Source organism: Anastrepha ludens, chromosome 4 (genome assembly GCF_028408465.1).
Source record: "Anastrepha ludens isolate Willacy chromosome 4, idAnaLude1.1, whole genome shotgun sequence".
In the NCBI taxonomy this organism is placed as follows: domain Eukaryota; kingdom Metazoa; phylum Arthropoda; class Insecta; order Diptera; family Tephritidae; genus Anastrepha; species Anastrepha ludens.
The window spans coordinates 56,990,950-57,050,713 of NC_071500.1; the positions used below are offsets into that span (position 1 = coordinate 56,990,950).

Consider the following 59,764-nt stretch of genomic DNA (forward strand, 5'->3'; position numbering starts at 1 on the left):
CAAAGACTTCAAAGAGGGTCGAGAACATGTTGATGACTTGGAGCGCTCCGGACGACCATCGACGTCAACAGATGACCAACACGTCAACAAAGTGAAGGAGTTAGTGCTCAAAAATCGTCGGTTGACTGTTAAAGACCTTACTGATATGATCGGAATATCAGAAGGATCTGTGAAAACCATTTTGAAAGACCATTTGGGCCTACGAAAAGTCAAATCTCGTTTGGTACCGAAAACTCTCAATTTCTTGGAAAAAAGTCGTCGCTTTGATGTGTGTGAAACAATGCTTTCAGACTATCAGGACAAGATCAAATGCATCATTGCGGGAGATGAGACTTGGATTTATGCTTACGACCCTGGAACAACCGACCAATCAAGCGAATATCGTGCTAAAGGCGAGGCCAGACCGAAAAGAGCACGTCAAAGTAGTTCAAAAATAAAGGTCATGATGACAGTTTTTTTCGATCTTCGTAGTGTGGTGCACTATGAATTCCTTCCACCTGGCCAAACTGTTAATAAGGAATATTATTTGAGCGTTATGTGTCGTTTACCAGAAGCAATTCGTCTAAAAAGACCAGAATTATGGGCCAACAACTCTTGGTTTTTGCATCACGATAATGCACCGTCTCACACTGCACTCGTTCTTCGTGACTATTTCGCCAAAAATTCCACGCATATCGTTCCGCAACCACCGTATTCGCCTGATTTGGCTCCGTGTGACTTCTGGCTATTCCCAAAACTCAAGAGACCACTCCGGGGAACGCGTTTCGAGTCGATTGAGGAGATAAAAGCTGAATCGAAGAAGGTGCTGATGGCTATATCGGAAATGGACTATTTGGAATGTTTCGGGGATTGGAAAAATCGTTGGCATGCGTGTAGTTCATCGAGAGGGGATTATTTTGAAGGGGATGAAATTGATTTACAAAAATAAATAAAGATTTTTCATTTTACAACCAAATTCACCTTACTTTTTGCCCACAGTAGTATTAACTTTAAAATAAATTCAAAATTTATCATAGAAAACTATATATATCAGACTTTTCTCACTTACAGGTTCACATTCTTACCACAGTAATGGAGAGGTAGCGAGTGTTAGCGGCGCAGCTAAAAGACCAGCGGCAGCTACAACTGGGGCAGCCGCGATTATATTGTAATTTCTCGCGATCACTTGATTACTTGTGGCAGTCCCAACAGGGCCTGAAGCAATTACAACGGTAGCGGACGCAGCAGCCAGGATGCCGGGCGAAAAACAAAACAACCTGTTGGATGAAAATAAGGGAGTCGTAAGTAATTAGAGACTAGTAATTCGAATTGTTAAAAAAAAAGCTTACGTATTTGAAAATTTTACTTTTCTACTTATGTGTGTCGAAAAAGCGTTAAAAACTATATTATATGTTTCCATTTTTGAAAACACTTGCAAGTTTTATACCAAGACGTGCAAAAATAAGTATTTTTTTAATTTGATTTTTATTTTCAAGTTCACCAAAAATGCCGTTCAAATATAATCGGCATTTAAATACCTCGACGCTGAGGAATTTTGACAAACCTAATTGCGATCCAAAGCCGCTGGAGTGTTGGTGCTAAGATGTTGAACTAAATTTGTATGTAGACATGTGCGCTACTGTAAATTACCCAAAATATTGTTATGCGCAAGAGCAACGCAAACAAGCGCATATTTCGAGTACTTGTGTATATTTATAGCAATTGTTGGTTTAATTACATGTTTTGTAGTTTGTGTGTATGTTTCCATAATGTATTGAAGGCGTAAATGTATTTAAAATACACTTCTGTATGTATTTAACGGAGCTCGATAACTTTTGAAATTGGTAATGAATCTCACCACAGTGCACAGTGGGCAGAATTCAACAAGAGCTCAGAGATAGCCATACAGAAATATAGCCAATAGAAAATACTTACATACTATATGTAGTTAATTTGCTGCGGATATAGCATTCGCAAAGACATCAAGCAACAAAAAAATAAACATACATATATAATATGTTGACAGCCAAGCGCCGATAAAAGTAATAAACTCATGAAAAATTTCATCTAAAAATGTTCTAAAAAGCAGGGAAGCCATAGAGAGACTAGCCGCAAACAGACGGTTGCATATCTATTGGGTACCCGGGCATAAGGGCATTGTAGGAAACGAAATTGTAGATGAGATTGCCAAGGGCGCTGCTTACACACCATTTGCACAAGAAAATGGCATACTGAAACCTTTAAATACGATATACAATGACTAATCAGTGAATAATCTAGCCACTTGCAAAACCGTAAAAATCATGTGCACCCAGAATGCAGATAAATACGTACGATTCGTACTAACTCTGTCCAGAAAAGAAAGCAGAATTATCGTAGATATACTGACAGGTCACAGATTTTCCAATGAACTGTAAGAGAGCGAAACCCTAGAGCACCTTCTATGTCCTTGCCCTGCTTTACCTAGAACTGGATTAAAATGCTTAGGAGCTCTACAATATGAGAAGTTAGAATGGCTCTCAGAGTTACAGTTTCAGAGTTAACTTAGATTCGCAAAAGACGCACACGTATTGCAAGATGTCTACTACAAAGAAACAAAGGTCTAGCTGCATCTGCTAACACTAAGGACCAATAGGTCTATGTGATGCCTTTCAGCCAGCCAGGTCAACTTAACCTTACCTATGTAGTTAATATAAGATCCCAAACAAACTTCCTTACTATTGTATGCGAAAGCAACAACAAAGTTATCGAGCAAGATTCGCCGCTAGCGAGGTTTCTTATACCTATAAAACTGGTATCAAGGTGTTAGCCCAATGCAGGCTGGATTCGATAATTGTCAAAAATGAATAGAACAATACTGAAATATATGAAGAGTTGTGCAGATTTGCTTGAAGCGCTTGAGCCCCGGCGAAGTTTTAAATAGCTGAATGTTTTATTAGCAGCGCTTCTGACATTAGGATTTGAACAGCCCTGCCTTTCATTTCATTTGTCTTGGTTTAGCTTCATTTGTGAATTTTAGCAGATTAGAGAGATTGTTTATTTACATTTGCTTTTCAAAAATGTTTGAAGAAAATTTAATAAGTGCTATTGAAAAGCATATCTTGTACATTGTTACAATTAAAAGAAAAATTCGTATAATTTTTCACAACTTCTAGGTAACATCATGATTCCAAAATGCATTATGTTGTATTGAATATGGTCAACATCTCTGTTTCCTTTTCTTTTTACTTATCATCTAATTGTTATGACAGCATTCAAAGTGCCCATTTGGCAAAGCAAGTTTTCAAAGCCAAGCAAAACAAGTACATCAAGCAAAGAGGGCATGCATTGGGACAGCACCTTAACTCACTATTTTACAAACAAATGTAATTTTAGGAATATGCCTTATTTTAATATCTACGCAAAATATTTGTATACCCACACATACTTGTGCACAAGACTGTCATAATTTTTTCCACATAACAGTTGTATGTAAACGCATAAAGGAATCGAGGTAGATATAGATCGACAGCAACAGGCTTAGAATAATGAGAGGAAGCCAAGTCAAGCCAACTCGCCGGTTCGTGTGCACCATAATTACCCTACTATCTCGGTATTGAAAACATGCGGCATCGGTCGTCACCTGCGCCACCTACGAGCACAATGTTAATTTTCAACAAATAAACGAGATATCTGCAAAATTACTTAAGTTTGGTACAAATGATGAATTCAAATAAATACGACACAAGTAAAACTCTGAAAAATGGTCGGCGCCAAGCCCACTTTTAGGTAAATTCGTGTATCTCAATAACAACTAAATAAAACTCACCCAAATATAGTTCACGCATTGCTTCCGATATCAATTAAGCCCGAAATTTGTTAATGTTATTGAGACCTAATCACTTTTATATAATATTTAATAATAATAACACTTTTTAAAACGAAATTTTCGTTCGTCCATCTGATGTCACAAGCTATAATATGTATTTGGTGGGACTGGAAGGGCATGGCTTACTGGACGGTGCGGAACGGCATCAACAAATTGTTCGAGATGTGAGAAGAGGTTGTAATTAAATTGTAATTGATTAACTTTCTGATTAGAATTATTGTTTTCTGTTTAAATAAAAATTTTCGGTAAATACGCTAAGATTTTATTCCCCAACCCAATATACATATATAAAATGTGCGCGTGTATATAATTTTCGGTCTGGACCGAATATAGTCATGCTTACTTTTTTTGTTCTATTTTCTGAATTGCATAATCTTCACAAACATTAGACTCTCTTTTTGCCAGTGCCGCTGTCACAGCCGATTTCCTGGCTACCGCTTTATTGACATAAGCTGCAACCGCCGCTGTTGTTGCCGCTTCTGTTCCAGTTGTTATCGCTACCGGCAATCAAACGATCTCGAGGATGCAGAATGGTATCGCCGCAGACCCTTTTGTTGCTCGTTATACAGCTGTCGCCACATTGGCTATGCCATTCGCTGCTGCACTTTTTGCTGCTGCTTCTTCTTTTGGGGAAAATTCTCACTATAGAAAAATATATGATATAGTTCAAAATAAAATATTTAATTTATGCAACTAACAAACAAAATAGAAAAGGTTAGATCTACAAGTAGAGCGGAAGATCAAGAATTTCAAGGTTGAGCAGGCTGACTAAGGCAAACTTAGGCTCGAGGACTATTATGAAAAAATAACCAAGTAATATTTGATAAAGTTTCATTAATTAGCTATGCCACATTAGTAGATTTCTATTAAGTTAGCTCGAGATTTCAGGCGGAAGTCACTGCCATAAAAGAGGGACTTACAGAAATAAAAACGAGAGTATTATCCACAAATGAAGTCTTCATTTACTCGGAAAGCCAAGCGGCAATAAAAGCGCTGGAATCAAAAACGCACTCGTCAAAGACAGTTCTCGAATGTTTTAAACTACTAAATGACGTATCTAAGTGCTACAAGGTGCACCTTATCTGGGTGCCAGGCCACAACAATATTGCAGGAAACTGTAAGGCGGATGAACTAGCACGAACCGGTACAACGCTCGATCTCGAACCGGATAAGGCGCTGATACCCATGCCCATAACCACTTGTAAATTACTTATAGACAGGGAAACCATCAAAAAGGTAAATACAAGCTGGCAAAACCTCACAACATGCGAACTAAGCAGACAGACTTGGCCGAACTGGAACAGCGGTCAATCGAAGATCTTGCTAAGATTTAACAGAGAAGCTATAAGAAAAATGATAGATGTATTAACTGGTCATTGTTTAATAGGCAGCCACGCTAGAAGGTTAGGTCTCCCGTACTTCGATTTCTGTAGAAGCTGTCTTAATACAGAAGAAGAGGAAACAGTCAGACACCTTTTATGTGAGTGTGAAAGCCTAGCTATGAGAAGGCTGCGCACTCTTGATACAGCATTTCTAACCGATGTAGCAGGCATAGCCCATCTAAAACTAACGAAGCTCTGCTCGTTTATTAAAGCTACCGGATGGTTTGAAAAGGAACACGTAGAGTAAGGATAAGCTCCAGTGGTATCACAATGGACCTGCGAAAGGTCTAAGTGTGTCTTTATGACAACCACCCCACCTACCTACCTAGCTTGAGGCTGCTAACCTAAATGTGCATATAAAGGCAAATAAAGTTAAACAGTTTACAACAGTGATGCCCAGAAGTCTCTTCTGGGTGAGCAGGTGATACATTGAAAAAGATTTTATACTTTTATGCATATGTATGTGCAAATTTTCAAAATCAAGTAAATTTTTCATTGATCCAGTAGGAGCTTAGCATGTTTCAATTGCCGGTAAACAAAAGTAAGATAATAGAGCAGATATGACGGCAGCTATGGCAACAATTACGACTGCTAAGTTGTATTGATTTTGTTATTCAATAGATGTACTCAATGATGATGTTACTCAATAGATTATGTAACATATTTGGTAAATATATGCTTTATATTATTTCCCTATGCTCGCCTATTCGCGCCTGTGTTAAAAAATTTCTTATGAGTGAACGTAAGGGGTTATACCTATACCTTGTGTTACAGACCGTGGAAGCGCGCGACCTTATCCATAAATGAAGTGCACGCAAAACTTTATCTCGATTTCGTGTTTTTTGAAAATTACCGTCGCGGTGATCATTATTTATCAAAAACTATTTGACCGATTTGCATAAACTTTTTTTTAATTATTCGAAGTTTCGACCTCGTGAATCTGAACGGTTCACTTTTTATAAATATTTGCATAGTTCGCTGGAATGAATTTTTTTTTAATTTTTCTAAAATCCTCTTTTTGGTGCAAAGCGGTTTTCATATTTTTTTTTTTTTTTTTTTTTTTTTTTTAAAAAACACCTATTGGTGTATTTATTATATAGCAATCTAGCACAAATACTAATAAGCTATTTGAATTTGACTTAATTTGATACGGTTAAAATTACAAAGTACTTATCCTATGATATATGCACTTTTTGTTTCTGTAAATGTTTTGGTCACTACTTTTGTTTGTGACTGGTTTATTTATTATGTATTGTTTATAGATAGTTCACTATTTTTTACACAAGTTCAAATGGTTTCACTCGTTTTAATCTTCTGGTTAAGTCATCGTTTTCGAGGAGCTGGAGGGCCTCAATGTTGACTTGTTGTTGAAGTCGTTGTTCATGACTTTGCGCAAACTTTTTGATAACGTTGTCGACAATTTCAACATCCAAATCCTTATGTAAGTTGTCATTTCTGATGTACCACGGAGCATTAACAATAGCACGGAGCACTTTATTTTGAAATCGTTGAATGATCATTCTGTTGCTTTGACTGGTACATCCCCAGAGCTGAATACCATAAGTCCAGATTGGCTTAAGGACTTGCTGATACAAGAGCAGCTTGTTGTATGTTGACAAGGCAGAATGTCTACCCAATAGCCAGTACATCTTTCTGTACTTTATTTTCAACTCTTCTTGTTTTTTCTTGACATGCGGTTTCCACCTGAGTTTTGCGTCAAGGGTCATGCCAAGATATTTCGCTGAATTCTCGTACGGAATGATTTGTTGATTGATGTATACTGGTTTATGGTCGATTCTTTTATTAGTGAAGTCGACGTGCACAGATTTGGTTTCGTTGAGTTTTATACGCCATTTGACTGTCCAGCGCTGTATCTCAGTAATGGATGTTTGTAATTTTTCTGTTGATTCAATGTTGTTTTCACCAGTGGCCATTATTGCAGTGTCATCAGCAAACGTAGCAACGGTATTATTTGTAAATGTAGGGATATCACTAGTGTATAGGAGATATAGGATTGGTCCTAGTACACTTCCTTGTGGTACTCCCGCTTGAATTTTTTTCAGGTCAGAATAGGTGTCTTCTTGTTTTATTCTGAAGTAACGTTCTGTTATGTATGATTTTAAAATTTTTGAGTATTGAGCAGGAAGAAGTATTTGTAATTTATGATTTAATCCTTCATGCCAAACCTTGTCAAAAGCTTGTGCAACATCCAGAAATATTGTCGAACAAACTTTTTTCTCTTCTATCGCCTTTTCAATTATGTCGGTGATTCGGTGTACCTGATCAATTGTAGAGTGCTGATTTCGGAAACCAAACTGATGATCAGGAATGAGGTGTTTCTCTTCGATAATTGGTTTTAACCTTTTCAAGAGAAGTTTCTCGAACAACTTTGACATAATCGGCAGCAATGATATTGGTCGATATGAGGTTGTTTCATGTGGCGGCTTCCCTGGCTTTGGTATCATTATAACTTCGGCAACTTTCCAAAGTTGTGGAACATATTGTAACCGAAGTGATGCATTAATTATGTTGGTTATTTTCATTAACGCTTTTTTTGGAAGTTCTTTTAGTATTTGGCCAGTGATAAGATCAAAGCCAGGTGCTTTCTTAGGGTTGATATTACTCTTGATCTCTTTTTTGACTTCAGCCGGAGTGACGAATGGTATTATCCCGTCCATTTGTTCTGCAATGTATGGTAAGGGATTAATGTCATTAGCTGCATTTGGTTGAAATATGTTTTCAAGATGATTTGCAAATATTGTTGCTTTTTGCTCATTATTTCTGGCCCAGCTTCCATCCACATTTTTAATTGGAGGTGTTTGTATGATTGGTCTCTTTAGATTTTTTGTAGTCTTCCAAAGCGAATATTCAGTACTGGAGTCGTTAGTAAGCTCACGAAGAAAGTCACTTATAGAGTCATTTTTTAACTGTCTAATTTCATTTGTTAATTGTGATGTTAAATTATTCAGTATTGTTTTATCCCGCGGGTTTCTGGTTTGATGCCATTTTTTTCTCGCTTTTCTTTTTTCTGAAATAAGCTCTACTATTTCTTTAGGATAGCAATTGCCTTTCAGTTTTCTTTTGACTTCAGGTGTATTTTCCCATGCTGAATACTGTATATCGTTGACTAGTTTTTCCACCTCAAGGTCCAGCTGTTCTTCGGTTTGTAGTGGAACCGCTAGTTCAATTCTATTTTCCAATGTTATTCTAAAGCTTTCCCAGTCCGTTTTTTTGTTGACTAAAGTTGGATTTGTTGGCTTAGAAATTATAGTTTCGCTTAGTGTTAATACTATTGCCGAATGGTCTGAGTTTAACTCTAAGATTTCATCTATTTGCATATAATTACTTCCTAGGTTTTTGGTGACGAAAAAGTCTATTAGATCTGGAACTTTGTCAGGATCAGTGGGCCAGTAGGTGGGCTTCCCTGTAGAAATTACGTCACACTTGTATGTTTGTATTGCATTTAGCAATTCTTTTCCTTTAGTTGTTGTGAGTCTCGATCCCCAATGTGTGTGTTTAGCGTTATAATCACCACCTATGATGAATCGATTTCCAACAGCTCTGAATAGTTCAAAGTAACGTTCTTGTTTGATATTGTGTTTTGGGGGGCTATATAAGCTAGCTATGGTAATATTTTGATTTTTAGTTTTAATACTTAACATAGTTGCTTGTATATCTTCTGCTTGAAATTTGTTTTCTTCGTGATGATATATATTTTCTTTTATAATTATTGCACTTCCACCCTTTGCAGTATTTTCTGGGTGAATTGTGCGATATGTTTTATAACCTCGAAATTTAATGTACGATTGATTAGTTAGATGTGTTTCCGATATTAGGCACACATCTACTTTATTTATGTCTAGGATTGCTTGTAACTCAGCTTGACGTTTAAGCAGTCCATTTGCATTCCATGACATAATTTTAATTGTATTGGCCATTATCTCCTTTTAGGTTTGGAAGTAGTTTTTTTGTTACTACTTTCCAATTTGATCACTCTCTCATTCATGTTTGAAAATGATTTTTCAAGTATAGTCATTTTGTTCAGAATGAGTTGTAGACTTTGGCTGATATTATTGTTTTGATTGTCAGTCACATTTTTTTCTGCTGTATTCAACTTAGTGACAGCAGCATATGACAATTTATTTTGTGTGCCCTTAATTTTATTTTCAGTTTGCATAACTGGGGCTTGCTTAAGGATAATTTTATTGGCTTTATTATTACTATTAGTTTTAGGTTTTTGGATCTTGCTGTTTCTCACTTTTTGCAACTCTTTTGCTACAATACATCCTCTGTAGTTGGCCGGATGATCTCCTCCGCAGTGAACACATTTTGGCGCTTGTTCTTTTGTTTTGTTGCATTCTTGTGTATGATGTCGACCAGCACATTTAACGCATCTAGCTGGTTTGCTGCAATATTTATTGGTATGCCCATATGTTTGGCAATTTTTGCATTGCGGGACAAGTTTAGTTCCCTTAATCGGCACAATTTCTACTTGACAGCCTAGTATATTTGTGATTTTGTATATTCTCTCAATATCTTCATTATTTTCAAAAAACAACATGAACATATTAAGAGGAGTTTTTTTCTTCCATGCTAGCTTATTTACTGCTGCCTTTATTTTATATCCTTTGCATATCAGATCTTTCATTATATTTTCTGGGTTGCAAGTGTGATGCAAATTTTTTGCCATAACTCTAATCACTCTAGTTTGTTTATTTTCATAAGAGTGGAATGAGTTTCCATTTCTGTTTAATGTTCCAACTACTATTCTGTATGCTTCAGAATCTATGCAATTGATTTTTACAGTTGTATCATTAATAATTTTTGTTTGAAATGCATCTGCATTTATTGTGGATATTAATTGATTGTAGAGAACTTCATATGATGTGATATCCTCCAGTATAATAGGTGGTGGCATCGGTTCTTTTTTATTTTCTTTGGTATTAGTTTGGCTGTTTTTGTTTTTATTTTTATTTTTGGGAGTGGCTGGAGAGGGTGTTGTATTCATTTTCCTTTTTCATATAGAAAAAATTTTTTTGGGTAAATAAACCGTTCAGATTGACTAAAAACTATTCTTCTACAATAATCATTTAATTTTTTAGATTTCAATTGAGCTGCTCATGCGTTACCGTGATCACCGCAAACCTCTTCTAAAAAACGGCGTTTCGGGGGAGGGGCGATATCAACAATAAATAATAACATTTTTTAAAATAAAAACACCAAAATATATTTTTCGAGAGTGTCCCTTCAGTACGATATATGAAAAATTCTAATTCAAATCGGTAGAATTGGAATGAAAGTTGATGTAATTTTTCTGATTTTTGTATAAGTTATAGATCCAAATTTCATAAGTAGTTCAGTTAAGTTTTTGTTAGACGATGATTTATATTATAGTCAAATTAAAAATAACTATAAATAAAATAGTCAAATTAAAAATAACTATAAAATCTTATTTTTAATCCACTGACAAATAAAGAATACTGTGGTGAACATAAAAATTGAGCTGTTAAGAAATCTCATTTTTTTGATATTCTCTAATTTTTCAAAATATTTTTTTTTCAAATTAGTGAAACTAAAGGGTTTTCCAATATGAGTTGTTATTTTGATATTCAAAGAAAAATAATATTTTTTAATATAAATGATCGGATGTTTATTTCATTATAAAGAGGAAGGTATGCCGTTAATAGTGGAAAATAACATCAGGTAAATGACCACCACGACCACGCTTACAGGACAATATCCTTTTCATGAAATTTTCTATAACCGAATTGCAATGTGGCTGCCCTATGTCCTCGATAGCCTCACGAATTCCATCTTTGAGGTCTTGAATCGACCCTGGGCTGTTGTACACCTTCTCTTTCACGTGGCCCCAAAGAAAAAAGTCACAAGATGTTAAATCACAAGATCTCGATGACCAAAAGTGATCACCTCTTCGGAAGATAACACGGTCCGGAAACTTTTCCGTAAAATATCAATAGTTTCGTTGCTTGTATGGCACGCAGCGCCGTCTTGTTGAAAATAAACGTTGGCCAGATCAATACCATCCAATTCCGGCCATAAAAAACCTTTAATCATCTCTCGATAACGATAGATAACACCTGTTATTGGAAAAACCCTTTATTAAGTAAAGTAAAAATTGCAAACGTTTCTCGTCGACGAAATTAACATATTAAGAATTATCCGATAAAAATCAAATATGCGAATATGCAAATCAATGACTTTTGTCGATTTTGACTGCAGTAGAATAATTCTACGGAGTATTTTTTATTATGCGCAAAAAAATCACATAGCTGGCCGAAGCTTAATTCTGATTTTTTGAATGGTCTGAAAATGAGATTTGGATGCTGTGATTTATATAAATGTTTTGTTGCTTATGCTTATAAATGGCAACTCTACTGCATAAATGTTTTCATATTATTGTAGTAGAGACTAATTAACTTTTATTTAAATAGTATTTTTACTTGAAATAATTTTCAATAGGTGGCAGCTCTGATTTAGATATTGAAGTGTGAAATATGTTTCAATTCTCTTTCAATTTACATCAATGCTGTATATCTGGTTTAAACATCCTTACGAAATATAAGGTATAATGGCAACTTAAAAAATATAAGGTATAATGGCAACCTTGTCTGCGAGAGATTAGGAATGTCGGAAACACCTCATATCAACAGAAGTAAAACTAAACCTGTTTCGATTCCAGAGGTTCAGAACAATCGATTGATATTTGAACTGAATAGAATTGCATTTTTTTTTTATTTGGGTAACCGATTTGTTTTGTATTGGGAAATGACTCGTACAAGTATTTCGGACTAAGGAAATATTAGGTAAAGTTTACCGGCTTGGTCTAGATAATTGTAAATGAAATAAATGAAAAGAATAAATTTAAAAAATATAACTCTTTTCTTAAAACATTTACTATAAAAATCATAAAAGTTCGATTTCCATTGGGTCCATTAACGGCACACTTTTTTGTGCCGTCTGTTTCACCGCCTCTTCACTTTGAACGTAGTAGATCGTAATGCATAGAATTTTCTCTTTTTAACCATTATTTTGGAACGCCACAATACGCAACTGGTTTCACCAAACACCAAGGTTGCATTTCAAATTATGAATAAGGAGAGACTGTCAATTCAGTATAGTAAATAGTTTTGAAGGACTTTCGGAGCCGAAAAACAATCTGTTATTCTCTAAAAATTTGAAAAATTCAAGTAAAAGTCTCTTAAATAAATTTGTACTAAAGTTTTCTCATTTATTAAAATGTACGAACATCTTTTACCACACAGCAGCAGCTAAGGGAGCGGCGGCGTAACGAGCAACAACTGGAGCAGCTAAAGAAGCAGCAGCATAGTGAGCAGCAGCTAACGGTGCAACTAAGGGAGCGGCTAAGGGAGCAGCCAGAGGAGCAGCGGCAGCATAACGGGCAACAACTGGAGCGGCTAAGGGAGCAGCTAAAGGAGCAGCGGCAGCATAACGGGCAACAACTGGGGCGGCAGCAACAACTGGAGCAGCGGCGATACCATTGTAATTTCTCGCGATCACTTGACTGCTGGTGGCGGTAACAACTGGAGCTGGTGCAGCGACAACAGCGGCGGGAGCAGCATAGGCCAATGGAGCGGCAGCCAGAAAACCGGGCTTGGCAGCAGCGCAGGCGAAAAGAGCGAAGAGAACAACGGCCTGTTCAATTAAAGAATAAGAATAATTATAATTTTATAAAAGAAAAAAATTTCAGAATTTTTACAACTCACGTATTTGAACATTTTCGGTTAGTTTTTGTTTGGTTGCTGTTTATTGAATGAAAGTTGATAACTGTTTGATATATTTGGTTTAGTGCAGTGCGCCTTTTATAGTAAATTTTATAACATATAACCCATAGATTACATTTCATCCAATAATGCATCGACATTGGCCTTCAAAGTACATTTATTTCATTGACAAACTATTTATCGAAATATCCACTTCCATCTCATTACAATTCTGTGCATTTTATTATTTTACGTCGTTATTCAGTATGCCACCAATTAAAATATAAATTAACTCAAAATGCCCACAACTACTATGAAGCTCGAAGAAGAAGTGTGTAAAAACTAAGGCCATGGTTTGCATTCCTAATTGAGAGTTTTCGAAAAAGCCGAAAATATCAAATCGACTACCAAAGAGTTATTTTAACTTACCGTTGTATTGCAGTGCACATACCTACATATGTATTTGTGTGGGACAATTAGTCATATCAATACTTATTTAAAAATTTTCGTACCAACTTTTGTTTCAGCACTTGACTATAAATATCAAACCGATTTTGGTTATTGGTATCAAACAATCTTTAGCTTTTGTTTAAACAACAGCCACAGACAAGAAAATCAAACACTTCAACATGTTCAAATACGTAAGTTTCTTAAAACTTCAATAATATTTTGTACAGCTCCTCATTCATAACTCTCACCCTCCTCTTCCAGGCCGTTGTTCTTTTCGCTCTCATCGCTTGCGCTGCTGCCAAGCCCGGTTTGCTAGCTGCCGCTCCATTGGCCTATGCTGCTCCCGCTGCTGTTGTTGCCGCTCCTGCTCCTGTGGTGACTGCCACCAGCAGTCAAGTGATCGCCCGCAACCACAATGGCATTGCCGCCGCTCCAGTTGTTGCCAGCTATGCTGCCGCTCCAGTAGCTGCCCCAGTTGTTGCCAGCTATGCTCATTACGCTACTGCTCCTTTGGCTGCTCCAGCAATTGCTCATTATGCTGCTGCCCCTCTTGCGTCATCGTTACTTTGGTAATGAGATATGTATTTAAGAAAATCGAAAGTTGCAAATGATCCGGTCAAAATAAAATATCTGTTTCGAAAAAATTTAAAATGACTTTGTTGTAAATGAATATCTAGTGAAATTTAGCAAAGTTTAACCTGGGTCTTCCAGTTATAATATGAAAATTTGCAGCTTCTAAGAAAAGTTGATATCATTTTTCTGGATGCCTCGACTTTTCATAGATTATATACGGGTACGATGTATGGGTACGGATATGGGTTAATCTACAATATATCACACCGTCTGGGCAGTTTTTATGAAAACTTTCTATAGCTACTGTCATGATTTCAGTCCACTTCAAACGACACGCTTTTATTTTACTCTTGAATTTGGAATATTAAGTCAGAGTTTTCATCATGTTTGGGCAATCATTTTTGTTTTTATGTAGAACCATTCATGGCATTTATTTTTTTAAGATAATCCCTCCGAAAAGTGGTCGCAACTGCGCCGTTATCCGGCCAGCCGTAAACACCAACTTTGAATGACTCCCTGGATTTCGTTAATAACTTTGGTGATGTTGGCTTCCAATACCTCAATCGCAAATTAATTTATCCACATACCTCTAGAAATAAAAGTCCAAAGGTGTGATATCACACGATCTTGGTGGCTAATCCACAGGTCCGAAACGAGATAAAAATTTCTCACCAAACCGATGACACAGTAAATCCATTGTTTCATAGGCCGTATGGCAAGTGGCACCATCTTGTTAGAACTAAATGTTGTGAAGATCACAGGCTTCAATTTCAGACATCAAAAAGTCGTTTATCATGACGCGATAGCGTTCACTATTCACTGTTACATTGGTGCCAGTCTTGTCTTGGAAGAAATGTAGGCCGATGATTTCGCCTATTTCCAGCACATAGGCCGCACCAAACGATTGTTTTCAATGGATGTAATGGCTGTCTTGAATGGCTTCGGGTTACTCTTCAGCCCAAATACGGCAATTTTACTTATTGACGTAGCCATTAAGATAAAAGTAGGCCTCATCGCGGATCGCCATAAGTTGGCCCGAACGCGCGATGAACACTTTTCACAGAACGCCGACTTTCGTAAACAATTTTACCATTTGTACACGTTGTCAAAACGTAAGTCCTTCCATGATGAAATGCCAATAAATACTGAAAAATTATGTATTTAGTGTCAAACTACGTGTGATTTGTCAAAAAGCCCTTTTGGAAAAGTACCTCCAGTCTGACCACTATGTACATATTATATATATGCAAGTACATGTTTTACGTAGCGTACATTCCCAATCAAAGCGTATTTTAAGGTCAGTGGTTCGTATGCAACTGCTCGTCGTGGATTTTGTTCACATTACAATATTCGACGTTTATACCTATGGCGCCGCTAGAGAAGATTTTATTCGTTCATGTGTGCGAAGATTCCGGGCAACAGTCCTCTGTCGGGATCCAGTCGGTCAACGAGAATAAATCAAAATATTGAGCTCATCGCTACAAGTTTGTACCATAATCCGCACCAGTTCGTACGCCAGAAAACGGCTACCCTACGTCTTTCAAAAATTGTTAAAAGTATCAATGGCAACCCAACATCACTTGTTCTGGACATTTAGAGAACAACATTTAGAGGAATTAATTAAAAAAAGTGCACACTTGTAATCTTTCTAATAATTATTGAATGGAACTTTTATCATTAGTAAATCCTTTTTAAGTCAGCTATTCATTTCTAATTATGCCCGTAGTTTAATTACTCTAGAAATCAACTTTACTTAAGCGATGTAAGAACTTATGGATATTTACTCAAGTTGTCAAATCCGGTTACGAATGCATCTTCGCGAATGAATAATTTATCTCTGTTTAATTGGGATTGATAAATATTCCATTCGATCCTACCACTAAACCTGATCTCCAGCTATCCCTCAGCTAAACAATACTTTTGAAAGCCTAAGTTCAACAACTCTCTAAGTTCCTTAAGTCTGGAACAAACATTTGTCCATGCTTCCCATTTCACAAGTGACTCCTAAATTTGATAAGAATGGTTGCAAAATAGGAGCAATCGTTCTTCTATTAAATTAGGAAATGTAGGAATGAGTACTCCAAAGGAGTATACAATTTATTTATTAACACTTGTAAGTTTTCCGCTTACTCTTATCTTGACTTTGGTCAGCAAAAATATGAGAAAATCCACAAACTGCCACACTCTAGCGGCAATTTCCAGGTAAATGAAAATTTTCAATTACTTGGGGTTCGTGCCCGCTCTTCGCCATACACGAAGGACTCGAAATATACCGAAATTCCAGGATCCGAATGCATACAGGCGTCGAATGCTTATAGCCCTTTCGCGCACACTATTTTCAAAAAGAGGAACATAATGCGCTTTTGATGAAACTGCACCCAGTACGAGATAGTAATTTGATCTGTTGTGAGGCACGTAATGTAGGTAAATTTTTTCTCACAAAAAACTATTCGTATGCTGTTTGTCTGTTTCAACGCGCCAGTCTCCAGAACTACAGCGACGAAGTTTGATGGGTACGGCTTCATAGACATCTTGAGTTTAACTTATGGTAATAAATATATCATTCTTTCATTGATTGATTAAAAACAAGATATCTTAGTTTTACTTTCTATTCAGTATCGCTCTATGGTTGTCTTAAAATATTACAAAGTTTTTGTTTTCTCATCAGAAATTGTAAACAAAGTTTGAGCATTTTTCAATTCAGTTGAGTATTTTTGAAGGACCCCCCAAGCCGAAGAGAACTCTAATAATTTGCAAATTCTTAGGAGAAATTCAAGTAAAAGTCTCTTAAATAAATTTGTACTAAAGTTTTCTCATTTATTAAAATGTACGAACATCTTTCACCACACGGTAGACGCTAAGGGAGCGGCGGCGTAACGAGCAACAACTGGAGCGGCTAAAGGAGCAGCAGCATAGTGAGCAGCAGCCAATGGTGCAACTAAGGGAGCTGCTAAAGGAGCAGCGGCAGCATAACGGGCAACAACTGGAGCGGCTAAGGGAGCAGCTAAAGGAGCAGCGGCAGCATAACGGGCAACAACTGGGGCGGCAGCAACAACTGGAGCAGCGGCGATACCATTGTAATTTCTCGCGATCACTTGACTGCTGGTGGCGGTAACAACTGGAGCTGGTGCAGCGACAACAGCGGCGGGAGCAGCGTAGGCCAATGGAGCGGCAGCCAGAAAACCGGGCTTGGCAGCAGCGCAGGCGAAAAGAGCGAAGAGAACAACGGCCTGTTCAATTAAAAAATAAGAATAAATATTATTTTATCAAAAAGAAAAAAAATTCAGAATTTTTACAACTCACGTATTTGAACATTTTCGGTTTGTTTTTGTTTGGTTGCTGTTTATTGAATGAAATTTGATAACTGTTTGATATATTTGGTTTAGTGCAGTGCGCCTTTTATAGTAAATTTTATAACATATAACCCATAGATTACATTTCATCCAATAATGCATCGACATTGGCCTTCAAAGTACATTTATTTCATTGACAAACTATTTATCGAAATATCCACTTCCATCTCATCACAATTCTGTGCATTTTATTATTTTATGTAGTTATTCAGTATGCCACCAATTAAAATTTAAATTAACTCAAAATGCCCACAACTACTATGAAGCTCGAAGAAGAAGTGTGTAAAAACTAAGGCCATGGTTTGCATTCCTAATTGAGAGTTTTCGAAAAGAGCCGAAAATATCAAATCGACTACCAAAGAGTTATTTTAACTTACCGTTGTATTGCAGTGCACATACCTACATATGTATTTGTGTGGGACAATTAGTCATATCAACACTTATTTAAAAATTTTGGTACCAACTTTTGTTTCGGCACTTGACTATAAATATCCAACCGATTTTGGTTATTGGTATCAAACAATATTTAGCTTTTGTTTAAACAACAACCACAGACAAGAAAATCAAACACTTCAACATGTTCAAATACGTAAGTTTCTTAAAACTTCAATAATATTTTGTGCAGCTCCTCATTCATAACTCTCACCCTCTTATTCCAGGCCGTTGTTCTTTTCGCTCTCATCGCTTGCGCTGCTGCCAAGCCCGGTTTGCTGGCTGCCGCTCCATTGACCTATGCTGCTCCCGCCGCTGTTGTTGCCGCTCCTGCTCCTGTAGTGACTGCCACCAGCAGTCAAGTGATCGCCCGCAACCACAATGGCATCGCCGCCGCTCCAGTTGTGGCCAGCTATGCTGCCGCCCCAGTAGCCGCCCCAGTTGTTGCCAGCTATGCTCATTACGCTGCTGCTCCTTTGGCTGCTCCAGCAATTGCTCATTATGCTGCTGCCCCTCTTGCGTCGCCGTTGATTTGGTAATGAGATCTGTATTTAAGAAAATCGAAAGTGAAAGTGATCCGGTCAAAATAAAATATCTGTATTGAAAAAATTTAAAATTATTTCTGTTGAGAATGGTCATCTAGTGTCTTCCAGATATAAAGAGAATATTTTGAGCTTTTATTGATACCTTTTCCCGACCTATACTTCATCTTGTCATAGAATATATGCGGTACAGGTACAAGTACAGGGTACGATTATAAGTATGGGTTTATAAATCTTTTAATCCCTAGACAGTTTTTATGAAAATATCGGCCGCCCTAGCGGAATGGGTTGGTGCGGGACTACCATTCGAAATTCAGAGAGAAATTAAGTTCGAATCTAAGTGAAAAACCAAAAATTAAGAAAATGAAGACGCAAACCTCCGAGTATATTTCTGCCATGAAAAAGCCAATCATAAAAAATATCCACTGTTCGGTATCGGTTTGAGACGGTAGGTTCCTCCATTTGTGGAACAACATCAAGACGCACACCACAAATAGGAGGAGGAGCTCGGCCAAACACCCAAAAAGGGTGTACGCGCCAATTATATATATACAGAAAAACAGGTTTTTATTTAGCTCTTGGATTTGTTTTTCATATTCTTTGAACTTTAATATTTTAGAGTACGGACCGTTATTAATTTTACAGATTTACAAACCCGATCCATTTAAGAAAAAATATTATTTTTCTCAAGTAGAGGTAGTATTATGTATTAGAAATTATATAAAATGGTGTGTTTGAGTTGATAATTTTTTATGCGAATAAAATTTGGAAGAAGAAAGGATATCCACGAGAGAGCCGCGCAGAGCTTTAAATACGAGTTTTAGAATGATCCAATAACAGTATAAAATTTGTTGGGTACCCGCTAATTTTGATCCATAAAAAATTTAGGCACCTACTCCTTTTATTTACTATTTACCCATGCGCAACACTTTGAAATCATTTTGGAATTCCCATGGGAAATATGCACTTTGCCATAAATTTGTTATAAAATATTTATAGATCGTTATTATTTAATCTTTTTTATTTTCTCTTCACAAATACCTAAAAAATCCTTTTTTAACAAATAAACTTTTTATAGGGGCATAATCACATAATTTTGATTGATTTTCTGAGTTGATAGAGAATATCACGAGTTTTCAAAGTTATACGTATATGACATGTTAGAGCTGTCCAAAAATATCTCGATCGTCGATTTATTATCTGTGTATATAAAGTAGTTTTTTTTATTATCTTTCGCAGCAAATTGTACCATGCAGCTGATTCGGCCGTAATGAGCAGTCGGTATCTTTGTTGTGACAAAAGGAGTGGGGTCGTCGTGTTTATAACTGTCAGTAAAAGTATATTCAGTAGTCTTTTCTTAGCAACTCAAGTGCCTTATTATGGTATTTCTCTTATTCGATTGGGCTGGTAGACTGTTTCGCATGTTTAAGTAGCTCAATTTCGAGTACAGAAGAAGGCAAAGGCCATTTTGGTAGTGTTAGAGTTCTCGTCAAAATCGGTTTAGATATGATGCTCAAATAATGTGTAATATAATTCAAGATTCCTGTGGTAGTAAGTGTCTGCTTTTTGTTGTTGGCAGAATTCTACGGCGGAAAAGGAGTCTCAGTTTAACAGTGGAACAGTGCAAATAAATTCTCATTTTTCTCAAAAACTATGTATTTATTCATCAATTTTTATTTTATTCTCTTCAAAATAGACCCCCACTTGAGCCAGCTTTTTTCCAATCCTCGAGGCAGTTCTGATATGCACTTTTTGGTATGTCCTTGAGCTGTCTCAGCGATTCGGGTTTTATCTCCCCAATTGGCGCAAAACGCCGTCCTTTCATGGGTATCTTCAATCTTGGGAACAGAAAAAAGTCACAGAGGGCGAAATGTGGTGAATACGGTAGCTGAGGCATCATTAGTGTATTGTTTTTGAATTAATTTTTTTCTGCAATTCTGGGGTTTTTTCGCACTGCTTCACGCAAACAGCGTATAACTTCAAGCTAATACTCCTTATTTACCATATGACCTTGTGGTAAGAACTCCTGTTGCACTACGCCATGATAATCGAAGAAAACACTGAGCAAAATCTTGACATTTGATCGATCCTGGTCTTGGCTTTCCTGGACTCTTTCATTGGGATGATTGGGCTTTGGTTTCGATGTCATAACCATATACCCATGATTTGTCACCTCTTATGACCCTCTTCAAAAAATCTGGATTATTGTGGACGTCATTCAACAATTATTGAGCTATGGTCATGCGACGTTGTTTTTGGTCAAAATTCAGCAATTTTGAAACGAACTTTGCTACAACACGCTTCATGCTCACAACTTTCGAAAATAGTTCATGGCAGTAGCCTAACGATATGCTGACATCCTCAGCAACTTATCTAATTGTGAATCGACGATTCTCCATAACAATTTTTTTCACTTTCTTAACATTTTCATCGGTTGTTGTTGCGCTGGGGCGTCCAGAGCGAATGCCGTCGTTCACATCTTCTCGACCTTCGGTGAAAAACTTGTACCACTGGTAAATATTTTTGTTTTTGTTTTTGCTCAGTGTACTCTTACCGTATGCCACTGTCAACATTTCACTTTTTTTCGCACTTAATTACATTTTTTACTCAAGATTTGATGCAACTTCTTTAATCCATTTTTTTCGATAGCAGAAAATCGCCGAACACGCAAAACACTTGATTATTTATGCCTCTCACAAATAAACTAAACATGCAATATTACTAAAACCGTAAACATATCTTTGAAACGAGTGTACCAACATAAAAATAAATAATAAGCGAAATTTGAAAACTTCACCTTATTTTTTGAACACACCTCATATGATTTTAATCTTGAAACTTTGGCAATAGACGGGGAGGGAAATTCATGAGTGATTCTTCTGACAGCTCCTTTAAGCTTTTTTACTTCATGCGTTCAGTTATTCGCAAACACGGAGCACGTTTTTATCAATATGTCGCTGGCTTTGGAAAGCGTTGCCAAGGAATATGGGAACCCACTAAGCCCGCAGATTACTCCTTATGAGAGAAGATAAACCTAAATTCCATTACAAGTATAAGCGAACTGGACAATAAAAAAAAATTGTCGCTTTAATTAAATCATCAAATTAATAATCATAAATTAATTCGAAGTGAGTACTTTAGTTTGTAAGAAAATGGAGATTTTAGATTTGCCTTTATTTTTTCATTCATTCATTTTTATTTATTAGTTTACTAAAAAATTATAATGAAATTATACCTATTATAAGGAATGATAATCCGATATTGTGGCCTCGGATATAATCTAAGGTTAGAAAACTGTTGAGTAGTTTAAATTTGATCATCAGTCTTAAATCGCTCTTTTATGGACAAACCACACTTTGCTTCCTAAAAAGCTTTTTCAAATTATAAAAAACAAAATTATGCTCCTCGTCTGTGGAGTAATAATTCCAAGCATTAGTTTTTTCTTATGTTGACTTAAGCTGTTTTATTATTTATTGAAGTTGAAGGTTCAAATTCGCAATGCGTGGACAAGCAAATATTAACGATTTGGTAACTGTTTAACAATTTCTGCAAAAAAGGCCACTCAACTTTTGGAAATGGCATATACTTGAGTTAATACGACCTTGACACGCATCGGAACCACACTTTGTTTACAAAGGAAGGCACTTGCAAATGAATAGAAAAACAAAAAAAAAAGAACTGTTAAAGGTATGAATAAAAATAAAATTATGAAAACCCACTTTTTCACTTGAGTACATACGTACGGACTTCACTTACTGGTTTCATTGAACTCCCCCACCAAAAAAGACGGGGCAACAGTAGGTAGATACTAGCCAGAGCTGTGGTCGATGGCCAGTGGACTAAAGAGAAACCAACGTACATTTGCGTACGTGCCATGACTACATTATGGATATTTGGCTGGCGAGTTATATGTAGTCGGTGGTAGAACGTGTTGACTTCTCGTAACTAAAGGGTGATTTTTTAAGAGCTATAGGAAAGTTTTTCAAAAAAACACACGTAAAATTCATAAAAATGAAAATCGATAGTACAGTTCATATAATTTAATGTTTGAAGATTATTTCATGCAAATGTTGACCGCGACTGCGATTCTAATGGTCCATCCGCTTAGTCCAATTTTGGCATACTCTTTCCAATGTTTCGGCCGGTATCTCACATATTATATAAATGCTTTAATGTTGTCTTCCAATGCGTTTATTGAAGCTGGCGTGTCTGAATAGACATGAGCTTTAACTTGGCACCACAAAAAATAATCTAAAGGCGTTATATCGCACGATCTGGGTGACCAATTGACAGGTCCCGAACGTGAAATAAAATGTTCACCGAACTCGCCTCTCAACAAGTCCATTGTTACGGGTGCTGTGTGCCATGTGGCACCGTCTTGCTGAAACCACATGTCATGCAAGTCAAGCTCTTGCATTTTGGGCAAAAAAAAGTTGGATATCATTTCACGGTAGCGCTCACCATTCACAGTTACGTTACGATTCGCAGCATCTTTGAAGAAATATGGTCCAATGATACCTCCAGCCCATAAACCGCACCAAACTGTGACCTTTTCTGGATACATTGGTAGCTCTTGCAATTGTTCTGGCTGATCTTCACTCCAAAATCGACAATTCTGCTTATTTACGTACCCATTGATCCAAAAATGAGCTTCGTCGCTGAACACAATTTTTCGATAAAAAAGTGGATCTCCGGCCAACTTTCCAAGAGCCCATTCACAAAAAATTCTGCGCTGCGGTAGGTCGTTCTGCTTCAATTCTTGCTCCAGCTGTATTTTGAAAGGCTTCACATCTAAATCCTTTCGCAAAATTTTCCACGTTGTTGAGTAACAAAGGCCCAATTGCTGCGGCGACGAATCGATAATTGATGGTCATCATTAACACTGACCGATACAGCTGCGATATTTTCTTCAGTTCGCACTCTACGTAAGCGTGTTGGTGGTTTGATGTTCAATAATGTAAATTTGGTTCTAAATTTAGTCACAATAGCTCGAATAGCCGCTTCAGTGGATCGATTAAACTGACTATTAAATGGAAGAAGCGCGCGATAAACTTTCTTAACAGAACACGCATTTTTATATTAAAATTCAATGATTTGCAAGCGTTGTTCGTTTGTAAGACGATTCATGGTTAAGTTATAGACTAAACTGAAGATGTTTGACAGTGAAACAAAACACGAAACGTGCGTCAGCTGCTTAAGCCAACTGTTCAAAAAGAGAATAGCTAAAAAATCACCCGTTATGTAATTAGTACACATATATATTTTTAAGTATATGATAATATTTATTGTAGCGTAATGTGAATATATTCCTTCCGTAAGCGCCGATTGAAGAAATTGTGACCATAATAATATCAGTATATGTAACGTGCTCCATGGCCGACACTTCATGTTTTAAAAGTAGATATTACTAGTCCCATTAACTGGCACTACTACCATTGAATGCATTTGATCAGGTTCTATATAACCTAGATGTATCGTGACTCAGGCTGGGAATTGGCTGAAAGCCAAATTCTTTTAATAATGTTTCCGCCTTGCGGACAAACAGAATATCGGCAACAGCAGCATTCTTAATTTCTTTCGGATACATTTGATCTCGATAAGATGAAAGACGTGCAGTCTTGTCTTTGCCAAGGTAATACAGTTGCACAAAATGTGCTCTGGGGTTTCATCATTCACCAGACAGAGTCTACACTCTGTTACATTACCAATGTAATTTTTTTTGAGGTGGTAATTTAAGTAATAGTGATCTGTCTACTTTATGATAAGTAAAAGGTTTTATAAGCTTTTTGACTTGACGGAGATCTTGAGTGATTTCCCAATGGGCAATTCTTTGCATCTGCATTTAGCTTTTGCCCAGTTGATTCTACCGTAATCTTCAAGACCATGAAAATCTGCTGCCGACCCTACGCCAGTGAGGTGATCATCAGAAATTTCATTACCTTTTATTCCAGAGAGACCTAGAATCCAGCAAATTACAATTTTATTTATGGTACTAAGTTGGTTTAGGCTGTTAAGACATTTGTACACTCGTTTCGATTCCACAGAATGTAAAGCTATTGCTTGACTGTCGGCGAGCACTCTTGTCGCCTCTCAAAATTTCAACCTAGATGCTAGGCCATTTGCACATTGGTCCGGAGGTTTTCGTGTTTGGACTATAGATATATATGTGTATACCGACTCCAGTATTTGTTTTCGAATCGTCTAAATAATTATAATTATAAATATACAGCTAAAATTCCACGTCAATAGGTCAAATTTTCTTGTACGGTATGCATCGCTTGAAGTTTTCGGTACTGTATGCCTCGGATTGAGACAATCGGCACCAAATATAAAAATGGAAGTATAAAACATATGAATATAAAATTGTCCATCTTAATCCTTTGAAAGCATATGTTACATTTAAGATATTAGCGCATATTTTAAGTAATAAAAATTGTTTTTTTATTTCATTCAGGAAGGGAAAACAAAAAAGCATAAAATCTATAGCGCGGCTAAAGAACAGCAAAGCTGCGCGAGCAGCTGTCGTCTGAACTATCCATGCCTGTTGATTTGAATTTAAGGGTGAACAATCAATCTGTGTCGACTGAAATGATATTAGTATTCTCAGCATCGTAAGAAAAATAAACTGTCGACCAAATAATTATTCTCAATATGCCATGTTTCGAAGAAACCATCTTAAAGTCATTTTGGACAACAAGAAAATAAGCTATGTATATGACGATGAGCCACACCAAAAGTTCTGTCAGATATAAGAACCTATCAGCCCTCTTGATACCAAACAAGGTATCGCGCAGGGTGATTTCTTTTATCTGATGCAGAAAAATATTGTAAGTCAGAAAGGATTTTATCAAATTTTACTATTATAATTCGTAGAATCGCACTCCATAAGAGTAAATGCATGGCTTGTATGAGGTATGGTTCGGCATGGAAAAATGGTTCAGTTTTGAATATATTTTTGTGAAAGTGGGTGCTGCTTGTCCTTTGGAAAAACTGTGCAGCAAGTTTTACTTTCTTCTTAATTCTCTTCTATTCGCTTTATATCAAGAAATCGTCAGCTAAACACTACTAAATGTTACTAGATAATCTCTACCAACAGCAATCGATATGGAAACTAAATATTTATATTGTGTAATAAAACATAATGTAACATTTTTTTCAATAATGATATTTTATTTTAAACAGGCTATTTGCAACTTTCGATTCTTAAAGGCAGATTTCATTACCAAAGCAACGACGACGCAAGAGGGGCAGCAGCATAATGAGCAATTGCTGGAGCAGCCAAAGGAGCAGCAGCGTAATGAGCATAGCTGGCAACAACTGGAGCGGCGGCGATGCCATTATGGTTGCGGGCGATCACTTGACTGCTGGTGGCGGTAACAACTGGAGCAGGAGCGGTAACAACAGCGGCGGGAGCAGCATAGGCCAATGGAGCGGCAGCCAGCAAACCGGGCTTGGCAGCAGCACAAGCGATGAGAGCGAAAAGAACAACGGCCTGGAAGAGGAGGGTGAGAGTTATGAATGAGGAGTTGTGCAAAATGTTATTGAAGTTTTAAGAAACTTACGTATTTGAACATGTTGAAGTGTTTGATTTTCTTGTCTGTGACTGTTGTTTACACAAAAGCTAAAGATTGTTTGATACCAATAACCAAAATCGGTTGGATATTTATAGTCAAGTGCTGAAACAAAAGTTGGTACGAAAATTTTTAAATAAGTGTTGATATGACTAATTGTCCCACACAATTACATATGTAGGTATGTGCACTGCAATACAACAGTAAATTAAAATAACTCTTTGGTAGTTCGATTTGATATTTTCGGCTCTTTTCGAAAACTTTCAATTAGGAATGCAAACCATGGCCTTAGTTTTTACACACTTCTTCTTCGAGCTTCATAGTAGTTGTAGGCATTTTGAGTTAATTTATATTTTAATTGGTGGCATACTGAATAACTACGTAAAATAATAAAATGCACAGAATTGTAATGAGATGGAAGTGGATATTTCGATAAATAGTTTGCCAATGAATTAAATGTACTTTGAAGGCCAATGTCGATGCATTATTGGATGAAATGTAATCTATGGGTTATATGTTATAAAATTTACTATAAAAGGCGCACTGCACTAAACCAAATATATCAAACAGTTATCAACTTTCATTCAATAAACAGCAACCAAACAAAAACAATCCGAAAATGTTCAAATACGTGAGTTGAACAATTTTTAAATTTTTTCTTTTATTTATTCTTATTCTTTAATTGAACAGGCCGTTGTTCTCTTCGCTCTTTTCGCGTACGCTGCAGCGAAGCCCGGTTTCCTGGCTGCCGCTCCATTGGCCTACGCTGCTCCCGCCGCTGTTGTCGCTGCACCAGCTCCAGTAGTTACCGCCACCAGCAGTCAAGTGATCGCGAGAAATTACAATGGTATCGCCGCTGCTCCAGTTGTTGCTGCCGCCCCAGTTGTTGCCCGTTATGCTGCCGCTGCTCCTTTAGCTGCTCCCTTAGTTGCACCATTGGCTGCTGCTCACTATGCTGCTGCTCCTTTAGCCGCTCCAGTTGTTGCTCGTTACGCCGCCGCCCCCTTAGCGGCTACCGTGTGGTGAAAGATGTTCGTACATTTTAATAAATGAGAAGACTTTAGTACAAATTTATTTAAGAGACTTTTACTTGATTTTCTTCGGCTTGGAGGGTCCTTCAAAAATACTCAACTGAATTGAAAAATACTCAACTGAATTGAAAAATACTCAAACTTTGTTTTCTGATGAGAAAACAAAAATTTTGTAATATTTTAAGACAACCATAGAGCGATGCTGAATAGAAAGTAAAATTAAGATATCATGTTTTTAATCAATTAATGAAAGAATGATATATTTATTACCATAAGTTAAACTCAAGATGTCTATGAAGCCGTACCCATCAAACTTCGTCGCAGTAGTTCTGGAGACTGGCGCGTTGAAACAGACAAACAGCATACAAATAGTTTTTTGTGAGACAAAATTTACCTTCGTTACGTGCTTCACAACAGATCAAATTACTATCTCGTACTGGGTGCAGTTTCATCAAAACTGGAAACCTATCCACTACTATAGCGCATTATGTTCCTCTTTTTGAAAATAGTGTGCGCGAAAGGGCTATAAGCATTCGACGCCTGTGTGCATTCGGATCCTGGAATTTCGGTATATTTTAAGTCCATCGTGTATGACGAAGTGCGAGCACAAACCCCAAGTAATTGAAAATTTTCATTTACCTGGGAATTGCCGCTAGAGTGTGGCGCAGTTTGTGGATTTTCTCATGTTTTTACTGACCAAAGTCAAGATAAGAGTAAGCGGAAAACTTACAAGTGTTAATAAAAAAATTGTATACTCCTCTGGTGTACTCATTCCTACATTTTTTAACTTAATAGGAGAACGATTACTCCTATTTTTCAACCATTCTTTCATATTAACCGGTTTTTTTTTTGTTTTATTTCTTATTGCAGATGTAAATATGTAACTGCCAGGGCAATCGCGTAACCCGCTTTTCTGTTTCGTACGTTAACAGTACGACGATCGCAATGAAATGATGGTTTATGGATTTGCGTATAGTGTGAGTGCATATGAAATGGAGGCAGGGAAAACCTTTTTTATAGCAAAAAAGCAAAATCGACTTAAAATTTTTTTGAAATATGAATAAGCTTGAGTGTTTCAATATGAAATAGTGTTTGTTGTATAAAAAGCTATACTAACTTATAGTGCAATTCCTCTAGTCCTAAACATAACTTAACGCACTTAGGAGTCACTTGTGAAATGGGAAGCATGGACAAATGTTTGTTCCAGACTTAAGGAACTTAGAGAGCTATTGAACTTAGGCTTTCAAAACTATTGTTTAGCTGAGGGATAGCTGTGAAGGTTAGGAACGAATGGAACATTTATCAACCCCAATTAAACAGAGATGAAATATTCATTTGTCGCGAGGATGCATTCGTAACCTGATTTGATATCTTGTGTAAATATCTTTAAGTTCTTACATCACTTAAGTTAAGTTTATTTCTAGATAACTATGGAGTAATTAAACTACGGGCATAATTAGAAATTAATAGCTGACTTAAAAAATAATTACTAATGATAAACGTTTGTTTTAATAACTCTTAAAAAAGATTAAAAGTGTGCACTTCTTGTTTTTAAAATTAATTCCTCTAAACATATAGAGGACCTAAATGTCCTGAAGAAGTGATATTGGGTTGTCATTAATCTTGCGAACGGTATTATTGTAGAGCTGATGTGGTCGTTTTGAAAGACAGAAATGGTTTGTCCTCGACGATTTTCAAAGTCCAAATACGGTCCAATTATTCCACTGCTTGACAATGCACACCAAACCGCCACTTTGGGACTTTGAAGTGGGTGTTGATGTTTTAATAGTGGATTTTGTTTTTTAGGTAGACAATGGCAATTTTACTCTTTCACCAGTAATTGCATTCGTTAGGTTAAGCGGTTGCCCGATATGAATTTTGGGATCCTTCCTCAATATTTAATGCGCAACAGTTTTTCAAAGGCGTAGAGCAGCGGCTCTCTTGCGCACGGAGTGAAGCGGATTATCGTGCAAACTTGTAGCGGCGAGCTCAATATTTTGATTTATTCTCGATGGCCGACTGGACTCCGAGAGTGGATTGTTTGCCACCGAACTTGTTGCCCAGAAACTTCGCACCCATGAACGAATAAAATCTTTACTAGCGGCGTCATATACGTCATCCACGACGAGCAGTTGCATATGAATCGTTGACCTTAAAATACGCTTCGATTGCGAATGTACGCTATACACCCGTACACTGCGGAATCGGGACTAAATAACCCGCCTTAATTTAAAACCTAATTCTGCCGCCGGACACCCTCTCGTAGCACTCATCAGATGCCTTTTGGTATATGCCCCTTAAGTTTAAGTTCTTTTGATTAGATCACAGAATTTCAATCGCTGATTTTTCTAACGCTTTCGCCTTTATGTAATTCCTGCGATATCTTTTTTTAAACTTAAGCTAAGGAAATAAGGTTTTCCTGCTCACTTTCGCCTCTTGGCAGACAATGTCAAACCTCCGACTGAATTATTTCCATGGGAAAGTTTGCCATATACGGGTACACCGCCCATTTGTAGCACAACAACTATGGTGCCACAACCTCTTTCCAAATATTTTTCAAAATTATGTTTGTTGTTGTGATTTTACTTCTCATAGTAAATAAACGAATGGATTGTTATATTTAAAGTGGTGTTAGTTTTATTCGACTTGAGTGAAATTCGACTGAACTTTAAAAAGTGGTAAATCTACACCTAACTATTTAGTTATTTTTTATTAAAAATTATTAAATAGTTTAAGTAAAAAATAAAATTAAAAATACTACATACAATAAAAATAAATAAATAAATAATAAATAGATAAATAGGTGCAACGGTTTTCGCCCATAGGAAAAATATTGGGGGTACCATTACATGTACTTGTGCATATACATTGTGTAAAATAAGTACCCGGAATTTATAATTTAAACTCTCCTGGGAATACCTGACACTTCAAAGTTGGTTTTTTCATGTTGGTACACATGTCCTTGAATGCACAAGCCTTATTAGAACGGGATCTATTACTTAGTGTGTTTTATTCTGCAGTCAAAGTGAGTTGATCTTTTGTTTACTTGGCGAATTTTACTATGGATTTTTGCAAAAAGAGCATCGGAAGGAGGTCTCTGATGAAAGGGTTTCCCGAGCTAATACGGACCCTACGTTCATGAAACGCATAATAACTGGTGATGAGACATGGGTCTACGAGTACGATATGCAAACCAGTCAGCAATCGTCTGAATGGCGCTTCGAGAACGAGCCGTATCCAAAAAAACCACGCCAAAGCCGGTCAAAAGTGAAGGTTATGCTCACGGTTTTCTTTGATTACCAAGGCGTGGTGCACTCTGAGTTCCTTCCAGAGGGAAGGAGGGTTAATAAGGAATATTATTTATCCGCTTTAAGGCGTTTACGTGAAGCCATTCGCCGTAAACGGCCCGAATTGTGGAAGGACAATTCGTGGATTCTGCACGACGACAACGCGCCATCGCACCGAGCCTTGATTGTACGCGAATACAAGACCAAAAACTTAATAAATACTATCGAACAGCCACCGTATTCGCCAGATCTCGCACCCTGTGACTTTTTTCTCTTCCCAAAACTAAAATTGCCACTTCGGGGAAGGCGTTTTGAGTCTATTGAAGACATTAAAAAAAATTCGCTAAAGGAGCTGAAGGCCATCCCGGCGCCGGCCTACCAGCGGGCCATGGATGACTGGGTTGTTCGTTGGAATATTTGTATCGGCTCAAAAGGAGCCTATTTTGAAGGCGATCCAACAAATAATGATGAATAATATGAAAAAATGTGTTTTTTTTTTTTAAACTCAGACTGGAGGTGCTTTTCCAAAAGGGCTTTTTCGCAAATCACACGTGACTACTGTCAAACTAAATACATAACTTTTCAGTATTTGCTGGCATTTCATCATGGAAGGACTTACGTCTTGACAACGTGTACAAATCGTAAAATTGTTTATGAAAAGATTTTACGAGACTCGCACCAATGTAACAGTGAATAGTGAACACTATCGCGTCATGATAAAATACTTTTTGATGTCAGAAATTGGAGCCTGTGGTCCCCATAACATTTAGTTCCAACAAGATGGCGCCACTTGCCATACGGCCTATGAAACAATGGATTTACTGTGTCATCGTTTTGGTGAGAAATTTTTATCTCGTTTCGGACCTGTGGATTAGTCACCAAGATCGTGTGATATCACACCTTTGGATTTTTATTTCTGGAGGTATGTGGATAAACCAGTTGCGATTGAGGTATTGGAAGCCAACATTACCAACGTTATTAACGAAATCCAGGGAGTCATTCAAGTTGGTGTTTACGGCTGGCCGGATAACAGCGCAGTTGCGGCCACTTTTGGGAGGGATTATCTTAAAAAAATAAATGCCATGAATGGTTCTACACAAAAACAATAATGATTGCCCAATCACTTAAGTAATTCTTATTTCAAATTAAAATTTAAGTTCGAACTAAAAATTCCTTAGAAGATTATGAAAACTCTGACTTAATTTCCAAATTCAAGAGTAAAATAAAAGCGTGTCGTTTGAAGTGGACTGAAATCATGACAGTAGCTATAGAAAGTTTTCATAAAAACTGCCCAGACGGTGTGATATATTGTAGATTAACCCATATCCGTACCCATACATCGTACCCGTATATAATCTATGAAAAGTCGAGGCATCCAGAAAAATGATATCAACTTTTCTTAGAAGCTGCAAATTTTCATATTATAACTGGAAGACCCAGGTTAAACTTTGCTAAATTTCACTAGATATTCATTTACAACAAAGTCATTTTAAATTTTTTCGAAACAGATATTTTATTTTGACCGGATCATTTGCAACTTTCGATTTTCTTAAATACTTATCTCATTACCAAAGTAACGACGACGCAAGAGGGGCAGCAGCATAATGAGCAATTGCTGGAGCAGCCAAAGGAGCAGTAGCATAATGAGCATAGCTGGCAACAACTGGGGCAGCTACTGGAGCGGCAGCATAGCTGGCAACAACTGGAGCGGCGGCGATGCCATTGTGGTTGCGGGCGATCACTTGACTGCTGGTGGCGGTAACAACTGGAGCAGGAGCGGTAACAACAGCGGCGGGAGCAGCATAGGCCAATGGAGCGGCAGCCAGCAAACCGGGCTTGGCAGCAGCGCAAGCGATGAGAGCGAAAAGAACAACGACCTAGAATAAGAGGGTGAGAGTTATGAATGAGGAGCTGCACAAAATATTATTGAAGTTTTAAGAAACTTACGTATTTGAACATGTTGAAGTGTTTGATTTTCTTGTCTGTGGTTGTTGTTTAAACAAAAGCTAAAGATTGTTTGATACCAATAACCAAAATCGGTTGGATATTTATAGCCAAGTGCTGAAACAAAAGTTGGTACCAAAATTTTTAAATAAGTGTTGATATGACTAATTGTCCCACACAATTACATATGTAGGTATGTGCACTGCAATACAACAGTAAATTAAAACAACTCTTTGGTAGTCGATTTGATATTTTCGGCTCTTTTCGAAAACTCTCAATTAGGAATGCAAACCATGGCCTTAGTTTTTACACACTTCTTCTTCGAGCTTCATAGTAGTTGTGGGCATTTTGAGTTAATTTAAATTTTAATTGGTGGCATACTAAATAACTACAAAAAATAATAAAATGAACTGAATTGTAATAAGATGGAAGTGGATATTTCGATAAATAGTTTTTCAATGAATTAAATGTACTTTGAAGGCCAATGTCGATGCATTATTGGATGAAATGTAATCTATGGGTTATATGTTTTAAAATTTACTATAAAAGGCGCACTACACTAAACCAAATATATCAAACAGTTATCAACTTTCATTCAATAAACAGCAACTAAACAAAAACAAACCAAAAATGTTCAAATACGTGAGTTGAAAAATTTTTAAATTTTTTCTTTTATGATAAAAATAATATTTATTCTTATTCTTTAATTGAACAGGCCGTTGTTCTCTTCGCTCTCTTCGCCTGCGCTGCTGCCAAGCCCGGTTTTCTGGCTGCCGCTCCATTGGCCTATGCTGCTCCTGCCGCTGTTGTCGCTGCACCTGCTCCAGTTGTTACCGCCACCAGCAGTCAAGTGATCGCGAGAAATTACAATGGTATCGCCGCTGCTCCAGTTGTTGCTGCCGCCCCAGTTGTTGCTCGCTATGCTGCCGCTGCTCCTCTGGCTGCTCCCTTAGTTGCACCATTGGCTGCTGCTCACTATGCTGCTGCTTCTTTAGCCGCTCCAGTATTGGCCCGTTACGCCGCCGCTCCCTTGGCTGCTGCCGTGTGGTGAAAGATGTTCGTACATTTTAATAAATAAGAAACTTTAGTACAAAATTATTTAGGAGTCTTTTACTTGAATTTGAAGAAGAATCATAAAATTTGTATGAGTTAGTAAAGGGCTCTTCGGTTCGGAAAGTTTTTGTTTTTAATTTTTGATGAGTGAGAAAAGTTATTTCAGATGGGTAACTTCCTAATAAAAACAAAACAGAGGATTGCAATAATGGGCAAGGGTAAATATAATATTTAACTAAAAATAATGAAAAACAGATGTCTCATGTTTTTGAACATTGAATGAAAAATTTTGTTTTTAAGCTTCTTGCTAGGTTGATCACTAAGTTTTGCGGTTCGATAAGATAGGGCGTGGCTACTAGGCTACATTTTTTTTTGTTAGTTTGGGACACTCTTCATATGAACATATGTGAGTCTCATTTTGGTTAATTCATCATATTTTCTACAATGAAAAAATCAAGTATAGACTGTATTTGAATTTTTATTTTTGAAAACTCGAACATTGTTGGGTCATCGTGAAGCACCTTGTGGGACCACAATACAGAAATTAGTGAAAAAATTCGAGCTGTTGGGACAAGTTGATGTTGTTGATGTGAAGAATAAAACCCGTGCACGTTGTTCAAGAACAGCCGAAAATATTGCTGTTGTAGTGTTAAAAGTGTTGAAGAAAACCCAGGTTTTTCAATTCCTCGCCATTTTTTGGAATTAGACATTCCACAAGCGTCATTACACCATACTTTGCATAAAGATTTGGGCCGGAAAGCTTATAAAGTCCAGTTAACACAAGAACTCAAGCCGACCGATCATCAACAACGAAAAATCATCTTGAGTGATGAGGCCTATTTTTACCTTGGTGGTTTCGTCAACAAGCAAAATTTTCGGATCTGGGGCTTAAAAAATCCAAGAGGTATTGTTGAAAAGCATCTCTATCCTCAACGTGTGACTGTTTGGTGCGGTTTATGGTCCTGCGGAGTCATTGGGCCTTACTTTTTCGAACATGAATCTGGAGCAACAGTTACGGTGAATGGATTGCGCTATCGAGAGATGATTAGCGATGTTTTATGATCAGAATTGGATGGTATTGATCTGGACAACGTTCGAGGATGACAAACGTAGTGGCACGTCGTCTACATCAAAAATTGATAAAAAAGATACAGTGAAAGAAAGGTGATTAATAACCTCAAATTAACACTTAGAGAGATAGCATAGGACTTGAACAGTGCTTATGGATCCGTTCAGGACATTGTAGTTAATGATTTGAGTTTGCGCTATATTGCTGCAAAATTGGTCCCAAAGGGCCTGAATTTCATGAAAAAAAGGGAACGCGTTGATATCGCCAAAGACATGATTTCCAAGGCTGAATACGACTCAACATTCGCCAAACGCATCATTACTGGAGACGAGACATATTTTTTAGCGGAACTCCAAATCGGCGGCTTCCGTACCCTTTCTGAGGACGCTTCCTTCGCTATTGCAGAACTAGTGTCGGCAGACATTTTGGAAAATATATATATATAAGGCTATCCGAACACGATGGTAGACCAACGCGTAAAGATATTGCAAGAGAAGAGAAGCGTCGTTCCATTCCAACACTGGCAAGACCGGTGGAACAGATCACCCAACGATAACCTCACGAGTATCGGTACGGCCCATCCTTAGAAAGGAGCGATGGGGGACAAGCTACCACCTAATTCAAATCCTTACAGGGCACGGAATATATCGAAAATATTGTACATCCATAGATTTGGCCATGACAGTTCTTCAAACAGTCCAATCTGCACGGTGAGCGAAGTATTTGTTACGTCACGTCTTGTGCCAATGCCCTTTGTTCGAAACCTTCAAAATCTTAAACGGAGGAAATATTGTAGATTTTATGCTGATATCAGCTGAACTTTGCTCTTGTAGGTGTAGTTGTGAGGCTAAAAATTGTGAAAAATACTACTATGCCGAGCTCTTCTTCCAATTTGTAGGATCCGTCTTGATATTGATTCACAAATGGAGAAACAGTTTTACTCCGCCTCCGAATGGCAGATGGTTTTTTATAGGGAGCTTTTTCATGAGAGAAATACACTCGGGGGTTTGCTATTGTCTGCCAAAGGGTCGCCGCTATTAGAAAAAGCTGTGTCTATCATATGGTGCTTCACGCCCGAATATTGAATTCCGAGTGGTAGCCGCTTACCCACTCATTCGAGTAGGGCGGTTGCCTATGTGATTATAGTTTAATTTGAATATGAACCATTCAAACTAGGTGAGCAGTCTACTTCGCTGAAACTTTTCGTTTTGTTTTTTTTTAATGATTTTGTTTGGAAATTTATTTATAATATTTATTTATTGATATTCCCATAGCGTAGTATTTATTATTGCGCATAGTATCAAATCAGACTCGTAAAATTCCATTTTTACCAAAGGAGTGGAGCAGCGGCGATACCATTGCAATTCTGGGCGATCACTTGATTCCTGATGGCAGTCACCACAGGAGCAGGAGCGGCAACAGCAGCGGCGGGAGCAGCAACAGCGGCAGCCGGGATACCGGGCTTGGTAGCAGCGCAAGCGATGAGAGTGAAGAGAACAATGGTCCGTTTAAAGAGGAAACTAATTTAAATAACAATAACAATTTTTAGAACAGTGGAAATGTGCGAAAAAGTAAATAGTGTAAATGAAGCACTTACGTATTTGAACGTCTTGAGATTTTTTTTGTATTTAGGTTGACTGTTTGTTGAATCAAGTTAAGGTATATTTGATTCTTTAAATTATGCCATTTCTATATTAATACAATAGTAAGAAATTTTAAGTCAAATTTAAAGTTTTATTTGTGTTTACACTTAAGTAAAAGTACAAAATTTATTCAAATAGTATGATATCATTTATGTTTCTGGTGACTACTGGCATTTTTTGCACATTTTTAAAACCTTCAGCGAAGAATGCACTCAGGGTCTTATTTATATGTGTCTCATACTGCAATGAAATACACATTTTTGGTCATTAGCGGCAGTGTTCAGTTTTACATTTTGATTAGGGACGAATGCAAAACAGAAATATGCACTGAATTGTAATGGAGATTCATACATACTTGCATAGTATACCTCCATAGCATTGTTTTATGCTCAACAACTACAAAACAAGAAACTCAAATATCAAATTTGTTGTCCCGTGAAGAAACTGATAAAACAACGCAAAAATATTAACTGGAAGACTGTCTTCTGAATATGGCATTTTATGTGTATTTCAGAGCAGTGATTGCACTATTGGGATTTTCTTCTTCTGGACCGGATCGTCACATTAAATGAATCGCGTTACATTATAGACGAATTAAAAAAAAAAACATTAATCAAAATTCAACTAAAAGACTAAACATATCTGTATCATGCGGTTGAAAATATTGTTAAAAATATTATTGTGGTTGAAGTAGTGGATGCAACAAAATTTAAAAGTTTGTCTGCCGGTTTGTCCAAATTTGACGAAACGCTACTTTTTAACCTGAAAAATATTACTCTCCAGGTGGCTTTGGCATCGAAATATTTCTAACAGTCCTATTTTATCTGTGATTTGGCTTCTATGGTAAGCAATTATTTTTTAGATGAAAACAAATACTTTTCCGAAGCAATAGAGTTTAATTTATATAGCTGTAACATCAGAGGGACGAGCGAAAATTTAGTGTTAATATAACTGGGCGTGGTTTTTATCCGATCTTTACAATATTTGTATCTGATCCAAATGATCAGCCTATTTTTCATATTTATTTTCTTTATTTCATTATTTGGGAGAGTTTGAGTAATTTTGAAGAAAATTGCTGTTATATGGCAGTTGGACATAGTTACTGGCCGGCATCTCTCATTTCGAACAAAAAGTATAAAATGTATCAAGCTTCGTTCAGATATATTAATTATTGGTAGAGTTATGTTGAACACAGACATGGCTAAATCGACTATTGGTTTTTGCTTATAATCTGAAATTCCTGGAATTACACTAAAATAAAAAGAAAAAATTAATGAATTGCCGTCTTGATTTTGTGCTTTTCTTCTCTTTACTTAGCGGACTCAGTATGGGAAAAATCTTTTCTTAAAAGTTAGTGGATTTCAAATAGCTTTGCCTAAAAATGTGTTGCGCACATTTGGATTCCAAGACTTCATTTATTCCGTTAAGGATAATAAAATGCAGATATCAGATCATTAAAACTCTTGTCTTGCAAAAGTTATATATTTACTCACGGAGTAGGTGTATTTCTCCACTAAAAAATCGGATAACCCTACCAATTATCCAGCTAAGCTTCAAAGCACTCTCAGTGAACATCAGCTCCTTTCATGGAAAGGAAATTTCCGTAAACATAACACAGTGAAAAGCCTATTGTCAGTCATATCTAATTAATATTACGATTAATATCGTACCCACCGAACGCATACTCCAAAAAGCTTTGCCTATCTAGGGTTCCCATTCTTCCAAAAAGACTCTGAGTTTACCCACTCAGGAACTATGCCTCTAGAAGTTAACCATAATGTTCCCGCTTCTCCCGATTCTCCTCTTATTATCTCATCAGCATCTATAGGTACGCTTTTAGCTCAAATGTACAGGTTCTCTATGCTGGTTACTGAAAATGTAGGTTATCATAGCACACATTGCCCGTGAAAGCCCGGTTGAAGAGAGTCTGTTTGATTTTAGTGTAGGTTATAATTGGTCCATAAAATTGCTAGTGTTATAAGAAATATTTTTGTTTAACAAAAAAATTGTATAGCTCAATTGTGCTTCTTCTTCTTCTTGATCGGTGCGATAACCACTTACGCGATTTTGGCCGAGTTTAACAAAGTGCGCCAGTCGTTTCTGTTTGTGCTAACCGGCGCCAGTTGGACGCACCAAGTGAAGCCAAGTTCTTCTCCACCTGATCTTTCCATTTGTATCCATTCGGACGAGCCAGCCAACGTAGCCGCTGGATCTTTCCCTCAAATACTCCAAGAAGCGCCTAATCGTTTTGCGTGTTCGGCGATTTTCTGCTATCGAAAAAAATGGATCAAAGAAGTTGCATCAAATTTTGTGTAAAAAATGGAATTAAGAGCTCAAAAGTACTTCACAGTAGCTTACGGTGAGAGTACTCTGAGTCAGGAAAATGTTTACAAGTGGTACAAGCAAGTCAAGAAGATGTGAATGACGCCGCTCGCTGTGGACGCCCCAGCACAGCAACAAGTGATTAAAATGTTGAGAAAGTAAAGTGAGTTATGGAGAATCGTCGATTCGCAATTAGAGAAGTTGCTGAGGATGTCGGCATATCGTTAGGTTCATGCCATTCACTCTTTTCGGAAATTTTGGGCATGAAGCGTGCGGCAGCGAAGTTCATTCCAAAATTGCTGAATTTTGACAAAAAAAACGCCGCATGAGCATCGCTCCGGAATTGTTCAATGGCGTCAAAGATGATCCAGATTTGCTTAAAGGGTGCTTAACTGATGACGAATCATGGGTAAATGATTATGACATCGAAACCAAAGCCAATCGTTAAAATGGAAGAGTCCAGAAGAGCCAAGAGTCGATAGCAGAAAATCGCCGAACACGCAAAACTCTTATCTTATTTATGCTCCTCACAAACAAACTAATCATGCCATATTGCTAAACCCTGAACATATCTTCGAGACGAGTGTATGAACTCAAATAAAAAGAAATTATCGAAAGTCGAATGTACGCAGACCGCAAAATTTTAAACCTTCACCTTATTTTTTGAACACACCTCGTATATCTATCTTACAAAGAAAAACGTATGTGAAAAAAAAACAACAAAATTAAAATGATTTATGTCTTTATTTCGAAAATTTTATTTGGATTGAAGTACTTTCTTTTACCACAGAAGCTGAGGTGCAGCATAATGTGCCGCTAAAGGAGTAGCGGCAGCATAGCTAGCAATAACTGGAGCGGCTACTGGGGCGGCAGCAACAATTGGTGCAGCGGCGATACCATTGTAATTTCTCGCGATCACTTGACTGCTGGTGGCGGTAACAACTGGAGCTGGTGCAGCGACAACAGCGGCGGGAGCAGCATAGGTCAATGGAGCGGCAGCCAGCAAACCGGGCTTGGCAGCAGCGCAAGCGATGAGAGCGAAAAGAACAACGGCCTGGAAGAAGAGGGTGAGAGTTATGAATAAAGAGCTTTACAAAATATTAGTGAAGTTTTAAGAAACTTACGTATTTGAACATGTTGAAGTGTTTGATTTTCTTGTCTGTTGCTGTTGCTTAAGCGAAAGATCGAGATGGTTTGATAGCAAAAACCACAATCGGTTTGATATTTATAGTAAAAACTCGGCAAGAAAATGTAATGTTATAATACGCAAATCAACAAATCAAGGCTAAAATTTAGGAATCAAACCTCAGCTAAAAGTTTGCTTTAATATTTTCGACGCCTTTTGAAACTCTTCAATTACAAATGCATACATATGGCCCTCGTATTTATGCACAGCGGACTGCTTTTACGATATTTGTAATGTATGTATGCAAGCGAGTAGTTATGATCATTCCCGGTAGCGCAAAATTTAAAACTTTGTTTGAAGGCGTATTATCTATGCAAAATAATATATATAATGTACTGAATTGTAATGAGGTGGTAGTGATAATTTGGCTTATCAATTTGCACGCTGCGATCGGGTGCAACGCCAGCCATGTGGGATCGCTACAGAGAGCTGAAAAAGGAAGAGAGACGTATTATCCGACAGAAGAAACGTGAGGCCGAAATACGTGAGTGCGAGGAGCTTGAGATGCTGGCCAATAGGAACAACGCCCGAAAATTCTACCAGAAAGTTCGGCGGCTTACAGAAGGTTTTAAGACCGGGGCGTTTTCCTGTAAGAACAAAGACGGTGATCTGGTGACTGACGTACAGAGCAATCTTAAATTATGGAGGGAACACTTCTCGAACCTGTTAAACAGTGACAGCTGCGCATGTCATAGAGAAAATGAAGATCCCGATACCCCAATCGTTGACGACGGAATTATCGTTCCGTTACCCGACCATGACGAGGTGAGAATAGCAATATCACGGCTAAAGAACAACAAAGCCGCGGGCGCCGACGGACTGCCGGCTGAGCTATTCAAACATGGCGGCGAGGAGCTGGTAAGGTGCATGCATCAGCTCCTATGCAAAATATGGTCGGATGAAAGCATGCCTGCCGATTGGAATTTAAGTGTGCTCTGCCCAATCCATAAGAAGGGCGATCCTGCAATTTGTGCCAATTACCGCGGGATTAGTCTTCTAAATATCGCCTATAAGGTTCTAGCGAGCGTATTGTGTGAAAGGCTGAAGCCCACCGTCAACCAACTGATTGGACCTTATCAGTGTGGCTTCAGACCTGGAAAGTCTACCATCGACCAAATATTCACAATACGCCAAATCTTGGAAAGGACTTCAAAACTGCATTCGACAGTACGGAAAGGAGTTACCTGAATGCCGCTATGTCTGAATTTGGTATCCCCGCAAAACTAACACGGCTATGTAAGATGACGTTGCTCAACACCAGCAGCGCCGTCAGAATTGGGAAGGAACTCTCCGAGCCGTTTGATACCAAACGAGGTTTCAGACAGGGTGACTCGCTGTCGTGTGACTTCTTTAACCTGATGTTGGATAGCATCGTACGAGCCGCAGAACTTAATCGCTCAGGCACAATATTTTATAAGAGCGTACAATTGTTGGCGTATGCCGATGATATTGATATCATCGGCCTTAACAACCGCGCTGTTAGTTCTGCCTTCTCCAAACTGGATAAAGAGGCAAAGCGAATGGGTTTGGTGGTGAACGAGGACAAAACGAAGTACCTCCTGTCTTCAAACAAACAGTCGGCGCACTCGCGTGTCGGCACTCACGTCACTGTAGACAGTTATAATTTCGAGGTTGTAAAAGACTTCGTTTATTTAGGAACCAGCATTAACACCGATAACAATGTCAGCCTTGAAATCCAACGTAGAATCTCTCTTGCCAACAAGTGCTACTTTGGACTAAGTAGGCAACTGAGCAGTAAAGTCCTCTCTCGACGAACAAAACTAACAATCTACAAGACTCTCATCATGCCCGTCCTAACGTATGGCGCAGAAGCTTGGACGATGACAACATCCGATGAAGCGACGCTTGGAGTGTTCGAGAGAAAGATTCTGCGTAAGATTTTTGGACCTTTGCACGTTGGCCACGGCGAATATCGCAGGCGATGGAACGATGAGCTGTATGAGCTTTACGGCGACATAGACATAGCGCAGCGAATAAAGATCCAGCGGCTTCGTTGGCTGGGTCATGTCGTCCGAATGGATACAAACGCTCCGGCTTTGAAAGTATTCGATGCGGTACCAGCTGGTGGTAGCAGAGGAAGAGGAAGGCCTCCTCTGCGTTGGAAAGATCAGGTGGAGAAGGACTTGGCTTCACTTGGTGTGTCCAACTGGCGCCGGTTAGCACGAGAAAGAAACGACTGGCGCGCTTTGTTAAGCTCGGCCAAAATCGCGTAAGCGGTTATCGCGCCAATTAAGAAGAAGAAGAATTTGCAAGGAAATAGGTATTATATTTAGAGAAAATGTTGATACATTATTTAATATGATTAAAGATATACTGCTCGTACACTCGTACCCGCTATCAACACTTATACAGCAACCAAACTAAGATTCACTAAGAATGTTCAAATACGTAAGTTGTAAGCATTTTACTGATATCCGAGTAATTTCTCCTCGCCCTCATTGCCGCCGCTGCTGCCAAATTTGCCTTCGTTGGTGTCACTCCATTTGCTTATGCTGTCCCAACTGCTGACGTTACCACTCCTGGCACTAGCAGTCCAGTGATCGCCCGCAACTACAATGCGATCGCCGTTGCATCAGTAGTCGCCACAGTTTTTTCTCGTTGGCTGTCACCGCTCCTTTGGCTGCTTCCGCTTTTGCCAGGTCAGTTAGGGTTAGCTTTTCTGTAAAAAAGATCTCACTTAGAACTCTGCGGTCTATTGTGTTACCAGTGCTATGGATTTGGTGTCGAATTAATATTTAATATACTTTTTTATGAACGTTTTGCGAATTTTAACAAGCCATTCAGCTTTTGTCAGCAATATCATTCAAGGATAACAAATAAGTTGATCTTAGGCACATTTGTCGAATCCTACAAAGAGCCGGGCAAGGCCTTCCTATTTCTATTCGCCATCGCCACCGCGCAAAGGTCTATAAATATTTGTAGATTCTTTCTCTCGTATCTTGGGAAGTAAAAAAATGCTTTCATAAAGTACAGACTTACGATTATCATTAATTATTCAGCAGTTATCATCCAATTGAGGTTCCACCGCAAGTTTCGTAATATGCAGTTAATCAGATCAAGCAAATACAGTGCATAGTGCAACGACATAATAAGCTTAAGCCAGATGTTAGAAAATGTCAGAAATTATTAATAAGTAGGTATCCAATGCCGAAGAAGGCAAGACAGGTGAAGAGCTGAAATGCTTGGGAAGAGGTATGGATCTCAAATATGCCGGTTGTATAGAACCACAGAATATTCTCAACCTTCTCAGATTAATAGTTTTCTTAGAAATCATGATCACGCTCGATTTATTACGAATTTTCCAGTCTTCAAACAATTATCGAGCGCATTTTCGGGAATCAACTATAATTCTCGCCACGAAATATCTTTTAAGTCTTCCACCAACTGAAAACGTACGAGGTGATAACTTGAGTTTTAGAAAGATAAAAAATCAACCGGAACGATAGTAGATGAATACCGTTATTGCTCTATGATATTTAAGATATTTAAGGTCCTACTGGTTCTTTTAAAATGATAGCTTTGTGATCTGGGGAGCTAATATATAAAAAGTGGAGCAAAATCAATTAGTATTTTTTCCACAAATCTGGCTTTTCGTTCTTATAGCTTTCTTTATTTACCGACTGAGCTTTTGGTAGTTTTATTTCAGAACGTATCTCCTCACTTGCATACTTGCATGGCATGCTTTATGTTTGGAAATATTGGAAACTTACTTCCAAAACTGATTATCTATTGTTAAACAGTGCAAATTGTAAGAAGAAATTTCGGTGGAAATAATAAAAGAAGCAAATTTATGAAACAATTTCGAGAAATCGGCTTACTACTGAACACATAACTGTTGCCAACTGTATGAACCCGACAGCATCAACTCGCCGCAAATAAATTCTGCATTCTAAGATAATAATAACGAATAAAGGTAATTTGAAGAACTTTGCACATTTGCTTCTTGGGTAAGGCAAAACAGAATTTTACTTTTTAATTTTTTAAGAACAATTTTTTTATTTATTACTTTGTAATTAGGAATTTGTGTAAGTTTTATTTTATTAACATTTCGAAACTTTTATTATTATTATCGAAATCGTACTAGTTCTGAACTTAAAAATTGTTTTGACTAGTTCAGGATTTACCGCAGAGCTGTACGTTCATTATGTAGGTACATACATATATGTGCATAAATACATACATATGTGTATTATAAATTTAAGTTGTGAGAAAAAACCGTCACGCAATGCATGTTTTTACATACATATGTACATAAACTACCAATATTTACTGGTAATAGTATATGTATAAGTGCTTGTATTCATGCATTCTTTTAGGTTTTTTTAATGAATAAACTGTGTATTTCAGTTACATTTTACTAACTATTTATGCAGAAAATTCGGTACACGAAATGCATTTTTCTTCATTCCGACCTTGCGCAGTTTCAAGGACTTTTGGAAATTGTAATATATAAAAATGTATTTATTTTACAAACAAAAATAGTACTTTTGATGAATTCTAAAATCTTATTTAGAAATTAAGGTGATTTAATATTGCAAAAATATTAGGCACTAATATGAAAATAGAGCAAAATACATTCTGTCAAAAAAATATCGGGAATTCTTCATTTAAAAAGTGGGCGTTACACATATGTCTACATTTTTTTTTGCTGAAATGATGGTACAACTGTTCTCTATAGTGTAGCAGAGTTAGAGCGTAATCTATCAGTTAGCTTGTTTTTGGCATTTAATTATATCAGTCAACCACAGGTGCTCTCTACGATTATCACTATGGATGAATATATCGAACAAAGAATTTGTCTTAAATTTTGTGTTTTGAACGGGATTTCGTATGCCGAATCGTTGAAAATATTGCAGAAAGCCTATGACGAGTGTGCTTTAACAAAAACACGGGTCTACGAATGGTATAACACTTTTGCAGAGGGCCGAGATCTGCTCGCCCATCAACGTCAATTCGGACCCAACGTTTGTCCAGCGCATCATAACGGGTGATAAGACATGGTTATATGAATTTGACATACACACCAGCCAACAGGCGGCTGAATGGCGCTATCCACATGAGCCGAAACCTAAAAAACCACGTCAAAGTCGGTCAAAAGTGAAAGTACTGGTACACCTTTTCTTTGATTATCATGATGTTAGGCACTCGGAATCTCGGAATTCTTTTCAAATGATTCTGCGGTAAACAAAGAATATTATTTGGAAGTTATGCAACGTTTGAGAGGGAATGTGCGAAGAAAACGCCCCAATTTGTGGAAAGTAAAATCATGGATATTGCACCATAATAACGCACCGTCTCACAAGGCTCATATTGTGAGCACTTTTTTGATCAAAAACTCGACAAATATCATCGAACAACCACCGTATTCACCGGATTTATAATTTTTTTTTTTTCGTTTTATTGAATAATTCTCGATACTTTTTTGACAGAATGTATATGCCTGAAGTTGTTTCTTGATTATGTGCTTGCTTGCGATTTTGAAGTTTTTGTTCCTCGAGGGAAGACTTTATACTCAGTTGCCTACACGGTCCAAAGTACCAATATTGCTAAGAGAAATTAGATTTTAAGGCTAAGGTTATAAGCTCGTTCGATTTAAATCCATTCGTCCCCGACAACAAAATGCGCTCTTAGCATGTTAGATGGCGGGATATATGATACTTAGTCTTGCACTCGGTCGCATCCGGACCTACTCGTTTTACTCTTTCATGCAGGCAAAACTGGCGGCACAGTGACGTCTATTTCGATTAGCCTACCTTCCATATTGTTTAATGCTAGATAAAAGTGTTTTCTAAATCACAACAAGGAAATAAGGGCACCGTACAGTGCGGCCGATTCCCAAAAAGCTGGCCAGAAGCCGAAAAAAAAAGTTTCTAGATAGAGTTTTTTTGTCTTTGGGTTGGCTACAGTAATGCCTTGAGTAGTGAAAACCGTTCATAGCAACGTCCTGTACCCTAAGTATCCTCTGTATTTTCAGTCGCAACGTGGCCTTCGTTTGAGCATAGTATTACCGTCGATGAATAGTGAAAGTTGTACACATTTGAAAGATTTTGTAATGGAGTAAATTGAACAAAACCAAATGGAATCATCTTCGGAAGGTTAGTAAAATACGAGAAATCTTTAGTACATATCAATACCTCGACACAAAATTTTTAGCTGCAGCAATACGTAGATACATTTTTTGCAATTTTTTTTATAAAATTTGAGTTTTCAAACTGTATAGTAATACAACGCCGGCATATGCTGCTTTGAAACCTATTAAAGGTTACTCAAAAAAGTAATGGTTACTGAATAAAATAAGATTCAGCTGCTACCACTTGCTACCTTGCGACCCCGAAAACATATAAATTTACATGCATCTTGATTATGTTCTTGAATATACGCTATTTCACGTGCGGGGGTGGCCAATAGGGGTGGAAGGGGGTGGATTTTCAAAATTTTAAGATCAAATTCGTAATCAGCGACCCCGACAACCCCCGAGTAAGAAATTTTGAATCAATTACTTAATTTTTTGAGTTTTGGCCAGCTTTTCGGGAATCGGCCGCACTGTGCACCGTGCGACGTTTATCTTTTCGGGTTGCATTTGTCGATGAAAGAACTGAGTTTTGAAGAACGTCCATCAAATCATACTTGTAGATAAAAAAAACAAATGCTTTACTGAATCGGAAGGAGAACATTTTAAATAAAATAAGTCGGCTTAACGAGTATCCCCTAATGCACCTTGTATGTGAATATGTCACTAACACAATAGCTGTTTCTCGAATATCGCTAAAAATACTTTCTTCCTACGCAAAGTATTCAAAAATTTTATTATGCAAAATTTAACGATACACCAACAAAAGCTAACGCTGATACTACTGAGTAAGAAAGAGCATGGCATTAAGTCTGCAGAAGCTGAATATACTCGTACACAATTCTACCTCCATGCATACCCTTCAGGAAATCGACTAGCAAGGAAATTTAAGATATCAATTTGATTCTGGCTTTATTTTGAAGCTACATTCGTGCCATTAGTATGAATAGGAACATAATTTAATTGACCGCCTCAGCTTCGCTGGTAGTGCTTCAAGCAATCGGCTCAATGTTTTTGTGACTCGTTCCAATCAAATATTCCACCAGGCTATTATGTCTACCGACATTGTTAAACCTGGATTTACAGGACTCGACAACCCCTGAAGTGGTTGGAGGGCTGTATAAGGCCATAAGGGCAGCTTGGCTGTCGCTGCAGACACATATAGATCTGCCTCTCCATTTGTTTTTCACAACAAAGTTCATCGCTTCTTGATGCATGCATTCCAAGAGCAAAGTGCAATTTTGTCCCGCTGTATTCCACGTAGACCCCAGAGCCGGAGCCGTGCTCGATCCTGGAACCATCCGTGAAAATGCGAAAACAGTGTTTGCCGGGCTCATTTTCTGAGTTTGATCCCAGTTGAGACTCTGGCAGTCAAGCTCTAACAACCGCCTCTGTCAAGAGCTGTTGCCAGACAACGTTTATCTAATTACCTGGAAAGTGAGGTTCCATCAGCAAGCTGAGTTCTCACTTTGGCTCTCCGTTAAGGAGCCATCAGATTTCCTAAGTGACCCCAGGTTTGCAGTTGGGTCCCTTTTCAGAATCCTAACCAATTTCGCCATGTCACTCAGAGATTCAATACCCCTGGAGAATTCCCTATAGGAGGCTGTTTTCGATTCCCGAATAAGGCTCTTGCAGTTTTTCTGAACATCACGGTATCGTTCCCAGTCCTCAGCAAGATTAGTCTTAAGGGCCCGGTTTAGAAGTTTTCGCGATGCACGCCTCAACATCTGGAACTCTCGATTTCATCAAGGAACGGGATGCGGTCAGGAAGAGGCTCGAATGTTGAGCTCGGGATAATGCAGAGTGGCTGGCTTGTTAGCGTAGACTAAAAATTTCACATGGCCTCAAAGTGAATAATCGACAAGTCTTATATTGTGCGGCCAATTGATGACCTCTCGCCGGAAGATGGCCCAGTCGTCAAATTTCTGCTTCAAAACTTCGAGCGTTGATTCGTTTATATGTCATGTAACACCGTCTTGTTGGAACAACAGCAAGAATATATCGATATTATCAAGCTCTGTCAGTTAACAACACTCTATACCGAGGACAATTGACATTAGCAGAGTCTCCTTCCTCAAGAATATATCGATATTATCAAGCTCTGTCAGTTAACAACACACTATACCGAAGACCATGGACATTAGCAGTGTCTCCTTCCTCATGTCGAAAGAAGTAATATGCTTTGTAGAGCACAATAACGGATTTTGTAGAGTTGTGTTTATTTTACAATAAAATATAACTTTTGTATGTTGTAGCGTTGTATTATTTAAAGCTTATCGTAAACAGTAAGGAAGAGCCGGAAAACTAAAAAGAACGTTTAGCGAGCTGCGCCTGCATGAGCAACCAGTGTTTTTCAGCGACCAACCAACGCTGTCCACAATACAAAAGTAGTCATTGGCAAGTACCTTAGCTCTGCTCACCACCGATTACCAAACGGAATGTTTTCTTTCGCAGGCTTTTTATAGGCAAAGACAATCCTGTTATAAAATTCCTTATCGAATGTCACACTTTAAATACGGATGGCGTTAGGCGCAATTGGCGCATTAATGGTATTAGTTCTGAACCAGAATATTATTTAGTTCAAGTTTTCTCTGTGGGGCATCTACAATGTACGTGCATAGTTATTTGTATGCATGAGTTTACAAGTTTAAGACATCAAAAACAATAAAAAGAAACAACACAACACCGATTATGTTGTTAGAACAGATGACAAAAGTTGCGCATTTCTCGATGGCACGACTATATTGTCGAAGTACTCAGCAGTTAGCTTTTGTTGATGCTATTGCTTCTTTATATAGATGGCCATAGACTTTTTTCGCTCTTATTTACATTGCTGCTTTCTCATTCGCTTGTGCCAACAAATTGAAATATCCCAGCCAACCAAATGCGGGGCGCTCCAGTGCAAGAGTGAAAATGAAGTCGCCAAGACCAGAGGTTAGAATCAAGTTGTGTTTCACGATGGAGAGAATAAGTTTAAATCATAAGCGACTAATATTAGCGACAGGCGCAGATAGCAAAATATTTGTTTTCTTTCACAAGGAATTCAGTCGAGTGAGCGCAAAGTAGCTCCAAGCTTCAAATGGATTCCCAAAAAGAATAAACTTTGTTTTCATTTACTTTCTTATTTCTTCTCTCTTGTTCTAAATATAATACCTGTATTGTATGAAATATCTTTTATTTTAAGTTTTTTTTTTATTTAAATGGAATTCAGACAGAGTTTAATACTTAATAACTATAAGTGAATAAAATATTCCCAAAACGCTCAATCTAGGTTATCTTTGAATGACTGAAGGAACTTTTTTTTTTAAATCGTAGGCGATAAGGGAGTACAAAGGAGTATTTACGAGTTTATTGAATTAGCCTTCTAGGACACCGAAATCATCCAATTAAGGAGTCCTATATCTATAATATATAATTGGCGCGTACACCCTTTCTGCGTGTTTGATGTCTTGATGCTGTTCCACAAACGGAGGGACCTACAGTTTTAAGCCGACTTCGAACGGCAGATATTTTTTTATGAGGAACTTTTTTGTGGCAGAAATACACTCGAAGTTTTGCCATTGTCTGCCGAGGGGCGATCGCTCTTAGAAAAAACTTTTTCTTCGTTTTGGTGTTTCACCAAGGTTCGAACCTACATTCCCACTGAATTCCGAATGGTAGTTACGCGTCAACCCATTCAGCTACGTCAGCCGGCGGCGGAGGCCTACAGAGACATTTTTTTTCATATTTGTATGTATATAAAGAAGGCACTTTTCTTCGGCGGATATGCTGCCTTGGGACGCTCCTACAGAAAGTCCTAATTGTGCACCTTGCGTAATGGGCTGGTTGGCTGGGATCAGTGTTTACACACACACAAATGCACAAGTTTTATGTATGTAGGTACGTGTATACTGACAAAAAGTAGGTGAAGAACAGCTGGTACCGACACTTAGCATGGGAAAATCTAGAAAATGATGATGATGAAGAGAGCAATTGAGAGAGTGTTATAATATGGGGAGGTGATGACGTGGGGAGTGGGAAGTAAACAATGATGAAAACTTTTTATATTAATATCAGAAAAACTTACTCAGTAAAATGGATGTTGCTTTATACAGTTACTGTTGTTATTGCTATTGTCGTTTATGCTACCAGCTGTTTTATACTTTGCGCAATTTCAAGTCGCAAATGTAATTACGTTAAGTGCAGGACTTCTTGTCTCACGATTCCCAGAACATGCCTCATTTAAGTTTGGAATGAGATTTTAAAACTAAGTGAGAAATTATTGCGAAAAGACAAACACAAGCAAAGACGAAGTAAAATAATTAAAGCCGTGATATTGAAGTCAAACTATTTCAATATATAAAAAGTACGGATAATAGAAAAAAGTATTTTGGTAGCAACTTATGTTCATGCATTTTATCGAGTTTAAAGGTAATAAACAATACTGATTGTTTGCCGCACGGGTGTCACCTTGAGAGATTTAGGTCAGATAATTAAAGCAAAGACTTCCGAAAAAATATAACTGATTAACCACAAACACACACGCGGCCACACTATAATTGTTGTGGCATCTGTGGTAATATTTCATTCATTCATACTTTAAAATTATCTGTATATCTCCTAATTAATTCGCTACCTTCTACAGAAATGCTGCGGATGCGACTTTGTGTTCTTAGGTTAGATGGACTACTCTGAAACAGAGTTCACTTGGTGGCCACACAAGTACACAGCGATGGCCAAGCAAGCTTTTCCCAGGCTTTAAACCGAGCTGATCACTTGTTGAAAACTATACGTGAACTTTCAAGGCCCTCAATAAAGTGGTTCTCTAGAAACCTGTAGCGCATTCGTACAGCAATTACTGAAGAGGCTCTCCCTGCTCCTCATCTCCGCAGCTCCTGGAGAAATCAACCTAATGAACAATTGGTCAGTGCTTTAGTACCCCGTTAGTATTCCTCTGAGAAACAATGGAGCCGTATTTCACAGCCTCAATAAATTCCGAATTCTTTCCTCTATAGGGAATTTTCGGAAATATGAGAGTTTTATAAGCTTGCAACCTCCCAGATTCTTCCAAACTCTGTCTAACACTCTTTCCTCCTGGAAAAGGCTTCTTCAATTCCTAGAACACCGCCTTGTTACGTGGCTCAGTATGGGTTGGGGCTGTGATGCGTGGAGATATTCCACATTTTTAAACCTATATATTTCTGCACACAACATTACCGCACACTTTCGAAGCTCCATCTGCTTCATAACGAAAGTAATAGAAACTATCAGCAACATATAACCTCCATAATCACCCTCGATGTAGTGCACATGCGGTCCCGGCGTGGAAGTCAACCGAAGGAGGTCTGTTTCAGTGGGAGCGTGTCCCATATATCATTGGCGCATTGACATAACAGTCTTGTTTCTGCAACATTCTTGTCGCTGTGATATGATATATGTATTATGGACCAGAGGATCGACTTTTTACTGAAACTCAACAAGAGTTGTAATACTAGTCCAAGCCTACGTATCTGTAAATTTTTAAGACAACACTAGGGACCAATTGTGGTATACGTGCGATGAGTTTGGATCGGTCACGTGAACCTAACCTAACGTATTTTAGGTTTAGAAACTATTTTTTGGTAAATAAGCCCACTTCCACTCAAATCACGTATGCACGCTTAAAGTACCTATGCAAAAACATACATACATACGATATGATGGCAAAAAAGTTGAACGCAATAATATGTAAAAAACCAAAATACAATTACTTTTGTTTGAAATTTATAAACTTTAATTAAGTTTGGTTATATAGAGCATGCATTCTTTGCAAATACAAAACAGTCGATGTGGTCACCCATTGCATTGGTGAACTAATCATCTATGCACCCGTTAGCACTCTTCAATGCCAATGGCAATTCACTATTCGGCTACTAGACTACTTCAAATGCTTACTGTATAAAAACGTGGCCTACCAGCAATGAAGACACATTCACAGTTCAATTCACTCAGCTAACACACCAGGTGCCTACCGAATATTAACTCTATTAACCTTTAAAATGGCCAAATTCGTAAGTATATGTTTTACAAGCAAATTTCTGGACATCCATACACATCTTCTTTCTAATTAATAAATTTCTATGAAATTATCGCTTCTCTTTTTACAGTTGATTGTCCTGTGTGCTTTATTTGCCTGCGCTGCCGCCAAGCCAGGTTTAATTGCCCCCTTTGCTGCTCCATTAGTCGGAGCACCTCTTGCCGCAGCTGCTGTTAACGCTCCATTGGATGCCGCTTATGCCAGCAGCCGTCTTGACATTAACCAGCGTTATGGCGCCGCTTTAGTGCCTGCAGCTTTTGCTGCTGCTCCAGCTAAACTTGTAGCTTCCGCACCAGTAGCTGCGCCTCTGGCTGCCGCTCCAGTTGCGGCACCTCTAGCCGCTGCTCCAGCTAAACTTTTGGCCTCCGCTCCAGTAGCCGCTCCATTGGCTGCTCCAGTCGCCACACCTCTTGCCTACGCCAATCTTCCCCTGGATGCCGCTTACGCCAGCAGCCGTCTTGACATTAACCAGCGTTATGGCGCCGCTTTAGTGCCCACTGCTTTTGCTGCTGCTCCAGCTAAACTTGTAGCCTCCGCACCAGTAGCTGCACCTTTGGCTGCCGCTCCAGTTGCTGCACCTCTATCCGCTGTTCCAGCTAAACTTTTGGCGTCAGCTCCAGTAGCCGCTCCATTAGCTGCTTCAGTCGCCGCACCTCTTGCCTACGCCAATCTTCCCCTGGATGCCGCTTACGCCAGCAGCCGTCTTGACATTAACCAGCGTTATGGCGCCGCTTTAGTGCCTGCAGCTTTTGCTGCTGCTCCAGCTAGACTTGTAGCCTCCGCACCAGTAGCTGCACCTTTGGCTGCCGCTCCAGTTGCTGCACCTCTAGCCGCTGCTCCAGCTAAACTTTTGGCGTCAGCTCCAGTAGCCGCTCCATTAGCTGATCCAGTCGCCGCACCTCTTGCCTACGCCAATCTTCCCCTGGATGCCGCTTACGCCAGCAGCCGTCTTGACATTAACCAGCGTTATGGCGCCGCTTTAGTGCCCACTGCTTTTGCTGCTGCTCCAGCTAAACTTGTAGCCTCCGCACCAGTAGCTGCACCTTTGGCTGCCGCTCCAGTTGCTGCACCTCTAGCCGCTGCTCCAGCTAAACTTTTGGCGTCCGCTCCAGTAGCCGCTCCATTGGCTGCTCCAGTCGCCGCGGTAGCTGCTCCTCTGAAGTACACTGCGCCGACACCAGCTCTTTGGTAATTTGGTGATGCTGTGTTGTGAAAAATGTTTGTAATTAGCTGTTAAGTATGATAATAAAGCAAAACAATCGAAATAAAAAGTTATAATTCAAATTTTTATAATCTTTATAATTAAATGCATATTTATACGAAAGTCCTCTGTACAGGGGGGAGCAAATTACTTAGCCCACGAAAGCAGTTTTAAGGAAAAGTGGTCTAAATGTATCCAAAGATATAATTCGAGGATGTTTACGTGCAGAAGGCCTCAAATTATGAAGCAAATTGAAAAAAAAAGCTGGTTTCATTATCACACATTGACTGAAGACTCGCATGGGCTGTGGCACTTTCTCAACGGGGTTGGGTAAACGAAAAATTCACGGATGAATCTTACTTTTGGGCGAATAGTTCCGGTCCTGGTGTATTGCTGATAATCGACAAATTCAGCGAACTGTTACGCATCCAGTTAAGGTCCATGTTTGAGACCGCTTCTCCGAAAAGGGAGTTGGCCGTTTATTTGTGTTTACCGCAGTTCTGATGAGTAAAATTCAACAAAAAGCATTATTGCCGTCAGCTGCGAATATGTTTGGAAGAACTAGACAACCTTGGATTTTAAGTGAAGACTGAAGCCGAAGATGTGGAGAGTGAAAACAGCAAAATCGGATAGAAATGTTGGATTAGCCTTCAAAGCCACCTGATGCGAACCCTATTTTTTGGAAAAATTAATCAACAACTCAAAGGAAGTAAAATATGAAGGGTCAACCAATTATCAAAGAACTTTCGGCTGCTTTGGTGCTGATTACCTACACAACTTGCGCTGAAATTAAAGAACTACTGCGTATAATAAATACTATACGGCCATCCAATGTAGTTTGTTAGAATCGAATTGGTCAAATATATGGGGGTTATGGCTTTATTAGTCAGACAGTAAATATTTGAACGATTTCTCTTTAAAGAGTTTTTGCCGCCCAACGCAGTCGTTGAAATAATTCGTCGTAGTCTATTCCGGCTATCTTGCCACTTGATGGACCTAAAAAGCCATTTCTATCTCGCTCTTGTCCAAAGACTTGCCCCACAAGGAAAGTGTGAAGCACGTCTGGCTGATGTGGAGTTGTAGCATATCATATACGCATCGATTGCTTGAGCGACTTAAACAGCCGTTCGAAGCTTCGCCGCCCAGAAGGCTATACACAACATCAAAAGTGGAACCAATTTTATGATAAATTTCCAGCGCTTGAAACTAATCAAAATCGCGTTCAGCCCTACATTAAATAACTACCATTATAAATTCGGATTTATAAAGACTCTTCAATTGATACACTTCTTAATGAACAAATTATCGGCGAAGCAAAAAAAATGGCAAAAAATTGTAGACTGAATCTTGGTTACTATTTTTTTTAGGCAAAAGGGGATTAGCATTCAGAAGCGAAAGTAACCTTGTTGGCCAACCAAGGAATGACAATTTTTAACCACACTTGGCAGAGTAAAGAACTTTTATCGCCGATATTCGAAACAATGGCGGTCGCCGTAGCCGAATGGGTTGGCGCGTAACTATCATACCATTCGGAATTCAAAGAGAACGCAAATTCCAATTTTGATGAAAAGCCAAAATGAAGAACAAATTTTTCTAATAGCGTTCGCCCTCAGCAGGCAACTCGAGCGTATTTCTGCCATGAAAAAGTTCCTCATAAAAAATATCTGCCGTTCGGAGTTGGCGTGAAATTGTGGAACAACATCAAGACGCACGCCACAAATAGGTCAAGGAACACGGCCAAATATCCAACCATTATTTGATCACGTGTTGCTAATTTATTATTGTAATAAAATGTATTATTTATTGTACTAATTTTTTAGTACCGGGCTTGAATTTTCTCGCACAGTGGTGATTTTTTTACACATTTTGTTCAAAAATGGCTACAGGACCCAATTTTTGACTTATTCTAATAATTTTTGTTTCTAAGTGCTCGTAAATAATTTTTGAAGAGATTGCCGAGGCTCGAATTCTAATTTCGTTTATTATTATATATTAAAACGCGCCCTTGAATAGGGGTATTTTTATGAAATTTTCAGAAAAAGTTTAAAAATAAAAAATCGCATGTAGCTAAATTCGGTTTGGCAATTTTTATTGTAATTCTAGTCAACGGTAATACAACCCGGCAATTACGCTAATTTCCAACTCCCTTAAGAGGTCAAATCATCCCCTAACTACCTAAAAACTGAAAAACTATTTTTTCCCAATGAAAACCCTAGATTATGGGTTTGCGAGGCCAAATTTCTGTTTTTTATTAGCAAACGGGTGCATGGATGACTCCAACACTCACATGGAATATTACATAGACTCATAAGCCTTAGACATGCCTAACATCATTCTAAAAATATTATATTTGCGTTTATACATACAACGCGACCCTACAGACACTCCAGTGCAGCAGTTTCACACGTTAGTGTATCTTTTTGCCCAGTACGACAGAGTATGCCGCAAAAAAGCTCTCATTTGAGACAAGACCTACATACTATATTTACCGTTTTGTGTCACCTTTGAATGATAGATGATTTTTATAGAGAAGTTACTTATAGCAGAAGTCCTCGCGGTGACTGCGGTTAGAAAAGTTTACGAAGTTTTATCTCCGTAGTGGGAGCCAAACATATGTAGGTAGTGTCGTTATATCACACATGCACATATTCAACTACAATGGCTACTAATGCGGGAATGGAATATCAGCTGTAATTCTCCGAACTATTGAAAATTTAATAATTAATGCAAATAGGACAACTGAGACCCTAAAGGATATTGCTGTTAAAAAATGTATACGTATGAAAAAGAAAAGTAACACAAACTTGTCAAGGCTATGGTGCCAGCATATGTACCTATGTAGCATTGTTTTCGAAAGGCGTAAATAGCAACAATGGATTTATTACTGTTATTTATGACTAATACTTTGCGACAATCCCCTCAATTCTTATTGTATGTAATATTGTCTGAAAATTATGAAATTGGTTTTACTCAATTCACGGCCAAAAAAGCTTTGCATTTTAATGAAGTATTTTACAGTGAGGTGGCAAAGTAATGGCACCTGCATACATATATGTATGCAAGCGCACAATTATAGATGTGTACACATTGCTTATGTATGTGTGAAATAAGTCGTTAATGTGTAGCCCTACAGTAGTCAGTGCGTACGAAGATGGAAATTTAGACAATAAAAAAAATTAAATAAACAAAAATTGTGCGTACGTGCTAAGCATTATCAAGCGATCCTTAAGACCTAATGGTGCAGACCAGATTATGAGCCGAATTGTGCGTGGTCAGTGTTAGCGTATATGTATGTATGCAATAGTGTAGTTCAGTAAGTGTCTGACCCACCGAAGAGGGAGTATAAAAAGCCCAAACCGTTAACTGATGGGCATCATAAGTCAAACCGTCTTCAAAGAAGCAACATAAACAAAAAATATCCCATCAAACAAAATGTTCAAATACGTAAGTTGATTTGTTAAGCATTTTGTTTTTGCAATACGCACATTGTTTAAGCACAATTGGATTTTAAACTTGGATTTCTTTTATTGATTTCAGGTTATTGTTGTCCTGGCCACCATTGCCTGCGCCGCTGCCAAGCCTAGTCTCGTGCATGCTCCTTTCGCTGCTGGACCTCTCGCCGTTGCAGCACCCGCACCGATTGTCACCGCCACTAGCAGCCAAATTGTTGCAAGAACACATAATGGAATAGCTGCTGCACCCATTATTGCCGCTGCTCCCCTGGCTGCTCCTCTGCCTCTGGCTGCAAAAGTGATCGCTCCAGCCCCCCTACCCGCTGCACCATTGGCTGCACCCATTGCTCCTTTGGCTCGCTATGCTGCAGCTGCTCCTCTAGCCGCACCAATTGCTCCTTTGGCACGTTATGCTGCACCTCTGGCCCCCGCCGCTGTTGCTCCGATTGCCCGCTATGCAGCCGCTCCTTTTGCCTACTCAGCGCCACTGGTTGCTCCTCTGGCCGCTGCTGCTTCACCCCTCGCTTACGCGCCCTCCTATGCGGCACCTCTTCACTACGCAGCCGCACCAGCGCTGTGGTAAGGAGCGTCGATGACTGATTTGGCTTAAATTAATATAAGAAATGTTGTTATATGTGTAAAAACTTAATAAAAAGTAGTGTACGAATATTTTGGAACCATTACCTAGACGTGTTTCGCTTTATGCTGCCTCTGTAGTTGTATCAGATGCCTTTTCACCAACGATTTATTCTAAAAAATTACTGCGATAAATTGCTGTTATGTGAAACAACACATACATACACTTAAAAGTTTAACCTTAATGCACCAACTCCAACTTGCCCTCTGTAATATGCGATATTTCTCTTTTTCAAGGAGCGCAAGACTAGAACTTAAAAAGTAGAATAATCCACTACAAAAGTAACTGCTTTAAACCTTCTCAGGTACACTCTGTAATGGCAGCATGAACTGTGCAACGCGCATCGTAGATGACTCGGCAACAATACTATATACCCAGCTTTTCTGTACATACTTATTTAACTATTATATTTTCTTTGTTGTTTGCATTCCGCCTGCTTCATTCGCTGTTCTGTTATACACATAGCATTCTAACTTGTGCATAATCCATAATGCACTGTGTTCTCGAATTCTCCCTTCGCCACTGTCACACCCCCTATTTTCTTCACACTTCATCCAACTGCTTCCGCACTTTTTCCTACTACGCTTCCGAAGTCATTTGTTTGTGCTTAATGGTGCCTCCTGGAATTTATGTGCCTAGAATGTTCCCAATACAAATTTACTCTACTTGTAAGCAGCAGCCAGTGGGAGTCGCCACTTCTACTTGACTGGAGCATTGCATTTATTGCTGCAATCGCCGAGGCTAGCTTAAGCTGGATAATACCGCCTCAAGTGCAAGTGACTGAGAGAAAAATGCTTTACTGACTTGGCTTTAAATAAATTACACGAATAGAAAGTAGAAAAGTTGGTGGAATATAAGTATATACAAAATACAAGTATGTGTACTCTCATATGTATATGAATTTGTTTATAAAAATGTAAGGATGCCCATCTCAACTTCAGAAAATACATCTCGTTATTTTCCAGAAAATTTAGGCTACTTATATTCCTACGGTAGTAATAAAAAAGTATTAAACCGGGTATGGCGAGACTTTTTCCAATTCGGGCGTAAATTTAAAATATTTTTTTTTATAGCCAATGACTAGAGCTTCCAGGTAGCTTCCTAAAATTTAATTTTCTATCGATTTATGGATATAACCTTTAAAAAAATCCTAGAAAAGGACGAAAAAAGGCCAGACCTGGGTCTGCAACCGAAGGTTTTAAAAACATTAAATCTCTTCATTTCTGCAAAAAAGGGGTTAAGACCAGGGCAGGCGTCTTAGAAGCAGTTGAGCAGTACTCTCTTCAATGGATAGCGTTGGATCTTCCTACAAGATTTCGTTCCAGCCCATAAGGCAAAAACACCCAGCAGTGGCTAAAAACAATATTCCTGGGTTCATAGCCGCAGAAGATTGGCCGTCTGGAAAATCCATTAGACTACAGTTTGGGGTCAGAATTGGAGAACATGGCATATCGAAGATCTCACAGAAATTTGGAGAGTCTCAAACCAACTTTGGTTCGAGCAGCGACGACAATATCCATGGAATGCGTGCGTACTGCAAGAGCTGAATGGCCTAATCGTTTGAAGGTTTGTGCAAGCAAATTGTGATCGTTTCGAATGAAAATTGAAGATTTTTTCCTTAATATTTACATGATTAAATAAAACTAACTTCATTAAAAAGAAGTATGTACTATAATTTCACATCTAAACGAACTTAACTTGTCACAGAACTATGACAAGACTAAGTAATCTTAAAACTGCATCCTGAGTAGACCACTTTGGCAGAATAAAATTGTATTCTAAATCATAAATGACTAGATGCTAAACTCTCTCATTTTAGATGAAAGCGCGCCAAGGAAATCGTTTGAGAATTGACAGCATTGCTAAACCCTGGGTTGATGAACAGCTGGTTGAAGAAATGGTGCGCAGCCAGAAATAATGCGCCAAAGCTAACTGACGAAAATTGTTCACTTTCACCGCTTTTCACATATTTTGCAAGAATTTATATTCGAATACTAAGGACTTCTCTAAAGCCTTCGATAAAATCTCCTATACATCGACTTTCCTTGATTGAATTCGATTCTACTTAATAAAGAGATGCAGCACGGTAGTTATCGATGGGGTTTCTTCGAAAAAGTTTATTGCCGCCTCTGATGTACCCCAGGGTAATATTTTAGGATCTTTGTTATTTGTTTTGTTTACTAATGATATCTGTTCGCGTTTATTTTTGCTAATTCTCTTCTCTATACTGATACTCTTAGAGTTCATGCTGAAATAAGTAATTCTAGTGATTCAGCCGTCCTACAGTCTGAGTGGAATAATTTATTTTCGTGGCACGTAATGAATCGTCTGTTTCATAATATTGAAAAATGTCATTAAATCACATTTTATAAACTTCAAATCCTCTTAATACCTCTTATCATATTAATTATACATATCTTGCGTTGTTTGATGTTATTAAAGGTTTAAGGGGTTATATACATGTGAGCCCGAAAAAATGGACAACTGTCATAATTCTTTTTAAATATGTTTAGAACTTTTATTCAAATGAGACATATACCATATTGAAGGGTAACTCTCGGAGAATACATTTTGGTGTTTTTATTTTAAAAAATGTTATTATTTATTGTTGATATCGCCCCTCCCCCGAAACGCCGTTTTTAGAAGAGGCTTGCGGTGATCACGGTAGCGCATGAGCAGCTCAACTGAAAACAAAAAAATTAAACGATTATTGTAGAAAAATGTTTTTTAGTGAATCTGAACGGTTTATTTACCCAAAAAAAAATTTTCTCGATATGAAAACCACTTTGCACAAAAAACGATTTTCGAGGGGTTGAAAAATTAAAAAAAAAATTTATTCTAGCGAACTATGCAAATATTTATATAGTGCTCTGATCTTTATGATTCTTTGAATTTATATAT

General features: G+C 38.1%; 11 protein-coding genes across 11 annotated transcripts; 6 read left to right on the top strand and 5 right to left on the bottom strand.

The window, feature by feature from the left end:
- Nucleotides 1-12,453: 12,453 nt before the first annotated feature.
- On the bottom strand, nt 12,454-13,317 carry LOC128862451 (cuticle protein 16.5-like). The gene is made up of 2 exons (XM_054101090.1): nt 12,975-13,317; nt 12,454-12,903 (listed from the first exon to the last, which is right to left on the bottom strand). Exons 1-2 carry the CDS (start codon nt 12,984-12,986, stop codon nt 12,502-12,504), a joined length of 414 nt encoding a protein of 137 aa, XP_053957065.1. The 5' UTR covers nt 12,987-13,317; the 3' UTR covers nt 12,454-12,501.
- Nucleotides 12,902-14,066, top strand: LOC128862454 (cuticle protein 16.5-like). The gene is made up of 3 exons (XM_054101093.1): nt 12,902-12,991; nt 13,499-13,612; nt 13,683-14,066. Exons 2-3 carry the CDS (start codon nt 13,601-13,603, stop codon nt 13,992-13,994), a joined length of 324 nt encoding a protein of 107 aa, XP_053957068.1. The 5' UTR covers nt 12,902-12,991; nt 13,499-13,600; the 3' UTR covers nt 13,995-14,066.
- Nucleotides 14,067-16,798: 2,732 nt separating this feature from the next.
- LOC128862452 (cuticle protein 16.5-like) lies at nt 16,799-17,657 on the bottom strand. The gene is made up of 2 exons (XM_054101091.1): nt 17,298-17,657; nt 16,799-17,224 (listed from the first exon to the last, which is right to left on the bottom strand). The coding sequence occupies exons 1-2, from the start codon at nt 17,307-17,309 to the stop codon at nt 16,835-16,837; spliced, it is 402 nt and encodes a 133-aa protein (XP_053957066.1). The 5' UTR covers nt 17,310-17,657; the 3' UTR covers nt 16,799-16,834.
- A 176-nt stretch (nt 17,658-17,833) lies between these two features.
- Nucleotides 17,834-18,379, top strand: LOC128862455 (cuticle protein 16.5-like). Its single transcript, XM_054101094.1, has 2 exons — nt 17,834-17,936; nt 18,007-18,379. The coding sequence occupies exons 1-2, from the start codon at nt 17,925-17,927 to the stop codon at nt 18,316-18,318; spliced, it is 324 nt and encodes a 107-aa protein (XP_053957069.1). The 5' UTR covers nt 17,834-17,924; the 3' UTR covers nt 18,319-18,379.
- Nucleotides 18,380-25,426: 7,047 nt separating this feature from the next.
- LOC128862456 (uncharacterized) lies at nt 25,427-26,071 on the bottom strand. Its single transcript, XM_054101095.1, has 2 exons — nt 25,884-26,071; nt 25,427-25,813 (listed from the first exon to the last, which is right to left on the bottom strand). The coding sequence occupies exons 1-2, from the start codon at nt 25,893-25,895 to the stop codon at nt 25,541-25,543; spliced, it is 285 nt and encodes a 94-aa protein (XP_053957070.1). The 5' UTR covers nt 25,896-26,071; the 3' UTR covers nt 25,427-25,540.
- Nucleotides 26,072-26,187: 116 nt separating this feature from the next.
- Nucleotides 26,188-26,957, top strand: LOC128862453 (cuticle protein 38-like). Its single transcript, XM_054101092.1, has 2 exons — nt 26,188-26,523; nt 26,583-26,957. Exons 1-2 carry the CDS (start codon nt 26,512-26,514, stop codon nt 26,916-26,918), a joined length of 348 nt encoding a protein of 115 aa, XP_053957067.1. The 5' UTR covers nt 26,188-26,511; the 3' UTR covers nt 26,919-26,957.
- Nucleotides 26,958-31,713: 4,756 nt separating this feature from the next.
- On the bottom strand, nt 31,714-32,328 carry LOC128861497 (cuticle protein 16.5-like). The gene is made up of 2 exons (XM_054099668.1): nt 32,158-32,328; nt 31,714-32,087 (listed from the first exon to the last, which is right to left on the bottom strand). Exons 1-2 carry the CDS (start codon nt 32,167-32,169, stop codon nt 31,776-31,778), a joined length of 324 nt encoding a protein of 107 aa, XP_053955643.1. The 5' UTR covers nt 32,170-32,328; the 3' UTR covers nt 31,714-31,775.
- Nucleotides 32,329-32,784: 456 nt separating this feature from the next.
- LOC128861498 (cuticle protein 16.5-like) lies at nt 32,785-33,231 on the top strand. The gene is made up of 2 exons (XM_054099669.1): nt 32,785-32,796; nt 32,870-33,231. Exons 1-2 carry the CDS (start codon nt 32,785-32,787, stop codon nt 33,203-33,205), a joined length of 348 nt encoding a protein of 115 aa, XP_053955644.1. The 3' UTR covers nt 33,206-33,231.
- A 5,744-nt stretch (nt 33,232-38,975) lies between these two features.
- LOC128861499 (uncharacterized) lies at nt 38,976-39,428 on the bottom strand. The gene is made up of 2 exons (XM_054099670.1): nt 39,366-39,428; nt 38,976-39,295 (listed from the first exon to the last, which is right to left on the bottom strand). The coding sequence occupies exons 1-2, from the start codon at nt 39,375-39,377 to the stop codon at nt 39,023-39,025; spliced, it is 285 nt and encodes a 94-aa protein (XP_053955645.1). The 5' UTR covers nt 39,378-39,428; the 3' UTR covers nt 38,976-39,022.
- Nucleotides 39,429-51,386: 11,958 nt separating this feature from the next.
- Nucleotides 51,387-52,846, top strand: LOC128861500 (calphotin-like). The gene is made up of 2 exons (XM_054099671.1): nt 51,387-51,547; nt 51,644-52,846. The coding sequence occupies exons 1-2, from the start codon at nt 51,536-51,538 to the stop codon at nt 52,763-52,765; spliced, it is 1,134 nt and encodes a 377-aa protein (XP_053955646.1). The 5' UTR covers nt 51,387-51,535; the 3' UTR covers nt 52,766-52,846.
- A 3,324-nt stretch (nt 52,847-56,170) lies between these two features.
- Nucleotides 56,171-56,881, top strand: LOC128861501 (cyclin-dependent kinase inhibitor 1C-like). The gene is made up of 2 exons (XM_054099672.1): nt 56,171-56,218; nt 56,312-56,881. The coding sequence occupies exons 1-2, from the start codon at nt 56,207-56,209 to the stop codon at nt 56,807-56,809; spliced, it is 510 nt and encodes a 169-aa protein (XP_053955647.1). The 5' UTR covers nt 56,171-56,206; the 3' UTR covers nt 56,810-56,881.
- Nucleotides 56,882-59,764: the final 2,883 nt, after the last annotated feature.